This window comes from Phasianus colchicus, chromosome 2 (genome assembly GCF_987193195.1).
Source record: "Phasianus colchicus chromosome 2, bPhaCol1.hap1.1, whole genome shotgun sequence".
NCBI classification, from domain to species: domain Eukaryota; kingdom Metazoa; phylum Chordata; class Aves; order Galliformes; family Phasianidae; genus Phasianus; species Phasianus colchicus.
This window is the reverse complement of record NC_143437.1, coordinates 38,022,263-38,087,760: the sequence shown is the minus strand read 5'-3', so window position 1 is coordinate 38,087,760 and position 65,498 is coordinate 38,022,263. Positions and strand designations below refer to the sequence as shown.

At 46.3% G+C, this 65,498-nt stretch overlaps 2 long non-coding RNA genes across 3 annotated transcripts; both read right to left on the bottom strand.

Annotated features, from left to right (window-relative positions):
- Window positions 1-10,986: 10,986 nt before the first annotated feature.
- LOC116228244 (uncharacterized) lies at window positions 10,987-42,634 on the bottom strand. Of its 2 annotated transcripts, none has more exons than XR_016464203.1 (3): window positions 42,034-42,634; window positions 19,068-19,205; window positions 10,987-17,512 (listed from the first exon to the last, which is right to left on the bottom strand). It is a non-coding gene; the product is annotated as an uncharacterized LOC116228244 (long non-coding RNA). The 2 variants fall into 2 exon arrangements; XR_016464204.1 differs by having other exon boundaries at window positions 42,104-42,634.
- Window positions 42,635-45,331: 2,697 nt separating this feature from the next.
- Window positions 45,332-49,436, bottom strand: LOC149918965 (uncharacterized). The gene is made up of 3 exons (XR_016464688.1): window positions 48,893-49,436; window positions 46,316-46,498; window positions 45,332-46,017 (listed from the first exon to the last, which is right to left on the bottom strand). It is a non-coding gene; the product is annotated as an uncharacterized LOC149918965 (long non-coding RNA).
- Window positions 49,437-65,498: the final 16,062 nt, after the last annotated feature.

The window sequence follows — 65,498 nt, the reverse complement described above, 5'->3', positions numbered from 1 at the left end:
CCAGAACTGTGCAGGGGACATGAACCCCTGCCACCACTACTGCCGTGCCATGATGGCACCTTATCCAGCTGCAGTCAGAGGACACCACAGATCAACTCTGCAGGGCACTTAGGCCGTTTCTGCCAAGTGAAAGCCATTCATTTCTTCTTCACATAGCATTTAAAGGCAGTATTCATCTTGTCATATCTTGCAGCAATTTCTTGGTGGCAGGTTGCCGAGGATGATGCTGGGATGTTTATTTCACCCTTTTGTTAAAGCAGATGACAGGTTTTTGGATGAGCCTGCTGTGGTTTGTAGGAACAGAAAGGAAAAAAACAAGATGGTCCAAAGTAGAGGGAAAGATACACAGGCTGAGAACATTTCTGAGGCACCTGGACTCACACCAGGAAGGATTTGCTCCTTTGTGTGAGCATAGCTCCCGTCATCATTTGCTTTGACACCGTTGCCTCCCACTTTGACAGCACTGGCTTGCATACCAAATTGATCTGCAGCCCCTGTGCACGCAGCTGCCTGGAAATCTGTCTTCATATTATGATGCAAACTGCCAGAACTAGGCTTTTTTTCCATTTGTTTGTTTTCTTTTAATATGATAGCATTGCTCAATGGAAGTTGCGAGGGTTTGAGTTAACCTGGGTGTCTTCTGTTGAAAGAAGAAAGAGGTATCCAGTGGCACTGATGAAATCTGCGCTGGAGCAAACTCAAAGCATTGACAGAGTAGGGCTGATGTCTCCTGGCACTGTGTGGATCTGAGAACACAGAGCTTATTTACAGTGCGGTGCCCACCTCGTATGCTCTGGGGTGAGAGTTTATGCCATCTGCACGTCCTCGTTGCACGGGTCCCAAAATGGATGGACTCCCCTCTTCTTCCTCCTACTCTTCCACACAGCATGGAGGCCATGTCAGCCTACCACACTCAGTGCTTGTCATTCCCCTTCCTGCCATATCCTTGGTGTCAGAACAAGAGCTCACAAAGCTGTGGGCTGGGTTGCCTGCACTTGTGGGCCCTCTAAGACTGAGCCCTGCCGCACAAAGTCATGCATTTCCATCTGGACCAGTGAGCTGCTCCAACATGCAGAGGTGCTCATACAGTGCAAGGAGGCACATGAATTGGGGAGAAGGGAAGAGTACCCTCCAAAGCTGAATGGGGTTTTAGACGAGTTTGACTGGAGCCCCATGAAGGTAGAGGATGCTCTGCCCCCACTGCAGCAGTGCAGCACTGGATCTGGGCAGTGCTTAGTCTTGCAAAGACTTCTGAAGTGTGCTTAGTTTCCAGTCAAACCCATTCTGCCACAATTGCAAGAATTGTAAAAATACTGTTTTGATCCAGCTAAAGTGATTCTTGTGCAGCCAGATTTCCAAAGGCATCAGGTCCTGGAGGTATTAGGGAAAGCTGGAATGGAGGAAATGGAAGTGTGGAAAAGAAGTGAGACTTCAGTAGTAAAGAGGCAGAAGATGACTGAAGGTCAGATGGAAGTGGGAACTAGGAAAGGAGCTGAAGCTGCAATGTGGTGGAGGAAACCATAGGGAATATTGTGGAGGAACTAGGATTGTTTAAGTGTGGTTGTAGAGGATAGAAGACACAAATCTGTAGCAAACTGGGCTTTTAGAATTCTGTAATTTGTGGAACAAACTGCTCTTGAAATCTAGGCATGCCATATTCTAAACTGTGCCAACGCACTGGATGAGTCCAGCTTCTTCCCACCATTGTGAAAATGAGATTTATCATGTTAAACTCAGCTCTCCAGTTAAAACAACAGTCCCTGCCTCTGATCAAGAGGTCAAACCACAGATCCAAAATACCTGAAATCTGAGGAAATTGAAATCTGCAACCGGGGCTTCCCATAAACAATGCAAACATCTGCATTTCAGAGAGCCAGTTGCAGACACAGTACGAAGATGATTTCCCAAGACAGCAGCAGGTGGCCCGGCTGGCAGCAGGATGTGTATACAGTCCCTCTCTCATGTTCCATGTCCAACCCATGGTGCATGCCCCGGACTCTGTGCACCTGAGCAGCTCGTTTACTGCGCTTAGTTCCCCATCACAGTGTGAGCTGCCAGGCCGAGTGTCTGCCAACAGCAGAAGCAGGCTGTGCATGGAACGAGGCTGCAGGACAAGGTGGAGAGGACATCCCACTGCTGGAAAACCTGCCAAAGGGGCTGCTCAAGATCTGCCTCAACTCATTGGCATCACAGGGCTGTCATCCCTAGTGCTCTGTGTGTTGATCTCCTGCTGATCCCAGTGAAGTCAAGAAAAAAATAGAGCTTTTTTTAGCTCCCAAAGGAACAGAACAGCTCTGTGTGATTTTGCAATACTCCATCAGTGGGAAAACACATTGGCATGACTGCAAACAGCCACAAAGAGACTATTTCCTGGTTTCTGTGGTGCAAGGAGGGTGTGAGCAGGTGTGAATGGCTGCAGGGTTTGGAGTACATTGCATACCCTGCAGTGAAGAGCTGTGCAGCATACAGGGCTGGTGAGACCTGCACCTCAACCTCTTCATTCCAGTGCTGGCTTCTTCACTCCATGAAGTGGTGCTGGCCCTTAACCTCAAGACCACATGGAGACTATAGGGATAATTTCCCAGGCACAACGCAGGGAGGATGGAGTGTCTGGGCTGTCCCAAATGGTGTTCTATGGGCACTGGTGTGTGCTGTGCTTGAGTCCTCAGTGGGGTCTGTGGTCAGTGCGTAACCAATGTGACCTCAGGCTTTGGGCAGCTTTGTCTGGGGAAAATGTTTTGTGGGATGAGCCCATAGTGATTCCTAGAGATTCCTGTCCTGCCTGCAAAAGGCTGCTGGCTGCCATCAGTCTCATGCTCTGCCTTCACTGTAGTGCCGTTGGGCAGATCACAGCAAATTTACTGCACTTTTCAAACACTATTTCTTCAAGTGCAGTGAGCTGTCTGCAGAGAGAGACCGACAGCTTCTCTGCTTTTCCTTCTCTGCACCAATCAATTTGCAGAGTGAGAAAGATGAGATCTTAAATACGGACGATTAAAGCCCTTGCTAATTATGTACACTAAGCGCCTCAATTAGAGAAGTGCCTGGGGGGGCCTCTGTGAGCTTCACTTGAGTTCCATGGGATGCTGGTCCTGCCACAGACACTCAAGCATGCTCACCCCAGGGTCTGGTCCCATCCTGCAGTTCTGCGTACTGTTTTTCCTTTTCCCTTACATAAAATGGCAAAACTGAAATGCACATGCTTGACATGAGGGTGACAGACATAAAGAGGAGATTCTCTGAGTGTGAGCGGGGGGAAACTGCAAATCATCCCATTCTTTGTGAGCAGAGGTTAAGCTGAGGTGACATGATAGCCCGGATATCGCCAGCAGAAGATCTACAGTTAAAATGAATGGAATTACAGAAAATTTGGAAATATCAGTTGAGGGAAAAGAGCATACAAAGGAATAAGGCTTTAGTGCAAGAGGATATTGGAAAGATGTTTGAACACAAGGAGGAAACAAAATATTAATGAATCAGCACCAACCAGCAACAAAGAAATCCATTATTTATGGGGAAGATAAATAATTATACATGCAAGGTCAAAGAAGACACTTGCACTGAAGTTTCTTAAGAGACAGGAGAGTAGAGAGTAATTGACTGTCTAGACATGGTCCCGGCTCAAAGGCTGAAATGGTATGATTCAGCTGAGCGGGAACAGCTTGGTCATGTTGGCTAAAAGGCTGTTCATGGTGGGAGCTCAAAGTGCATGTGAAGGAGGTGGGTTTTGGTGGTAGCATGCACCAAACTGCAGACAGCCTGGAAACCTGAGGTCTGAAACACTTCTGAAGGCACCAGGCAGGCTCCCACACCAAAGACTGGGCTTAGTTTCAGAAAACTTTGGGCAAGCTACACTTGCTGTCTGCATTCACTTTGATTTTCTAATAAGTTCTGCTTTATCAGGTACATTCCTGTGCTTGACACAGCATGCTGCAGTCTGACCAGCAGCGAGGCTAGACGTGAGCGCCCCAGGTACGCACTGGCAGCCAGACTCACTGGGTCTTTCCAGGCAGAGATTTGCTCCTCACCAACCCAGAGCCCCAGCAGAGAAAAGACACATGGCTATAGGAGCTGGGAAAGTGAGACAGCCGCACAGTCAATGCACTGCTTGCATGGGGAGGATGGGATACTCTGACTCACCTGACAGAGCCTGGCAGAAGATGAAGCTGCCCTGAATTGGAGAGTCTGGGGCTTTGTTGACACAAGAAACACTCAGAAACACACAAAGAGGCTCAAGAGCAGAACACAGCCCCTTAGAGAGCAGAAGAGATGCCTTTCCTCTGACAAGCTGATTTGTTAATGTCACTTAAAACCAACTGATTGCCAATACCTTCAGCAGAACAGCTGCTGTTGCTGGAGATGCTGAAATAGACATCCCCCTCTCCACTGTGCCTCAGCCCACCTCCAAGGCCTCGAGTCAAGATCATGCTCTGCTCCAGCACTGGGACATCTCTTCCTTCCCCTTTGCACACTCTCCCACAGGCACATTGAGCAAACAACGAAAACCCCTTGCTCCGGCCATTCCTCTCTGTGCTAAGATTCTTTAAAAAGAAACACACACAAAGAAAGGGAACCCAAGTCCCCACATTACTTAAGGAAACTTTGACGGGTGTTTTCCTTTTCAGTTGGGCATACGTGATTTTGTGGAACTGGAGGGCATTACCCCACTGAGGAAAACATTTCCTTTCAAGCCAGAGGCCCCCTGGTCATTACAGTTCTCACAGTTATGAAACACTGCGGCTGAGGAGAGAAGAAGAGAGGAAAAAATGATTGCCAAGAATGAAAATCAAGCAGGCATTGGCAGTTTGGGTAAAAGTCTGTTATCAGTGATGGCGTGCCAGCATGTTAGACTCATAAGGACTGCATGGATTTTATTCACTCACAATGACCTGAGATATTGAAGGTGATTTGCCTGACATTTAGAAGTGGGTCAAATACTCATAGCTAACCTCTATGAGACACACCAGGAGAAGGGAGCTGCCTCTCAGATAGAGCCTTTGTGGCACTGCTTACTGGTGGGAGTTATTGGACAGTCATACAGCATTTCCTGACTCTACAGCCTCCAAACCCTCTGACATTGCTCAGTATCCTGCTGCACGCACAGAAAGCTTGTGACGGCATGTGCCTCTTTGTGCATGGCCCTGGAACTCAGGTTAGTTCTCAGGTAAGTCATAGGAAAAACAAAGGAAGGCACAGAAATCAGATGAGCCACACTATATACGGAGAGAAAATGAGTCTGGGGATGCCATGAACGCTCAGATATCATGGCAAGCAATTTGTAGCCTGGCTGATGGATGTGGTTAAAGGACTCGGCACAGAATTAATGCTGTGCTGGAAATGGATGGAGAAATCAGGACTGCGGATCTCCTGCTGTGAGCCCTGCTGCGAAGCAGCCTGCGAGATGCTGTTATGACAAGCGCAGTCTATTGGCCATCACTATCAACCTTTCACACAGCTCATTAGAGAAAGGTCATGGGTTATTTTTACTTTAATTCCCAAGGACGTACTTGGTTTGCTTCACACACTTCCACACAGCATCGCAATCTACACACCCAGATCCCCCTGCTCTTATAAACACATCCATACACAGCCTCTATTTGTTCCTGTTCTTTTCTTGTAAAGCAAAACACTAAGCCATAAAATGCCTTTTCAAATTCCAGCTGTGACACTTTATGGAAGCATTTGAAAACTATTACTTTCAGTGAACGCACTGGGGTCTCTGGCACATGGGCTTTGTTTTGAATATTGATTTAGGATAGGACTCTCAGCACTCTGCGCATCACAGTGGTGCTCTGTCCCAGGAGCAGCAGCAGTGCTTGCAGAGGAAAGCTGAGCAGCGAGGAGAAGCTCAGACTGTAGCTGGAAGCCCACCAGCCCAGGATGCCAAATCAGGGGACTTCATCCCCTAACAGCCCCTGAGATAGCTGCCCATGCCAACTCAATGGCAGTGTTCTTGGTAAGACTTTGGTCTTCCCCTGCCATCCTTGCTCTTTATACCTCCTGTTCACTGCAAGGGCCATCACTGAAATAGTCCCATCCAGGAGGAGGCCACCTGCTTGTAGTAACATGATATTTTCCCTGTGATAGTTGATACTAGATCCTGCTTTCAGCACACTATCTAACATCTGCTCCAGCAGTTTATCCCATTTACAAAGGAGATAAAAGGGCAGTGGCAGTCAGTGACTAATGAGGTCACCAGAGGACCTGGTGAGGACATTCTGTATCCTCTGCATGACCTGTTGGGACTTTGCACAGAAGTTTGCCGTTCTGAAGTCCACCCACCTCAGGACTGAAAATATTTATTTAAGAATTCTTACATTCTTAATTTAAGAAATGTGTATGTCTCATCCCCACAATATAATGAATCGCCCTTTCGTGATTAAAAAAGCCTTGTGAAAGCAGCACCCCCAGCAGCTGTGCTAGCATTACGGTAAGTGGCAGCACTTTGGACTATGCATGTTTGTCCAAAAGATAATGGCACTTTTAATCCGGTGACACTCAATCCCAGCACTGACTTCCTTCCCAGGCAGTTTTCTTTCCTGTTTAATATTTGTCTAAATCTTCATTCTGAGGGTGATTACTTATTAACACGATACTAATTTATTGATTTCGTTCCATTTTTCATTTTTTTATTTCCTTCTTCAAAACAAAGCAAATATACTGGCCAGGAAGTTTCTGTTTGTACATTTTCTTAATGTGCTCTGAGAAAGGACCTCAGAAGGCTATATGCAGGATTCCCTGTGCCACAAATGATATTCTTCTCACATTTCCCAATCTCTACAAATTAATGGGATAATAATAAACACTAAATACCACTTGTCACCTGTAAACTCAGAATTTTGCCCCATCCCTGGTGATGTGCAAGGTAGGGTTGGATAGAGACCTGGGCAGTCTGATCTAGTGCCTGATTTAGTGGTTGGTAACCCTGCTTGTGGCAGGAAGGTTGGAACGGATGATCTCTGAGGTCCCTTCCAACCCAAGGTATTCTGTGATTCTTTGATAAGTTATCCAGAAACAGAAATAGTTACCAGTGAAGAACACACTGTTCTTCCACGTATCTCAAAGACTTTTCCAAAGTGAAAGAGATGTCTAATTTCACAGATGGGAAGAAGAGCAGAAAGATTAAGCAGGGGTCATATATCACACATCATGGGAATTGCAGTGTAATGCACACCCTGGTGCTCCACAGACTGATGGGGCCTCTACACTGGGTTTACATCACAAGATTTCGGTAGCAGTCAAGAAGGTCTCAGGGAATTCACGGAGTATCAGGGACTTCAAACAAGGACAGGACAAATGAAAGACACCCACTAATATTTGTTTCCCTCCTCTATCTCCAAAAGATAGCCACAAGCATGTGTTCTGCTACACTCATCTCTAAGATGAAGCAGTGTAGATCACTCTAACATTCCAGGAGCAAAGAAATATGGACTGTGATGCTCTTTTGAAGTACAATCAGCTGCAGCACACAGCTTCCTGCTGCTCGTGGGTGTCCAAAATCCCTAAGATGACACTGATCCAGAAACTAGCTAGACAGAGAGGACTGGCCACATCCCCAGACAGCATGAATCAGTACAGCCACATGGACTTCCACAAGTTACACAGTGTTCCCTCAGCTGATACTCCATGTCAGGAAGGAGGGAAGGAGGCAGAGGGCATGCTGCACCATGGCGTGGGACCCTGATGATGGTGGTCCAAAAGCAGAGAAGCAGAGCAGTAAAACCAACAGTGAAGGAAAGTGGGCAGGGAGGGTGTTCTGGGAAGTGAACATCAAAACCTTCCTCCATCTGCAGGGGAAGCCCTCCAGCAGAGACACACACCAACTTAACTCTACAGAAATTAGCCAGGTGCCTCATCACTGCAACTCTATTAAAGAAGACCCTCATGCCCAAAGCATTTCTTTGCTCTTTCCTTTGCTACTTATTAGATTAAGCATATTGTGGTACTATTTATGATAAGAAAGCTGTGGAGAAGCGTATCTGGGACGGAAGGAAGCCCTCATTTATGCTATGCTGACTTCAGAACGCTGTAGAGCTGGGGAGGCACAGATCACATAGCCTTCAGATTCCTTTTCTCCACATCCTAATGCTGATATCCCTACCCCACTGACTGCATCTTCCCCTTCACCCTCTCCTGTGCCACTTTTAAATGCAAGAATGAAACTTCCCCATCACAGTGAACCTCCAAGCTTCAGACACCATGCAGTTACATGAACAGTGCCTGCTCCATTTTTGGTAGGAAGAAACTAAGAATTCTCCCCAGAGCAGCTTGCATCTGGGATTCTGTGAGACAAGTAAGGTTATTCTGTTTTCCAAAGCCAGTTGGTTGCCTAAGGTTTGCCATTGCTTCAGAACCATGATGCTTTGCAAGATTTGGGGCAGAAGGCCTGCCAGCTGACCCCACAGCCAAACAGGGGCTGCAGGAGGGATGGAGGTCAGGCATTTATAACTTGCCTGCTTCTGTAACTCGTGAATGGAAATCTGCCTGTGGAGGTATATGCCACAAGCAAGGCACAACAGCTGACAGTTTTCACCAACTGCTCAGACATTTAAGGCTTTTTTAATCTATCATCTCCATCCCTTGATGAGACGCGAGGATCTCTCTTTTCCTCCTGCTTTCTATTCTGCTCCTTCCCCAGGAGCTCCCTCGAGGCCCCATGTCTCATATTTACTTCATCTATTTTTTGAAGAAGAACAAGAGACAGGTGGTGCCTGCAGAAGCTGAAAGAGAAAATGGACATATCTAGCACATGCCACAAAAATAAACACGAAATCTCCAGAGCTGCCTGCTCCTCTGGAACCTCGAGCAACTTGCCACTTTCTTCTTCTTGATGCACTTATTTTTGCTAGCTCAAAGAATAAAGCATTGGATGTTACACAGCAGCTGCCCCAGGAAATAATTCACTCATTCCATTGCTGCAGACTTTAAGGAAAAAAAGCAATGAAGGGGGAAAAAAAGCCAATTCCACTGCAAAATATCCAGTTTCCCAGCAGCTTCAACAGCCTAAACGAAAATAATGTTCTGGTTTGGTGTCCCTCCAATTCTCGTGGTTTTGTTAAGGATTTTGGAGAATGCATTTACTCCTTTGCTAACTGCAAGAACAGATTTATCCTGCAGCCATGTGCTGAATGATTATACAGGCCTAGAGGGAGTCTGAAAGCATAAACATTTACTTCATAAAAGAGATTCTGCAGACAGGAGGCCAGAGACAGTTGACTCTGGGTAATCATTTGTGCTCTGTTTAAAAAAAAAAACAACAACCTTGTTTGTCAGAAGCCAGAAGGGAGAGATGCACACACTTCAGGAACAGGCCCTTGCCACAGTGGACTGTGAAGAAATCCAAAGGGGCCAAGAGAGAAGGCGGTCTGAGGGCTGAGCTCTAGATGCAGCTCTGACAGCACAGCCATCTTTAGCGCAGATGTGAAGCCCTGAGCTCCTTGTCTCACTGTGAGGGGCTTTGCCTTGGCTCAGGCTAGGGAAATAATAAACAAGTAACTCCACAGCCAGGGAAAACCCTGGAGCCTTGTGTCTCCCATCCAGATGCAGAGTGAGATACGGGCTCCTTCTTTGGCCTTTCCCACAGGAGGAATATCAGTGAGGACTTGTCCCCTCTTTATCTGGCTGTTTATTTTCACAAAACTTGTAAGAATGTAAAGTTGCTGAGATCTCCACCCTGCTAACAAATTTGATTGAAATCTGCCAACAGCTGAAAGAAGTTTGTCAGGGACTTTCTTCAATACACATGCAAAACAAGATCTTGTTCACTTTGGAAGCAAGGATAGCAGTGCAGTGGAAGAGGAGCACTGTACTGAGGGACACTGCAGCACTGGCAGTCTGGAAGTGATTCACTTGCCACCCTGCAGAACCTCTGCTGCATCCTCCTAGCCAGGAACTGGGGCTTGAGAGAGCCAGAGCTGTACATGGGCAGCACGCCCTTGGAATCCACGTACCACTCAGCTCCTCGACCAATGACACTGCAGCATCTCTGAGCAGAATATTGTGCTTGTGTGCAGCAAGAAAGCCCTGGGAGAACTTCTGTTGCTTTTTTTTTCTCATTTTTTATGGTGCAATGAAGTAGTGATGGGGTCGTGCTTGGTCTGAGCAATCATTAAATATCTATCTTTTCCCATCTGCTATTTTTGCTGTTCATCCATTCACATAGCAGCTTCTGGTGCTGAGGAAAAAGTCTTAGGAGCCTTCCTACCTAGAACCTGTTTCCTCTCCTACACCATCAACCCCCCCAGCCTGCTTTTCCTTTGACACACTGAAAGCACTTGGTGGACTATTTTGCATCTTGGCACGAACACATTCATATTTGAAGAGGAGAGCCACCAAGTGCAATGGCAGCAGTTTTGGTTTGCAATTTTGATGGGGAGGTTTTTTATAAGAAAGACTTTTCAGCTCTCAAGCAATGAAAAATCATGGCTGATCACAAATACTACCCTTTCTCAACAAATTCCAGAGTCTGTTAAAGGACAGTCATAACCCAAGCACAGTAGAAGCAGCTGAAGGTTCGTTGACTCATCAGCAGTATCAGTAGTATACAGATTCAAGCTGTTGAATTATTACTTTTAAAAGGCACCTTTCCCCCTATTGCCCTTCCAGATCCCCAGAGTTTTCTGTCCAGATAACTAAAAAAGAGTGCAAATTTCAGGCTTAATTGTAGACGTCTTAGTGGCTCGTGCACAGAGGAAGCAGATGGGAAGCTAATCTTCCTATGAGTCTTCTGTTATCAGTGAAGATAGACCAGTACTTCTTGAGGGCATTTCAAATAAGGAGCTTCACAGAGGTGCTCTGAACCATTCCCCACAGGAGCCTCTTACTCTCTGCCAGGTAGCCTGAGGCTCGCCTTTGTGGAAACCTCTTTAGATCAAGTTTCTTTGGGCTGACACTGAGGTTTGCTGTCAGGCCAAGAAAACCTTCCTTCATCTGCTTCTACTCAAGCAGCCCAAGCCTGCCCCAAAGGCAATAAATAGCATCCTCTGTTGTAAAGGCCTAAAATCTGGATCAGCACCAAACACTGAATGTTATAAAGAAAGATCGTCCTACTTGATGGAGCAGGCCTACAGCCCAGGGGAACTTTGAAATCTCCATCCTTGGAGATATTCAGAATGTGCCTGAGCAAGGCCCTGAATATTCTAGTCTCAATGTGAAGCTAGCCTTGCTCTGAGCAGGGCTTTCAACAAAGCAACCTCCAGAGCATGTCCCATGGTATAGATTTGAGCAGGAAACTCTACAGAAACACAGTATTATATTGTATACATTTCTTCTTGCAGAGAGAGCATTAGGAAAAAAAAGTACAGGACAAACAGAGGTGGCACACAGCTCACCTAAGGAAGGCATAAATTAGGTAGTGCAGAGATGTGTGCAACCCAAAACCTACCCAAAGCAGAGCCAGTAACCAAACATTCCACTGCCAGCAGCACTTCCTGCAGCCACCATGACTGCTGCTTAAATGAAGGCTGCTATCTCAGATAACCACCACCTCACAAGATGTTATATGGCCAGCAGTGAGTCTGAGGACTTAAAATAGGCAAGAATACTCAAGATCTGAAAAGCAAATGGTCCTCATGGGGCTGTCACTCTCCAACTGTTAACTCTTAAAGTTATTGATTTCAGAATTCCTAGGTTTACAAGCTTCAGGCTTCATGGTTATTTTCAGTCATTGCCAAAATGCATGCATTTTCCTCGGACTCCCCCCCTACTAGCCTCATCAACGTTTTCTGTCAGGAAACCCATAATTTATACTCTCCTGGCACGGACATGATATTTCATCAATGTTGCCAGCAATACCAATTTCCCTTCCTTACAGTTCTATTCTGAACTGTTTTCCTTTCTCTTGCCCCATATTTCTCAGTAAACCAATCAAGCACAAATTCTAAGTCTTCCAGTTTCCCTCTTTTCCCTCCCACAAGTCACTGATGTCTAACCACAGACATCTGTGCTTCTTTTCAATAACAGTGGATGTAGTTGCCCTATAAAGCATACACATGACAGCACGGGGAAATTCCACACACGTTTTCTCCATCTGAAGATATACTGGTTCATATGTTACATTTATATTGGGTCTGGATCGTGTCCTACCATCATTCTGCAAGGAGAAATCCCAAGGCAGTCAACAGCGGCTTTGCAAGCAGATAAATGACAGAACTTGGCCCTACAAGCGGAATATCGTATGATATATTTCCTTTTCTGTTTGCCAAATTGATGTTAAGAAGGGGTTATGCACTAAGACAGTCATCGTAAGTTTCAGAAATAATCAGCAGCCATTTTTACTGAAACCTCAAAAAGCACAGCAATTAATCAGAAATATCACTGCTTTTTCTGTGAAGTTACAGTGGCTTCCATTTTACTGGCATTGCATCACATAGCAACTTTTCCAGCATGGGAGCTTTGAGGTCACTAGTAATTTATGGACAAAACCCTTTTTACTCTTTTCTTTTCATATTCTTTTATCTGGGTTTTCTGAAAATACACAAACAAGCAATGCTCAGACATGACATAACTGAGCGGCAGATCCAAGCCCCTGCTAGGTTCCAGTGTCCTCTGTAGTCCCAACCAGATGTGCTGCATTACGGACTGAGTCATCCCCTTGGAGGGTGGCTGGGAAGGATGTAAGTGCATTGAACGATCTGTTCCACAGGGGCAGACATGCTGAACTGAAACGCAGATAAGATTGACGTTTTAATGTGAGCGCGCTCTGCGGAGGAACAAAGTCAAAGCAGCAGTCCAGGCTCTCCAATGGCAACTGCACTGAAGGGGAATATTAATGCAGTTACCACATCTGCATCTCATTTTCCTTCAGTGTTTCCTGGTCGTACTGAGATCACCCGCTGGAGAGTGACATAACAGCATGAGCTGATGGGAAAGCATCTTGAGATGCAGGACAAGGAAAATATATGCAGAATACTCAAATAAAGCAAGGAGAGAGGGAGGTGAGGTGACCAGCATCCACATTTTCCATTTACAGAGAATGATAGAAGACGTATGTAAGACACCTCCCCACTTCCCATAGAGGCTTTTGCACACATCTGGAACCGTGGTTGTGCCAGGCTTGGCTTTTAGCCATATTCTTCTATCATGGTCCTGCATTGCCTCTGAGAGCTTTCTGTGGCATACAGATTCACTCCTCCTGCCAGGGCGCTAAAGTGCTAAAGCACATCATTTGCCCGTGTGGAGGTTGTCAGAACGTACTCTGCAGTCATGTCTATGCAGACTCAAGTGAACGACCATGCATGGTACTGCAACAGCACAGCAGCTCTCAGCTCCCTCAGACAGTTCTAGCAAGACATCCCCTAGACTGGCTCTGTGCCTTCAGGGAGGATTAAAATGCAAAGGGTTGAAGCCATTTTCTTCTAAATGACTGTTTAGAGTTCAGTGCTCCTTAGATTCATGATGATATGCGTATTACCCTGACTTGCTTGAAGGCATGCTTGTTATCAGGCCATAAGTCTGCATGTGTCAAAAGTTCACAAGTGGTGACCTAATTACCTGTCTCCAACGGCAGGGGCTGTGGTATCTGGCAGGCAGCTCATGCAATACCTTAGCACTTAGGTCAAGGCACTAAGGCTTCTTGAATTGCATGTTTTAATTGTATCTGGTTTTGTAGAAAAGTCATGGACAAAAAATTAACTGCAGCAATGGAAGCAATCTGGGGAGTTTTAAAGATTTCTGTTGGATTTTGTCACATTCAGCAATGTGCTGGCTTGAGTTGCAATTGCTGGCTATGCTCCCGCTGGGTTTGACAGGGCAGTCCCTTATATTGCACCAAAATTGGCATGAGAATGGAAAAAAGTGATGAGCCATATTTTCCTCCCACTCCCAGGTATACGGTAAGAAGCCTCTCTGAATCTGAAGGAATTATGACTTGGGGGCACAGTGCAGGCAACAGGGATGCAGGGCGCTCTGCCAGCAGTGGACACAGGAGCAGCCTGGCTGGAGATAGCAGTGCATGTCAGGAACCCTGAGCTCTGCTCCACCTCACTGTTTCTCCTGAACGGTGAGAAACCTCACATTCAGATCTAATCAGTGCACAAACATGCTGGCAGGGGGCCATGCACAGATAGAGCATTTGGGAAGCAGCATCTTCAGGAAGCAGTGTCTTCCGTCTTCAGGAAAAGGCACGTAACACTGTCCTACACTACCCACATCCTTCACTCATCAGCTCTATCTTCCCCAAAAGGTGGACCACCAAAGACTTCTTCAGAAGCAGATACAGATGGTGGCTCTTTGCAGCCTGCCCATATTGTTGGCAAAAGACACCAATGCTGAGATGAGACCTCCTGAGAAAGCATGCAGTCAGCTGGGGGAAACTAGTGATATGATGAGAGGTAATGGCCTCAAGTTGCACCAGAGGAGCTCCAGGTTGCATATTAGGAAACATTCCTTCTCAGAAAGAGCAGTGAGGCACTGGCACAGGTTGCCCTGGGAGGTGGTGGCGTCACCTTCACTGGAGGTGTTCCACATACACGTGGATGTGGCACTGAGTGACATGGTTAGTGGCCATGGTGGGGCTGGGTTGATGGTTTGACTAGGTGATCTTAGAGAGTTTTTCCAATCTTAATGATTCTATGAGTCTATTCTCTGTTTCTCACTCTGCAAGCATTTCTCTTATCCATGCTCATATCACAACTGCAGATCTGCCTCTTCGAGAAACAGGGCACAGCCTATCACTCACTGGGGGTCAGGGTGCAGTTGTTGTGGGTGAGATAAGCCTCAGACTTTTTTTGGTTCTTATACATTTCTTAGTGGTTAAATAAGCTGGAATCTTTCCAGCATATTTTTACATGTTTTGATAGACCAGTATCAGGAGTGAAGAGGTGCAGCACAAATTATGAGCAATAGATCAATATATTGATTAAATACCTGGAGCTTGTTTTCACTTTCAGACCAGCTAAGCACAACTAGCAGGTAATAAATCAGCGGCAATTAAAGGTCTACAGGAATTTTACTGGGTGGAAGTTCAAACTCCCAGACTTAATTCCAGTCCCAAGAACTCAGTCTCACATTACAGCTGTAAGAATTTACTCTTCCTATTTCCATCAAAGATGACAGCAACCATACTGGAGGCAGTGATCCAATGGAGCTTCTGCTACATGGGCAGCATGAATCCCAGCAGTAGTTGCACTATCAGTTGAAATTTCTGTAAGTTTTGACCTCACCAAACCCCAGCTTTACCATATGTCAGAACACCAGTCTAAGCTCTGTTTGGAGTTTAGCAACTTCGCCTTTCAAATGACAAAATCCCTCATAGTTCTGTCTCTCAGCATTTGTTCAAAGTTGCTAGTGCATCTTTTTGCAAATTCTAAATTCCGATACAAGGAAATTAGCCATTGTTCTCCTCCAGCATCCCAGATTTGGCGCTATGAGCATTCAAAAATAACATGAAGTTATGGCCAGCTGTGAAAATAGCTAAAGAAGTTGCAGATGTTCCTAGGGGAGCTACTGAAATATTTTGGCACCTTTGCTCTGTCATTAGAAACAGAACACGATTCTCAGTTAGAACAGCAGAGTGAGTTCAAGGGGAAGAGGAAAACAGGAAAGCATTTAACAGTGCTAACAGAGATTGTGGGTTCAGCCATATAAAAAGTTTTCAAAAGCACCAAAGTGAATCCAGCTCCTGAACCCCATACCCTACTGTGGCTGTGCTATGTCTTGAGCCTCAGTAGGCGGCTGCAGAGAAGGCAGGGTTGCAGTGAAAGCCTTTACTTGAAACAAGAGTTGGCGCAAGAAAGATAATGCAGCAGGCAAGGTACAGTGCTTTGACACATACACTGCCGTGGAGTAAACTACTTCAAGTAGCTGTTTCAGTCTAGCTCAGGTGTCTGCAAAAGACACTATTGTACTTCGAGCTAACTCCACTATTGGCAGTGGGGATATAGCCTGAGACTCAAAGGAGGCTAAGTAGCTTATAAAAACATAAATAGAGGGCCCTGCAGGCACCTTTGAAATGTTTACTCATAAGAGCAAGGGCTGGGCAATTCTGCATGTTGCCGAAAAGTGTAAATTACTTTGCCTTAGGCCATCCAGGAGGAGGATCATTCCAAAAGCGAGTACTTCCCACCCCCAAATTCTTTCATCTTTCTCTGCCTGCTTCTTTTTGGCCCATCTCTGGTTTTCCTCTTCTTTCCAAGTGCTCCAGGAAACTCTGAAGGATTCAAGGGTTCTGCCCTAAGTCACCCTCCGGGAAAGAAACACGATACCTAGCCAAGTTGGCAAGGAAGATACACTCAAAGTCATATGGCTCAGAGATAAGGAGGTGAGTGGATCAGTCATTGTGTGACAAGGTAGCACTGGAAAAACATGGGGCTTACCCATTCACAAAAGTCTGCCTTCAAAAAGGAGGCAGGGCCTTGGAAAAGCAGCAGTGCATGCTAATGCATTACCTGGGAATGGGGAACTCTAGTCCCTGCAACCAAACACAGCTGCACAGAAAGCTGCTGACACACACTGTGATATACACATGAATCGTCACTGCAGAAATAGCTGAACGATACATCTTGTGCTACAACTCAGCAATACTCCCCAAGTTAACAGCTGGGCTGACATTAATTATAAATCCTTTTCCCTTTTACTCATCTCTAATAGGTCATCTAATCTATGCCAAACAAATTGCAGAGCTTTTCAGCAAAACAGATTGTCAAAAGCTCTTTCATCTACTAGAGAGGTTTAAATAATTGGACATTTCTACTGGAAAACTAATCTCTGATCTAATAGCTGTCACATAGCTGAAAATTTCATTTCGTTCAATGTTCATTTCTGCCCAGACAGCTGAGCACCATGCTGTATTCTCCACAAACAAAATGTCCATCCAAGAAAAAAAGAGGCTGTTGCATTCAGTACAGTATTCAAAATCTTGATGTGCCACCAACTATGCATGACAAATGCTGGAGAGGAACAAAGTCTACAGGAAGAGAAGAGCGTGCGTGCTTTGGAGAGGCGGGGGGGCCCAGCCTGCAATGTTCAAGCCGAGCTCCAATTTTTCTCAGCATTCCTGCATTTTTGGATGGAAGTTATTGGTCTGTGTGCATTTCTGCGGAGAAGGCAGGGAGGAAGGGAGGGAGTCTTTTCTTTTTCCCAAACAACATCTCAGCCCGTCTTGGACTCATCCACCAACATCTAACAACCAAAGACAAACAACATCACAGCTCCACGATACTTAAGCTTGATTGAATGACGACAATTCCATGTTAAAAAAAAAAATGAACATCAGAGCCTTCCACAGCTGCATCAACATTATCTATAAAAAAGCATGACACTACATGAAGGTTTGGCTGTGCAAGCCAAGAACCTAAAACAGCCAGGGCTTGGAGCAAGGCCATCACTGAATTCTCGTGTAAAGTGATTCTGCCATATTGCTGACTTTCCACTGAGGTTTTCCACAAATTAACAGCTGTAGCAGACTCCCAGAAAACAAAAACTCTTTCCAAGTCTTTCTTCTCTGAAAATGTTGTTTCTTCACTTTATTCTTCCCCATATGGAAGGAGAGAGGAGGAAAAAAATCTGAACAGCCCTATGAGACAAAAAAAAAAAAAAAAAAAAAGAGAGACTGTGAGAAAAATTAATCACAAAGATTGCCTGGAAAGAGAGTGGTTATCAGTAAAATTACACCAGTGGTGGGCTCATTTTTTCTTTTCATTATACCAGCATGGTGGGATGGAGAATCAAGCCCAGGGAAAATATTTCTGGAGCAGCCCTTATGATTTATGATCATCTCAGCCATTCTGACAAGATCAGAAGAGCGCTGGATTCTTTCCAGTTGAGCACCACCAAAGGCCAAATCATTCCTATTTAGGGAAAAACAAAACTTCCCTCTGCTTCAGTAAGAATAGTGTTTGGCATGAAGCACAGAGAAAACTGCTTCATTTCAGCTAGCCTGCTGAAGTGAGTTGAGACAGAAAGGTGATACCAGGCTGCCATGGATGGCTTCAGATCGCACTCTTTTCTCTCGATTTAATCTTGGACATCACTAGATACCACATAGGGTGATACAGAGGGATTCATTATAAATGACAAAAAGCCCTCTTAACCCAAAAGTTATTTGATTTTCTGTGTGCACAGATGGCTGTTGACTCACTAGAGGCAGGGACGATGGAACTAGCAGACTGGCAGGAGCACAGGGACTTGTGGCATTAGAAAACAGATTCACAGGGTGGATTGCCTTCTGAAGAACTATGAGCTACAGTGTAGTAATAAGCAACACTGCACAGAGATGGGGCTTTCCAGCTAGTGGACTGATGGGTATTACCAGCTTGTGAATACCAATATGATGCAAAGATGTGGCTTGTTCTGGGTACTTGGGTGTGACACCCGACAACAACACAGAGTGCTTTAAAGAGAAAGCAACAGAAGGCATGCAACATCACCCCATCATGTCCCATGTGGCACTTGGCAGTGCCTCACAAGTTGTCAGCTGCCTATGAGCCTTGATGCACTGCTCTCACAAGCAATGTCTCAAACCAAAATGATCTTAACTCTCTGTACAGAGAGAGAAGAAAAGTGTTGCTGACCTCCTGCTTCCAGAGTGAAGGGGGCTCAAGAGATGTATCTTCATGCTTTACCTGCATTGGAGGAGAAACCCGTTCCATATTCTGGAGCCTCCTTGTTATAGCAGGGACAGCAGTGGTATCAGGAATCTGTTACCTTAACCTCTAGTTCACAAGTCCCCACAGTCTGGATTAGTACTGACCAAAGTTCCTCCCATACTGATGGCCATCTTGCACTTTACAACCCCGTGATATGCATCAAACTCTTATGGGACTTACGCCCACTTCACACAAAAGCTAAAGAAACAAACCATACCCTTTTAAATACAGCCACTGGCTCTGAGTGGTAAAAACAAAAAAAAAAAAACAAACAAGCAAACAAACGAAAAAAACCAACCTACAAACAACACCAGAGAACAAATAATCTGATCATTTTTTCCTGAGTGAAAAAAAAAAACAGCAGTTTCAAATACCGGTTTAATGGTGAGGGTCTCATCATGCCCTCTAATTGTTTCCAAGGTTTGATGTGAGTATTTTTGGCAGTGGGTTTGTCATGAATTGGCACTTATTTTGTTAACCTACCTGTGGCAAAACTGCACCCTCCCTCTTTGTAGACCTGGCAGAAGCATGAAGATTACTCATTGCAGGTTTCCAAGAAGCTCCTGAAGCCAGTGCTCAGAGTTTGCATAACAAGCATTGTCGACAATCCACCTACAACAGCTTAAAAATACAGTTTTGAATGGGTGAGAGAGGCCGGGAGTTCTCAGAAGGACTAGTCAAATTCAGGATTTTATTAATAGAACCGGAGGCGTGCTCATGAAGAAAAAAAAAATACCACCCTCTTGTTATCTTAGCTGTCATCAGCAGTCACCTTTTCAAAAACAGACAGGCTAGAGGCAGAGTATTCCTGTAGACGAGCAAACAAAGATGCTGCATAAAAACATGAGAGCAAAATGGTGAGCAGCAGCGCCAGGGATCACTGCTCAGGTCTCCATATTGAGAAATGTTCTGTGCACAGCTGCCTGCTTTGCGCATGCTGCTCTTGCTTAAATGACCTCTTTTTTATTTTTTTTTTTTAATACAGTGCCATGCATTTCACCCATAGAGAGCTAATTGCCAAACAAAGGGAGCCCACCAGCACATCGCACATGATGGGCCCCAGTGCTCTCTCCAGCCAAATAATGTAATTATAGGAATCGTGGTACACAATAGGCACTCCCTAAAACAGCAGATTAAGTAATAGGGGTGGGTGATGGATGTCAGCAAAGGCAGGGAGCACCGCAGCACAGTGCACCAAGGCTGATGGGAGCTTCTCCACAGGCCAGAGGGATCAGCAACATGGCCGCCCCTCACCAGGCCTGCTCCTGACAGGGATCCCCCGCAGGAGGTGCTAAGATGGATCTGCACAGCAGAAGGCTGACCCTTTAGCCCAGAAGGATGGAGCACCACCTTCTCCAGGGCCTCTGGAGGATGGAGAGACATGGGGTCTCTTGGGGGTGATCACAAGAGCAAGGGGGATGTCACCAAGACATGTTAAAACCTATGCTCTGTGTAAGTACCGACGCTTGCAGTCTTGTCTCAGCCAAATCCCCAGCCTGCGAGGTCCGCCGTTAACAACAATCCCTGCAACTTTTTCAGCCTCTCTGTTTACACAAGCTAGAGCTTTCATACATAAAACTCTTAAATGAAAACATTAAAGAGCAGCTGGCGCCTCTTGGAAAACTCATAAAAAATCTGTTTCCAAACAGCGTAGCTTCTATATGATAAATTTCTATATTTCTCACTCCTCTCATTCTTTATTTCTGGAGACATTTGCATGAAAACAGGAACTTTGTTTATTAAAGAATTCATCTGCTGCTAATTTACCACCTGAATCCAGAGTCTCCCGGGTGTGTGACATCATGACTGCAGGCTCTGGAAACGATCATGAAGTCACCAACAGCAGGCTTGGACAGGAGAGTAAACAGCTAGAAGACAGATCCTCCTTTGCTGCCAAATCCAGAGATCCTTATCCAGTTTTTCCTGGAGTGATATCCCATTGACTTCAGTGGGATATTGACCAAAATAAGGCCATCAGCATTTGATGTTTTGGCTGTTCCTCCCATCCTGCTCCCTCCTCCATCAGGATCTCACCCCCTGCAACAAGTCTGGGACACTTGCCCTGGCACAATGCCATTGTTTCTCAGCCCTGTGTCCTCGACCGGCTCTCTACAAGTGGAAGAAAGAAAACCTGGGGGAAAAATGTCTCATCTCAAGTGCCGCCTTCCCCACCATGCATCCTAAGACAGCACTGAGCCCTGCATGTGGCCAGCTGGGGGGAGCAGGGCTGCCCCATGCACAGCCATAGGCAAGAGCAGCAGTACCAGAAGCTGGGGGTGGGAGTGGGCACCTGGAGATGAGTTGCAAACACCTTTGCAGACAGTCTACTGGACGGAAAGATGTGTTTCACGTACAAAGTTAGAGAAAAGGAACACAGGAGCTGAAATGTCTCCTCCTGTCAGGACAAGAACACATTGCAAAGATGTCATTTTCAGAACAAATCCAGCAATGTTAATCAGATCTATGTTTTTCACCTCCTGCTCCGTGAAAAGCATGAGAAGATGAATGTAAGCTTAAAGAGCTTCATTAGAACTGTTTTCACGTAAAAAATGTCTGCCACTGTGGAAGCCCTCCCCTGTCGCCACCAGGTGTGCACAGTCAATATAAAGTGTACAGGCCAAATATCATCCTCTTTTCAACTGACATCTCTCTGTGTGACTGCTGCAGAGCTTCAGCATTGCAGCAGGGGATGTAACAGCCCTCCATGAGCAGCACTCTCCCTCTATCAACCTGTACCAGCCAGCTGTTTGCCTTCCTGCCGTCCTGCCTTGGGCCAGGTCAGCCTCTGCCAGGCTGTGAAATGCAAATGTTATTGGGCAGATATCCAGAGATGTCTGAAGGTCTATATGCCTTTGAGAATGGGATGGCTAAGTGGGAGAGCCTGATGCTGCTTGGGAAAGGTAGAGGCAGAACACAGGACCTTACAGAACTTCCTCAGACCACCTTTTTACACCGAGCTTGAAAGTCTTTACATATATAGTGCTATATCTTCATTCAGTGCTGGTATTGAGATCATGAACTGAGTACGTGTCTCATGCTAGTAGATAATAGTTGGCATAGCAGACAGCAAAGAGAAAAACAACAGATGTATTTATATTCACAACATCAAAATTCCCCTCTTTGCAATGACTTGGACTTGACTGAAAAACCACCACGAATCTGCCCCTTGGTCACAGTGCTCCACTTGCATGCCCCGAGTTGGACTTGGTGGCTGGGACATGCTGTCTGGAAGGGGGCAAGGCAGTGAGCCCAGCACAAGCAGCATGTGCCTGCCCTCCCCCAGGCCACCATCACATCCTGTGGCCTGCCACACACCGCCAGCAGGTCCTGTGCCCCACCAGCGTAGCCTATAGAAACTTCACCATCCAGTTTTCTTCAGTTTAGTTTATTGTTACTGGCCAAACCATTCCAAATGTTTTCCTTGGAACTCGTCTGCAGTCCCATCATGCCATACTTCCTCTGCACAGAGTAGATGTTATTTACCAGTTCTGATTATTTTGGAGAGATGTTCAGGTTTTTTTGAGGAAAGGATAATATATCGAAACTGATTGTATTGGCTGCTTTACCTATTTTTTCTGGATGACTCTCACTCTCTTTGTATAAAATGTGAGATATGAGCCCAGGCAACTTTTCAAGAAGGGCACAATGCCACTCTCACATGCAACTTGTATAATGGAGCTGTCACCTCTGCCTTGCTAGGCATACAGCTCAAGGAAATATAGGCTCACTGAGGAGAGGCATCCCAGCTCCCTGGTCAGTCACCCAGAGCACACCCAACCAAGTCAACAGGAGCAAACAATTAACAGCAGGAAGAGCTGATAAAGCTCCTTTGGCTACTATCTACCCCCCTAACCTACCACCTGATAGTACGACTGAAACCTGACAAAGAAGGATTACCTTCATTTCTTGAGGAGAGCTTTGAGAATACAGGCAAAGTGTAAATATTTTGGTGCAAGTGTCTCTGACTCACCGTGTCATCATTGTATTTCTCAGAGCCACTGGCTTCATCCTCTATCCTCAGCCCATCCCTTAGGACAGTTCACTCCAGGAGCTCTGCATTTTCTCATAATATCCCTAATATTCTCCATAAGAATTGGCATTGTTCACTACGGAGAGAGAGGGAGAAGAGCCCTCCCCCCTTCTGCCTTCCAACTCTTGTTTTTCCATTTCCTTACTTTCAAATTGTAGTATAGCAAATGTTCAAGGTCTTCCTCCCACCTGCTTCTCCAAGGCGGTTTTAAATTAGCCATGATTTCCTTCTCTTCTCAGCTTCTCATTTTTTCCAGAGCCTGTACTATCAAAACCTAGCACCCTCCTTCCCTTTTTGTTATTCGAGACAGCCAAGCATCATACTGTTCATTCATTAGGACAATTCCGCCCACTCCACAGATCCAGAATTCTCCACCTCTGCTCTGCATAAATGCTTTCATCCACATTAGTCTAGCTCTTACTTCCAGCAGCTGCTTTTTACTTTTTTTTGTCTTTTCAGTGAACAGCCCTTCCCAGTCTGCAGGGCTGCAGAGTCCTTCTGAAGCGAGTGCTTTCCTGCAAAGAGGATAGACCATGGCAACAAAAGCAAAGGCTGCTTGCTGGAAAGCCCATTTGTTCATTCTAGTATTAAAAAAAAAAAAAAGAAGAAAACAGAAAAAATTGCCTCTAATTCCAAGGAGGTCCGCCCTGGCCCTGTGTTCTGAGTACCTTTACAGCAATGAAAATTACAATATCACTGATATTAATAGCAAGAAACAGCATCAGCTCAACACACTACAACTCCTTTTCTCCCACAGTGCTCTCCAAATGACAAGAGAAACTTCAAATTAAGCACAGAAGACCCCTTCCCCAGAGGGAAGCTGGGCTGTCTGGCATGGGCTGGGATGTAATGAACCCCAGCTGCTGAAGGCCATGGGGTCATGTGTCCCAGATTGGCAGCTTCCCCTGGTATCAGAGAAGACCTTGGGAGAGAAGGTCCCCTGCCTAGCCTCAGAGCAAATTGACTATATCACTTTACCGGAGCCTTTTTGCTTCTCATCATTGCCCTGAACTGCCTCCCACCACCTCGGAGACTCACAGACACCTCCCACCTCCTACTTCTTCTCTCCCATCTCTGGATTTTCACTCTTCAGACTCTTCTCAGCTCCTCACTTCATTACTGCCGTTCCCACACAAGGATCCAGGAGCCATAAACAGATTAACCTGTGGAAGATCTGAAACTGTCCCAGCTTTAAAAAGCCACAAATGTACTACAGTCTGTGAGTGATGCGCAATGCTACTGCAGCAGCAGCATGTTTAGCCTTGAGTATTATAGGGGCTAAACTTGCGTGACTTTTAAAATCCCATAGTGCATGTGTGGCACAGAACTGTTGCACTGCAATTTACTCCAAATTACTGCTCCCATTTATCTATCCAAAGCCTTGGCATCTTGCTGCCCCTACGCTCCTAAATCACTCTTTTAACTCTCATTATACTCTCCTCATTTAATTTTCCAGCTCTTCAAGCAAATCCTCACAGTAATGATGTCTGCATATCTCTGTATTCTTATTTTCCAAAATGCTGCCCCCATCTCACAATCATGTTAGGGCACAGAGCTGAAATGCCATGCCAGAAAAAGCAACCAACATTGTTCTGGTACACGCAACAGTCAGCGTGCCCTGCTGGGGAGCCCACAAATGTGTTATTCATATCCCAAGTTTCCTAGCCAGAACAGTCCTGTTCCTTCCCTTGTCCAAACCACAAAGACAAGAACTTCCAGCCTATCCAAAATCTCGCAAATCTTGGGATCAACATGGAGATACAGAAGGGAAAAGCAGAAAACTACCCTCACTTACATGCAATGAATAGCTGCAACACCACAGTTCCCTTCTTTTTTCTGTTTGCCTGCTTCACTGCTTTGAAAAATCCTTCTCACCGTAGGCTTTTGTCCTCCAGGTTAGAGGAGCAAAGGCACACAGCACTCTTCTCTGATGCTGAGTGGTGACCATACACTTCAAACCCATGGTGTGAGAGCTCTTGCAGCCACCCAGCCACAGGCACCAGACACAGCGCAGAGATACATCTGCCCAGGGCTGGCATCTTTGATTTAATCATTTATTTTGAATACACTGTTCTCCTTGCACAAACACCTCTCCCCACAAGGACCCGTGACCTTTGCACTTTTCTGATGACTTCATCCACTGCACTCCGCTCCCACAAGCTGTAGGTCAGGTATCAGGTGACAGGCTTGACCCAAACTGTCTGACAAAGGCTTCTCATCTGCTTGGCATGGCATTCTGAGAAATCGATTCACAGGAGTGTCAGTGCTGCATTACATTCAGTAGTGCTTCCCAGGCAGCCCATGAAAGACATTCTCACCTCACCTGAGGTGGGCTTATTGACCCATTCAGCAGAAACTCTGACACTGAGCATCCTCAGTTCTACACGCTCTGGAGGCAAACCTTCCACCTGGCTACAAGCCTGATCCCTAATACAAAAGCAAATGGTTTCAGTTTTGCAGAGTTGCCTTCCCAACATTTTCCATAGGCATTTAATTCACACCAAGCTTCCTCCCAAGGAACAGCAATGCCACCTCATCCCAGTCTCAAAGGACACTGCAGCTGCTGAGTTCTTCAGCACTAGTAGGCCCATGGAGGCAGGTACAGACACACCTACAAAAGTGCCACTGCCAGCCAGTGACACCTATTTTCCCAGTTTCTTAAACCTGCACAATCTTCCAGTCTTTTCCCCACCCACCAGCCCTGGTATGATTGAAGATCTGTTTGTGGTAAAGGCCAGTAGATCAGCAAATGTTAAAATGGAAACCTACAGATGCTTTTGGTGCTAATATCTGAATAAAACAAAGGCTTAAACAAGGCTAGACATAGATTGGCTGAGGATCAGACCAAAGATAGAAGAACTTTTTGAGTACTTTGAATATTTCAAGGTACATCCGTCACTAACTGAAGACAGGCTTGGTTCATTGTTCGAGATATATTGGAAGTGCAAAAGTGAGTATGAGAGCTGAAAGCACCATAGAAATGTGCTCTGAATGATTGCACTATCCTGACTGTGGACAGAACTCAGTACAGGGAGACATAAATATATACATAAAGTCAGTTCAGAGCTGGCTGGCTGCTTCCAGCTCGACTGCAGTGCCCCAGAAAGCGCCATTCTGGGACATCCAGAGATGATGGAGGCTCTCTGATATGAAAATCACTTTGTAGTGTTGCATTTGTGGTCCACAGAGTCCCTCTCGGTAGAATTTCTCCTATGCATGATTTTTTCAAAGCTGAGATTTATATTCAGCATATATTCCGACTGTTGCTTCACGACACAGATGTTTCGTGCACGCCTTTTTTGGGTGCATGGAAGTACCCCTAGGCACAGGTCTCCTCCGTCTCCTCAAGCATCTGAAGCATCCACGTGCTGTTTCACCCCACTGGAGCCCTGGCACAGCATCCCTCCCAGCGCTGAACGCCAGCCCATCCGCCATGCAGGCTGCTTGCAGAGATAAATGCCTCGGCATTTTGAGACAGAGCCTTGTCAGTTAGCCCAATAAAAAAAGCCCTACATTCATTTATTTCACTTGCAGGCTCACTGCTTAGTCAGCTGTTAAAACAACGTGTAAAACCTTTGCTAAAAGAGCTGTGGTAGAAAATAGCTGATCAGTAAGTCTGAAGTGTCAGAGCTGTCTGGGTAGGTGGAGGCACTAACAGGAAAGCAGGAAACCCAGTCTGTAAGCTTAGAGCTTGTGGAAAGGAAACAGTTTCCATTCAGCACAGAGATTGCAGAGCAACACTGTCATGAGGGCTGGAGGCAGCCAAAAGTCATTTTCTCTCTCCCAGTTTAATGATTTCTGGTTGCTGCAGCTCGGCACTCCTGGGAGGAAGCGTGGGCAGCCTGCACTTAATGCTGCTCATTGTTCTGACTATTACAGTACAGGGAAGGGAGGCAGAGGATCTATAAACGTATTTCACACAAGTGCATGTGAAATAACCCGAATAAATCACCCCGTGAGCCTTTTTTTTCTTAACAGCCAGCCTGCTACCTTTGACACCGGCCACAATTAGCACACTAACTTATTTACGTGCCATAAATCCACCGTGCACAAAGACCTGCTGTCCTGACTTTTCACCGCAAACCTGTGAGCTTTGGTTACATCAGGCTTCCCCCTTCCTTACAAAGAGTTTCAGTAGCTTGTGGCAGCGCAGAGGCGGATCGCACAAGGGCTGCATTCTCCTCCCCGGCCACCCCTGGGCTGGTGTGAGGCGGTCTGCCCTGATGAGATCTGGGAATGGATCCCACACATGGATCCGGCTGGAAAAATGAGCTGTGCTGAGGGCTGGGGGTTAGGTCCCCCCGGAGGGATCGCCTCAACACCCCCCACCCTGGCAGCTGCAAGGGAGCTTTCAATTTTAATCACAAATTATTTTCATGGCAGCCCACAGTAAAATGAAAACAAGCATCACAAGGCAGAGAGGCCTTGCTGGGGTTTAGAAGTTTCGTGCTACATCCTTCAGGGGTTCAGTTCCAGGAAAAGCAAACAAGCAGCTCAGATGAAGCAGACACAGCTCTGAGCACTGTGAGCACAGGGTGCCACCAGCCCCTCGTGCACTGCGGGACGTGCGAGTGCTCAGCTGCACACATAGCACTGCGGGCTGTGTCCATGTGTGGCTCATTAAACGTCACCACAGCAGCACAGCACACCCCTCCCTCTCACTGTCCCAGCAGGCAGATCTCCTGCAGACAGCGTGTGCTGGGTAGGCTAGGGGTACACCGTGCATGGGAAACCAAAACTAAGGTATGTTGGAGCCTGTGGCATGCAAACAGCTTGTTCAGGACAGCATAGACGTGGGTGTGCAGGCACCTGGCAGTGTGCCTGTGCTCCCATCCGTATAGACCGCAGCTCACCCTATGCTCTGGGTGCTACTTCCATCAGGTACCCCCTCCTCTGGGGATGATGGGATACTTTTCAGCTCCTCAAACTACCACCCAAGGATCAACCCATGCCTCCACGCCTCCCATAGCCCTGTGAAAACAAACTGCTATGTTTTTTGGGTAGAGTAAAAGGGACAGATTTTTGCCCACACACCACGGCTGCGTGAATGACTGAACATCCCCACTCACACACAGCCACAATCATCATGCATTGCTTTCAGGTCCCATTTTTTCCACTTCAGTCCAAAGGAAATAACCTGCAGTTCAAATCATGCCGCCTGCTAGCCAAGAAAGGCATTAAGAACGGGTCATACTGAGCAGAGGAAGCAAAGGAGGCTGCTCTGGGCACTGCAGCAAACTCCCAGCCTCTTCCCAAGCAGAAAAGGGCAGAGGTGCCAAGTAGACCACCACTCCATTTGCATTTTCCCCACTGACTGAAGTTTCCACCCACATACAAAACCATACTCTAGGTGAATATATTTCATTTAAAAATCCCATCACTTATTCCAACCAGATGAAAATGGAACATTTTGTACCAGATAATTTGGTCTGTATATTTTTATAAACAAAACTGTTTTGCAACAAGCGTGGTCCTATCAAGACCATTTGTATTAATAAAATGGTATTTTTGTAATAAAAATATTCTTTGGCAAAGCGTTCGCCTGATTTTATTAGCACCATTAAGAATCCTCTAGCATTTCCTTTTTTCTCAGCAACTTGCGAGGAGGTATGTTCAGAATTTCATTACTTGAAAATGAGGCAATAAATAAAACAAAAAATAAAGAGTAATATGTACTCCAATAATGGCTTCCTCTTCAAAGCTTCAGAGCAGTTTGGAAGAAAAAAAAAACACAACAAAAACAAAACAAAACCCCAAAACCATGATTTAACCGTCCCTCTCGTAATGCAGCTATGCCCTCTTTTTATAGCTGGAAGGAACATCTCCTGAGAGAGCCTCTGCTCATTTCAGATGTCTGCGTTCTGAGTGCCAAGATCCTGATTGACCACAGTTTATTATGCTTAGACTCAGCGGATACAACAGGTACTCAGTGCTTGGACCAAGCGAGACACCGGCATCTCAGCTCAGCTCTCCTAGACTACTGGAAGCTGACGATGATCTGGGCTGAATTTGGGCAAACCAGAGGCTGGGCCTGTGCTCGCTCCCAGCCCCAGGCTTATCCGGGAATTCTAGCGCTCAGCAGGCAGGAGGCAGCACCCACTGCCTCACACCAGTCTTTCCCAAACACACTCGGGCTATTTTGTATGTTTTGTTAAGCAGGAAGAACCACATTAACCGCTTGATCGACTCCACTCTTTTGTCCATTTACACTGCATTCCCGTTGGTCTACATTTAAAGATAAAGAAGAATTCTTGGTATTTAAAAACTTTTTAATGCCTTCTCATGCCAAAATTGGCAGACATCTCTGCGGCTACAGAAGAGGCAGGAAAGCAGGACTGGCTCTGTGGAAGAATTGTTTCTTTCATTTTCTTCCCACTTTAACATGGCTGATATTGATTTTAAACCTTGTTGGCACTCCACAGTAAGAAGAGTGACAAATCTTCTTTCATCCAGAAAAGTATCAAATGTGTGTAGCTCCAATTTTAAAGCAGCCCCATCAAGTAATTTAGTTCCAAAAGGGATGATGGCTTTCCTGGCAGCACAGGATTGGCCATATCAGATGCAGCGGAGCACAGGATCACAGGTCTCGCTGCTTCATTCCATCAACGACCCTTGTTTCATCCTGTGCTTCAGGGGAAGATGAAAGGCCTCTGTAATGCATCCTAAGCTATAACCATATGGAAAAATCTTGTAGAATGTAAAAAGGATAAGCAAACATGGCCCTACAGAAATACTGGGACACTACAGCATTCATTTCTAAAATCCCAAAGGGATTAAAAGAGCAATTATAGTGCCCTTAATTTCCGACAGTAGGGAAGCATTTTGCTGTTACATGCTATATGTAGTGATAAAGGCTTTTCAGCACAAAAAAAAAAAAAAAAAAACCAACATAGAGAACGCCTAGATGCCTTGGTGCCCAAACCTGCAAAAACCCCAATTCTTAACTGCTACTGTTTGCTATGCAGGCAGGCAGAATCTGCCTGTACCTTCAGTATTGTACAATAACAGTAACCATAAAGATTCAGAATGAGCACAAGGACCAATGAGACCATTAATAATAGCAATAAATGCTGTTCTGCATGAGAAAAACACTTACCCAAGGAATAAAAAAAGTCATTTTAGAATACGTTATGTCCTCTGTGAAATTCCCACCGCATTTGTACAATACGGTGGCAATTATGAAGCAGCTTCCCATCTCAGCAAACACCCCCTGCAATCAGACGTTACTCAGGGCATCAGCTCCAAGCAGGGCTGCTCCTGTGCTGCAAACCCCCCACTGCCCTCAGTCGCACAGTTCTGCAGCTCATTCCTTCTCCCCCCAGAGGTAAACGCAGCTCTGACCCTGCCTGCTGCTGGGGTTACTCCTTTGATGGAGAGCCCCCGGGCTGCCGTGCTGTGCTAAGTTGCTGCAGGATGTTACACAGCTCAGCACCCACCGTGTTATGCAATGAGAGCCTACCCCCGGCAGGCAACTTAGGACTGTGTCAGACCGGCATGAAAACAAGCCTGGAAGCTAAAGGAGAGAAGATTAAAGCAAAGCAGCAGCATGTTTTTTAATTGTTCCTTAGAATTTCTAATCTAGTTAATGGCCCTTCCAGCCCATCTTGTGTAAAGAAACGAGCATGTGGCATGTACTGAAGGAGGATCAACACTGACACACCAACAGATGCGCTTATTGGCACAAGAGACTGGATTAGTTTTTGGACCACGTTTTTCACTCGCTTGCTAGCCAGCAGCAACTTGCTTTTTTGGAGGCAACAGGAGGGATCAAACAATCACTGCAGAGGGATATTAGTTCCCTGGCACTTAATCTTCTTCCATTACAGATTCTTTGCTCCAACAAGAGACAAGGCTGCCGTTCCTTCCCTCTGACTCACTGGCAATCCTTCATCCATCTCTGTTTTGCTGCTTTGGAGATTTTTTTGGCTGGAGTATGATCAGCTCAGGCTGCTCTATTATTCTCTGTCGCCATATTTCCAACACTTGTTTCTCCTTCATCACTGCTCCTCACAGTGGAAGCTTGAAAGTTATCACAGTACTCCAAAGTAAAATACATCCAGCACCCAACCTAATGCCATGCTGTTCGGTGTACCTGCTTGAAGTGAGTGCCTCGTGTTGCACAGCCCCGGGCATGTGTGGTGCCCGGCTGACTGACGGGGGAGGCAGCTGGTGGTTGACAGCATATATAGAGCACCAACTCCATTCTTTCCCCTCGGAAGACCCAAGCACTGGTGACAGACAGAGCACTGCTGGTGGGAGGAAGACCAGAGAAACATAGTTTGACTGAATGCTGGGTGGCTGGAGGGGATGAGTTGCAGAACTCCTAGAAGTTTTGCTGGCCACTGGAGCTAATGTCTCAACAAACAGCATTTGAGGTGTTCCTGGCTGACAGAGTCCCAGACCCAACTGCCATCCCATGGTTTTGGCTGGCTCCCCAGGAGTGAGGACCCTCTATTGAAAAATGCAGGCATGAATGGCAGCAAAAGGCTCTGTTATCCTTTCTGCACCCAGAGCAGAGAGGCACCAGTCCTCCACCAGCCCTGCAGACCCAAACTCCAGTTCAGCAGGGCAACAGGGGTGGTGGAGAGCACACATCCAATTCATGACTGCCAATAATAATGATTCCCTATGAAGTTCAGTGATGTTTTCTTGTGCCAGCCGTAGCTAGCTATCTGCCCAGTAACCTGAAGGATTTGCAGCATGGCACAGGGAGCAGTAGGCTTCAGACTCCTCCTGGTGACTCACTGTGCTCACCTGGAGCTCCTCCTGCATTTGTACAAGGGGCAGCTATGCATCTTGAGGTTGCACAGTGATGTGGACTGGAAAGCCCCCCAAAAGCCAATTCCTTCCTCACCAGGGATGCCGCTCTCTAGAAATATAATAATATACCCTCCCAGAGCTCCCCGCCAAACACAAGTCCATCGGGAGGAGAAGATACACTGGACAGTAAAATACTGTAACTGTCTGTTAATGCCATTTGGGATGCTGTTGAAAGAATTTTGGAACAAGCATGAGACTTTTTGGATGCTCAAACACTGAATGAGTCAAAAAATCATCTGTGTCCTACAGAGAAACATTTTAGAAAACAAAGCAATTGGCTTTGAGCAACATGATGTAACCTTGGTTTTTCCTCCCCTTATTGTAAGTGCATCTCTGGGTGTTTGCTTTTAAAGCTGTATCCATTAATAATGTGCCTTTATATTTATTTAGAGATATGTAAAACAAGGAGCGCTTATCCGTAGCCCCAGGCAACCCAACAATTTTAATATATAAACAGCTGTATAAATGAACCTCATAATTGTCCAACAAAAGCTTCAGCAACAAAGAACCCCATCTGCACGCCATCTCTTCTCAGGATGCTCAAAATTCAGCATCCACTTCAGCAGCCAAGGGGAATAGGAATAAGCAAGCTTTCCAACGGAACCAGCTCAGGTTATTGCAGATCAAGTGAAGGAACAAGGTGTTTGCCTTTTCTTAACTTAAAAAAGAAAAAAAAACCACACCCGCAAATGGAAAAACACGGGCCAGATTTTCAAGCAAGCTCGGCACATTGCCTGCTTAAATTACACTCACATGCAAGTGCATGCAAATGCGCCGTTCCCCTGGTCATCTGCCTGAACTGCATCCACATTTTCCTCAAATGCCTCCTTTGAGCACAACACGACACGCACAAGCAGCCTCCCCAGCCGCTCAGAAATCAGAGCATGGGTGCACTGTGGGAGCAGAGGAAACACCTGCATTCCTCTGCAGCAAAAACGCAGCTGAAATAATGATGAGTCTGACAAAAGCCTGACTGAGCACAAAGGGCAGGGTGCTGGGACTAGAGAGCTGAGGGGCTCTGCTAGCTCCTTTTTAGGGGGGGGATCATCACCCCCTTATGCCTTTGCCTGCATTATAGGTGGGGAAAAAAAGCCAGGTAAAAATAAGCAACCATTTTCAGCTTGTGCTGCAGTCCTCAGATGGGCACTAAGCACCACTGCTGGAGCCCACGCAGGGCTGCTGCACTTAGCTTCACTGTGTGTTGCAGAATGTTGGGAGATGCAACAAGGAGTGGCGTGACATCTTTCTTTCATGGACAGCAAACGTGCCCCTGTGCGGGGCCAGCCACTGCTTCAGGCTGAGCTCTGCTCTCCCTTCTGCTCTCCTCTGGCAGGACAGGTCTGGGGGAGCCCTCTTTTCCCAGGGAGATGCTGCTAGTGTCCTGGCCAAGCATCATGGCCCTGCATCCAGGAGAGTAGAGATCAGCAAGGAGGCCTTTCCTCCATCTGAGAGCTGTTTTCCTGTCTGGAGTTATAATAAAGCACCTCAAGAGAGAAGAGGTGGAGAATGCTTGTGAGCTTAGTCCAGACATCATGTTTTAATCTTCCTCCCTTCACCTACTCGATGCCAAAAGGAAAATATAATAAACTCAGAAGGGTCCTTCCTGGTGGAAAACCCCACTCCTCCCTTCTGTCCACCCTTCTGAGAGGAAAAGCCCCACGAAGATCTCCTTGCGTGAGGGGAGGAGGGCTGCTTTGCCCCTCCAGCTCTCCTGGCATTCAGAGAGGAGCAGAGGCCCATGCTCTCCACTCAGACAAGTCCCCACTCAGAACAGCATCGCAGCGCCTTGAGCTCATCCCTGAGCACAACTCTTCGAGTCTGAACAGCTCTGCTGGCTCCTGCCTTGGGCAAGGTTTCAGTTTCCCTGTGGCTTGATGACGTGATTTGGGCAGGATTTATGAGACTTACAAAAAAGCACAATTAATTCTAATGGGCAATGGAGCAGATTTTTTTTTCCTTGCTCTCTTTTCATTGCTGGCTTCTAGGACCAAAGCAATGAGTTGGCAAAAGCCTGCCATGCTGGCTGAAGCCTGAATTTTTAGCCAAAAAGCTTTGCTCCAAGTCTAGTTAAATTAATTTCCTAACGTTTCTAAAATATTTTCTTTTCTGTAAGATAACTGAGGAACCATTAACATTGCAGTTGAATAGCATTCAAAATGCAGCATTCCGTGTCCTGTTGGCCAACCCCATCTCTGCCAGATCTCCACAGCAGCTGCATCCCCAAGGAAGAAGCAAAGGCTATGCCCCAGGTGGTAAGGAGAGGTGATGGTGGGATAGAAATGTGCCCTCTAGCACAGTGGGAATGGGACACATGCAGGTACCTGCTCTGTGCTCAGGGAGTGGATGAACACAAACCCAAGGCAAAGGAGTACAACCTTTGCTTGAAACCATGTACCTGCAGAAGGCAAAACCTGGATCTCAGCTCTGCACATCTCCACGTCTGTTACCTCCACAATCACCAATAACTCACTGTTCTGGATCTGTTTTAGCTGTGCCATTTCAGGTAAGACAGGCTGCTGTTTGCTAGGTAAATCCAGCTGTCAGCAGGGATCACACTGCGCTCTGCCACACACGTGCACATTCCCCTCACGTGTGCCCACATGTATCCCATGGAAACTTTAACTCATTTTCTTACTCCTAAACAAAGACTGGACAGAAAGCACGTGGCTTGGTTTTACCTGCAGGGAAATGCTACAGCATCAGCAAAGTGTGTGTGACAGGGCTGATTTCCTCACAAAGGCATGCTTTGCCCATGCTCAGCAGGCAGTGTGAGGAGGGTGGCAGCCCACATGGGTTATTTGTTTCTTGCTACATTTCTGAAAAAGAGAGGGAGAAGAAAAACAAAACCAAACCAAACACACACATACACACACACAAAATACACACAAAAAAAGCTCTTCAGACTAGCACAAGAGGAAATGAAAAGGGAAACTTTGAGATTTCTCATCCCTGCAAAAAGCCCCGCAGCCAGTTGCAGCACTTTGTCATCACAACTGCTCAGCTTGCGGTCGGCAGCACCGCCATCCCGTCAGGCCTTGCACCGGCCCAATCATTATATCAATAAGGAAGTACAATCACTTAACCACAAAGCCAGCTTCTTTTCTAAGCCCTCGTGTTGCCTCAGAAGGCTTTCAAACAAGATGCTTTCCTGTTTTTGAAACCGGGCATCCGTATGGTTTGCAGGTTACTCAAACGACCTTATCACTTGAAGCAACCCTTGCATGTATTTCAAAACTGCTTACTACGGAGCTCCCTTCCCCTCTCCACACATATCTATTTACTCACAGGGATCCTTATTTACAGTATCTTCTTGCCAAGTGCTGACAGAGAAGAAAAAGCCCTTGGTTACACATTAAGCTTTATCACTAGGGTGTTTGTGCCAGACCGCGTCCAAGCACAGCTCGCTGACCGGCCTCACCTTTGGGCACACCATGGGAAGGTGCCCACTGCACCACATTTGCAGGGGCAGGGCTCCTCACCCTCACCTGGGCCCAACGGGCTGCTCAGAGAAAATGCAGATTTATTTTTAGACAGCATGGTGAGCTCCTTGCAACACCATTAAAGGACGAATCACCAGGAGAGAGCTGCTGCTGATTGCAGGGCACAGAGAGTGCTGCCTATAGGAAAAATCCTGACTAAAACTTACACAGCATGCAAGTGAAAACCAATTCATCTGCTAGAAAGGGGGAAATGAAAAGGACCATGATACAAGAACAAGCTGTGCAGAAGATCTGGAAAACCCAAAAATTAGCTTCAAGATGCCTGTTTTGCACAGCAGCTTCGGAAAGATCTGCCAAACGTAACTGTTTCATTTGACAGTCATCTTCTGGCTTAACTTCTGAGCTGGCTGGTGGCCATTACATATTGCACAATAAATGCCTGCAAAATTAATCATGAACTCCCTGCCTGGAACTCCCAGTGCTGTTCTCCTGAAGGGTACCTGCAGGTTTGTGGCTGCACTGCCAGCAGCTTCAGCCATGTTCAATAATGGCTCAGCCAGCAAGGACAAACCTTCATGAAAACAGCCCGTGAACTTTACTCTTCCCCTCCTGCTCCTGCAATCTGCTGGCTGGGATGCTCACCTTTGCCTACACATCATGACATCCATATGATTGCAGTGCGCACCAGTGCTTATCAGAACCTCACACTCTACAGCCTTTCTTGTCACAGTTAGCACTGAGGTAAGGAAAGTCAGATGTTCAAGGCCAAGGAAGGACCTAGAGTGCCCTCATGGTTAGATATGCTGACTTTTGCTCTAGCATGTGTACAAACATGAGTGGCACAATGTCCCCATGTTGCAGTACTGCGTGAGTGCGGCGCTTTCCCCACACTGCTGGCAAGAGGGCCCCGGCTGCAGCAGCCTCAGACCTGCAGGAGCCTCCACATAGGAGCCTCCAGATCCAGGGTGCCAGCTCTCGCTGTGCTTCTAATTGAATTGCTCATTTGGAAAAAAAATGGTGAACTGCATTCCTGCTATTTTAATTAGTTCCTCTTATTTTGCACTCCTTGCCAAAGGACTAAATTGAATTGATCACACAAATACCCCAGTAAAATAACAAAGACACCAAGCAGGATTTTAAACATCTCCACAAGAGAAAAAAAATGCCTTTCCCTAACATCCCCCAAACCTATTTAATAGCAAAATGCAAAGGAATAAAACAAGGGTGATTAAAACCAGAGATAGCAAGCAGCACACATTTTATTGCTATGTTTTCTTACTTCTTTTTAACAAGGATAAAAATTAACTTTTGCAACCTCGGCCAGGAAGTGAGCGGATCTTTGAACTCTGCCATCTGGCTGGTGGGATGTGTGTATACACCGCCCCAGGTTACAGGTTAATCCTGCCAGTTCTGGTTATTTGTGGAGGCAGCCAGCCTCTCACAAACTTTTTTAGTCGTTGTCACAGAGAAGATTGCAGCTGAGCAAAAGACGACAACGGTTCTGGCTAATCCAAAATTGTCCTCTTCGTTACAAGAGAAGATGTTGCAACACGCACTGGCGACCCAACCACATGCTGCGAGCAGTGCAGCCCAGCCTGCAGAGCTGCTGCTGCTGCTGGGAGCCAGGCTGGAGCATGCCCAGCAGCTGGGAGCCCCACATGATGACATCTAACTCCATCTGGTGCTGCGCTCTGGCCCCCCTGGGCACTTTTCCATCCAGCCTTGCAAGCAGCTGGATCAATTTACTCTAGCCTACGGTGTGCTGCGCAGGCACAGACTGAAATTATTACTCATGGAAATCCCCTCTGCTTCAGCGCTTTGAACGAGGCATCAGGTAGCTTTCAAGCTCCTGACAATTAGTAGCCTTTGGTGGAGGGAGAGCAGCGTAAACATGCTGGAAGCTATGGGTTTCAAAACAGCTTGCTTAGCTTCTAGTAAATTAAAGGGAGTGGGCGGTTGAGGCACACAGTAATATTATCCAGCAGAATGTGGTCTTTATTGACGTCACCGGACATTTTTTTTCTCTCCTTGTCTCTGTCTGCCTGCAAGAGGCATGGGGAGGTTAGCTTGGTGACGGCAGTGTGGCTCACACCGCCTGGAGCTGCCGGCTTTTCATCAAGGCCGGGCGCAGATGCTGCCATACTGCAAATAGCAAGGAGAAAATATATGCAAGTCATTTCAGAGGAGGAAAAACTGCTGGAAACAGAAATCTTGCTGTACGTACTTCTCTTCATGTTGCATGATTAACTGCTGTGACTAAGACAACGCTCTTCCTGTGGCCAAGCACACATCCTCCCCTCAGATTTTGCTTGAAATAGCATATTTGACCATGACCCCTCCCCTGCAGCTACTGTGCTCATCCCAGCGTAGTGCTGTGGTGTCTGTGACTGTGTTTTCTCAGTGTCACAGATCTCGTTATTTTCTCTGAGCCCCCACACTTTAGGCTGCATTCATTGTACGAAGGCTGCCAGCTCTGCACTGAAAGTATGCCAAGAAGTTCAGCAGAAAAAAGTTGTTATGCGTACAGCAAACTTTTGGAACCATGAATTGTACATGAGCATGTGCAGGGGTGTGCCTGCAATGTTTTCATGCACCACTATTTGTACACTGCATAAAAGCTGCCTGGACAGCAAGAAAGGGATGCACAACACTGGAAAAAAGTGCAAGTAAGAAACCAACCCACCCTAGGCCCAGAGATACCACACTGCCTACGACCACACTGCCACGCAACAGTGCAGAGCCTACATTTTCTGTGCAAAAAACTTTGAAACATAGAGCCTACTCAGGCCAGAAATTTTTCAGGTTCACAAAAGACAAAAGGGACTTTTTCACAACAAAAATGTGTACTAAAGCAGCTCTGCCAGATTCTGACTCAACACAGACGCATGCATACTTCTCAAAGTGGAAGATTTTTCCAGTAATCTAACGGACTGAATGAGCTCATCACGACCCACTGAGCAAGTTTTCTTAGTATTCCTTTCAAGCAAGGGAATAGCTTTGGTGTTTGCACTCATTTGACTTTTCCTCTCTTCCCAAAACTTTGTTCCTCTCATAAACCACCCTTTCCATCAGGCTTCTTGTGCTAAAAGAGCCATTTTTTCCCCTGTGGGTCCACAGGACCTAAGTAAACATCACAGGGCCATTAAGAACCAGCTGTGTTAGTGAAACAACAGTGCAGGCACTGCTGCATTTCAGGACCTCCAGGACAAGTAAGGGAAAAGAGGACGTCTGAGGAAACAGAGATGTGTGGTCGTTCCCCACAACCCCACAGAGACGGACAGTAGGACATCATGCAGAAGGAAATGTGTGCAAGTGGAAGAACAAGTCCTGTAATAAATAAATTTGCTCTCTAACTTTGACACTTCTCCTTGTCCTTCCATTTCCTGGTCTACTGATTTCCTTGTGACCATCCATGCAGCTGGGTAGCACTCTACTTGCTCTTTTGAGGGGCTTTTTGTGCTGCTTTCTAAAACTATGAAACTGAAAATTGATGGTACACAAGTTGCTGCAAAGGTTGAGGCAAAGGTCTTGAACTAAGTCACGTCTGGGAGGGAAACTGCAGTTCCCATGGGGCCACTGCCATAGACCTGGCCTTGCTGCAAACAGGGCACTCCTTGTACTCGGAATTGCAGATTTCTGCAGATAAGCATTGCACAACACTACTCTGCTCTGCAGAGAGGCTGCTGATGTCCCTTTGAGTGCCTTGTCTTTCAGGATTAGTTCTCACTCTTTATCAGTGCATTTTAGGAAAAAACAACACAAGAGATTAAGAGCTGCCCATAATTAGAACTCTGCAAGTGCCTGCAAGTTAATGGATGCTTTATCTCCAAGCTGCTGCTTCTGAGCTGTAGCCACCAACCTATGCTCCCTTCTTTCTGCAAATGGAAAGTCCCTGTTGCTTTACAGTAGGAAAAAAAAAAGTTATCCTATGGACTTGTGGCATTGAGTGGCACAGTTTAGTGGGCGTGGTGGTGATGGGCTGGTGATTGGACTAGATGCTCTTAAGTGGTCTTTTCCAACCTTAAGATTCTATGATTCTATGACTTTGAAAGAGGAGCATTTGTGAATAGGTAACTGCTAAGCTTAAAAGAAAGCATTCTCCCATGGTCAGACCTGACAGTACAACCCAGGCTGCAGCCTATTTTTCCTCCGCTGTCTCACTGAGGCCAATGGGAGAAAACCCAGTGCCCTGTCTCATGGCATCAGTGCCCTGGCTGTGTGCCTTCAGAGCTCAGCTGCAGCCATAACAGTCCCAAGCATCATTTGCCCAATCCAGGAAGATGAGGTTGAAAGGAAATCCACAGGGGTTCTCCACTTCCCCTTTTCAGCCGTGTTTTGAAATATGGTCAAGTCCTGGTCATGCAGATCTGCAGAGCTATCTTCAGCCACCATGCCTTGTGAAAGCAGAGCTCAAGCTCAGGTTTTGTGTTCCAAGTAAGAATGAGAAAAACGTCCTGGCTTCTTCTGTTGAGCCGAGGATGCCAGTGCACAGTGGTTTCATGACACAGGACCTGATGGCAGCTGCCAACTCATTCTGTGCTGGCCACCAAACAGCCACTGATTACCATAAGTCTGAGCTCCCACCTTGCAGAGTTGGGAATAAGACCATCATGCGTAGCAGTGCTTGTCACGCCCAGATAAACATAAGTGGAAATGTTAAATGTTCCACAAGCCCGGCCCCTGGAAAGCATCCTTTGGGACTGCTTCTGACAAACGCCAGTGAGGAGCACACAGCTATGGAGGCCTGCATATCTCAGTCTGTAACCAGACTCTTCTTTACAGAAATGCCTTGGATTCTTACGGTCCTTGCTCTTCTTCTTTGCAGAGCTTTCCAAGATGGTATTTCTGTGCCCAAATAAAGGTCAGGGTTCCTGCTCTGATAAATCAGGACTGGCTAGGGGCAGATTCAGCTGACAGTGTCATCTGATCCGTGCAGCTGTGCATAAACCCTGAACCAGTTCCCTTCTTATGTCCCTTTTGGGCCAGGCATGAAGCTTAGGGACATCTGTTAGTTCCTGAATTACAGCGCGCGTGCAGTAACAGTTATGCCCATGCTTGGAGAGCTCATGTTTGTTATTTTCCAGACTTTGCATCATCTGATCATCTGAAAGCTGGACTGCAGCTTCCGGTCACTGCATCTACCATACGCAGCTGCCGAAGTGAATGGAGGCACTGTGAGCATATGGCTGCCTGACCCAAAAAATAAAAATAAAAGAAAGACATTTGCATTTCCTCTTTTCTTGTCTTGCTAAATCCTTCCCTTCAAGAAATTATGCAAAGCTCTGCTAAAGCAGTGTTATAACCTGCCACGAGTGCAGCAGACACAGCTGCTGGGGAGGTCTCAGAGCCATCCCACATACTTGGGCACCTTCACACCATCCACGCTGCCTTGAAAACTCCACAGTGGTCCACAGGACAGAATGAAGCTTTGCTCCGTCAGCCCAACACACAGCTTGCTTACCCAGAGGAATGCAGGGACAGCAGTGCTTTGGTGCTTCCTATGCTCCGCAGAAGCCTTCTAGGCCCTGCCACAGCCTCAGGAGTCCTACCAGTTCTGCAGGACAGCAGTCTCAGCCCATTGCCCACTGCATCCTCCCACCCCATGCCCCTCGCACATCCCTGTGGGAACCCACTCATCGGCACTGAATCATCACTAGCCATGGCTGCCAACCCCAGCAGGAAACTGCAGGGCCCAGGCCTTGTGCTGCTGTGTTCAGCCACCCTGTTGTCACTGCCAGCTGAGTCAAGCCCCACTACAGTCCTCCCAAACCCCCCCACAATCGCTGGCAAGCTGCACTGCTTTGGCCAGAGAAATCTGCCCCAATGTTTCAGCTCTCTCCACTGCAGCACATTCCTCATAAGCTACGTGGATCTACTTAAAAGAACCGGTGAAAAGTCCCAGAAACTCAGAAATTATAAAGACACAGTTAAAAACAAAACAAAATCCTTAGAGCATGTCAGTACCTCTCTCAGCCATACATAAATTGCATCCATATTTCACAAGTTTTGAAGAGCAGGATTATAAGCCTTGTAAATCAGCAGATCTGGCCCTGAATGCATCTAAAACTCATGATCAAATGCTTCTGAGTATATAAGATCCAGGCAACATCATTCTCCAAAGGGCTCCTTCATTTAAGTCAGTGAAAAGTTTCTACTGAAACTTCTACTGCAGAACAACAGAGGCCTTGGAAAACTGTGCGAGGAAAGACAACAAAAAATGGAGACACAAACAGTCTCCTCAGGACAAGCAAGAATGAGAACAGCCTCCATTTTCTATAGTTGGTGCTTAAGATAACCCTCATCTGATCCACAGATGAAAACTCCACAGCCCATGATGTACCCAGCCCAGAAGAAACACCTGTGCCTTGGGATCATGCCCTGTGCCTGTCTGCCAGCACTCAGCCCTGAGGCACTTGCAGCACTGTGGTCGGAGACCACAGGCCCAGTGTTGGCATGAGACTGACACTCAGCTCTGGGGCTGAGGGCCTGATATGCATACAGCACATAGTTAGGGGTTTTCTTTGGGCTAATTGCAGTATGGCTCTGCAGGCAGCCAGTGTGATCCTGTAGAGCACCTTCCATTTTGGTCTCTTGCACACTGCATCCAGCCCATGCACTCTGAGACCACCCCATGAGGTGACCCAGAGCAGAGTATGTGGGAACAACAAGAAGGTTTGCTCTGGAGAGCATCCTCCAGCTGAAGCAAGCTGGTAACAGAAGCACATCCAGCTTATCCATCTGTCCTGGGCACGCAAATGGAAGAGAAGAAGGGGCAAGTACAGGACAGAGCCACAGCACAACTGTTCACCATAACTAGTGTAAGGAGCCCAAACAGCTCCAGGCATTCTGATGTCCTGCAGAATAAGTGCCCACTGCTCTCCTCAGTGCACTTCCCTCCACCATACAGGGCAGAAGGCACAAGAGCACAGAGGTCAGGGTCCAACCTCGTCTCTCAGTCAGCCCATCCTCCGTGAGGAGACAGCAACTGTGTGGACTGACATGCAGCCCAGGCAGCTCCAGCCAAGAGCTGCTGCTAAAAGGATAGGAAACCTTGTCATCGTAAAAGCAAGAGGCGATAGTTCATGCTACAGCAAGGGGCTCGTGACATTATAACAGAATGGAAAGCATAGCAATAGCAGCATAGTAATGAAGTCCTAACCTGCAGCAAGTGAGGATATGCTCAAATGTAGCAGCTGTAGACACAGTAACAGAGGAAAGAATCTTCTTACCCTTTGAAGGCTTCAGGAACGCAGGGACCCCCAGCAAAATACTCTTTCCTCCCTTGCCAACCTTTAACTGAGGTCTGGGAAGAAGTGGATCCTGGCTCCTCCTGGTTACTCAGATGTATTGCACGCACCTGAGCTCCCCTGGGTTGGCCCTGCCTTCCCACCAGGTGCTCGATTACTGATTCAGGCTGTGACTTAGCATTTCTGTTACAGGGCTCCAGAGTGGTTTCACCACCAGCATGTGAAGTACGGCCATATCTCTAATAGCAGGTATGACATAGCTTGGGCATCCCTCTCCAGGAACAGCACCCAACCCACTGCTGTGAGATAACATCTGTGGGGTTGAGATGCCTGTGGGTAAGAGAGCACAAGGGTTAGTTTTAAGGAGCCAGCAGTACCTGGTCTGAAGCCTTACTGCAGGCACAGGAGCAGATACCCTGTGGTTAGACAACTGTCATAAGAATCATTGTCAAGTAAGGCTCAGATGAAAACAGAAGTGTCAATTTACAAAATCCAAACCAAGCAGCAGTTGCAGAAATTTATGGGACTTGTCCATAAAGAAACAGCAAAGATCCCAGCACCTCCACCAATCTGGCACATTCAGCCTGTAGCTGACCCGTGCACCAAAATCTGATGCTCCAACTTATGCAGTTCTCCAGCTGTGGGCCCATTCATGTTTCCTAAGCTGGGAGGGAGGAAGGATTTGGGATGACATGCTCACACTTTCTCTTCTAACCTAACACAGTCTTTGGGGCTTCTCTGTATTCCTGGCTCCTTTCCTCTTTCCATCTGGTGCTGTCCTGGGACAGCCCACACCGCCAGATACAGAAGGTTTCTCTTTTCCATTGTGCTGCTGTCTGCCTGCTTAAGCCTGTGTGTGGTCAGTGCCCTCAGCAATGCTTCAACAGGGCAGCTGCAGTGAGAAATGTGTTGAGCTGAAGCAGGAGAGGAAACAGTGGTCAGGCAAGGGGAATAAATATTTAAGAAAATGCAGCAAAGCTATGGAATGAGGATAAAAGGGATTAATGCTTGTTTTCAGAGATGTGCAAAACTTAACTAGCCATGTCTTTGGCTTTATGGGGAAGAACAAAGACAGGAAGATAAAGGCCAACATTTGTAGCAGGGAAGGTGGTGCAAAACCAGGAAAGTGCCAAGCAGGAATGTTTAGAGTGCCACGAAAACAGCAGGGCCATGCCGAGCAGCCAGATGCCCAAGGAGTGTTATTTTTGGACAGCACAACTGACTTGGAGGGAAGTGTGACATTTACTGAGTCACCTCCACCACTTCCTGCAACACCTGGAGCTGACTCTAAAAGCTCTCATTTAGATACTGAGAACTCACTCACTGCTCAGGCTCAAAATAACACAGTTTACTTTCATTTTTTTTTTCTGCAAAGCTCTGCTGAAACCATGACGAGTGATGCAACAGCCTCCGGTGCAGATCCCACCGCTGTGTGCCGTTCACAATGAAAAAGTGATTTAACAGTCATCAGTCATCTGTGGCTTCTCCAGGAGGTAATCAGTGACATCTTACTGTGTCCTCCCTGGATCCAGCAACCAACTGTAAGAATTTTTTATTTCAAAGCAGCCTGAACTGTACTGCATCCTGAGCCTGGATTGAGCTTTTCTCTATTTCCTCTAACTGCAGTGAGCTGCAGCCTCCTCCACTCCAAGCACATGCAGCACTGCTGCAGCATGAGCTGAAGCCATTTTGAACGACAGCTCTGAACCTCTCCACCTCCATGAAAAGTTGCTCGGTTCTCCAGAGTCCTGCCTGCCCCTGCCAGAGCCTTCCAAATGTGAGCAACATTTTCAAAGAGATTAAAAGAAAAGGCGATTTGAGTTATATATATATGGTTTCAGATTTAATATATTCTTACAGATTTTCTTACCCATATTCTTATACATCCGAAATTATACATCCATCTTATATATCCATAATAAATAGGGCCCTGGGCAACCTGATCTAATGCTTGCACCAGCGGTTGGCAACCCTGCCCGTGACAAAGGATAGAGATTGGATGATCTTTGGAGTCCCTTCCAACCCAAGCCATTCCATGATTCTATGATTTCTTCTGCTTTTGAATATTTCCCTTGCTAGAGCTGTAAAACTCCAATGAATTCAGAGTGTATGAAACCTCTGAGGCTTTAATCCTCCCACTCCTGTTTTGCTGTTTAGTCCATTAATGCGAAAAGGACAGATTGTGTCCTTTTCACATTAATACCACCTTGGTATCATAGAAATTGCACAACATTTCACATCCAATCCAGAAACATTTTCAGTGCTTCTGTCAAAAGCCAAAGCTGAATAACAACCATTTTGGCCTTACAAAGGTGTAATCTTTCATTAAGAGCAGTTCTGGTCACAGAGGATTTGCCACTTAAGCCCAAGTGCCTTCATTGTCAGGGCAGCTATTGAAACAACTGCTTGGACAGGATATGACATGAATGTTTAGTCTGTGTGGAAAAAGAAGAAAAAAAAACCAACATTGAATCCAAGCTTCCGGAAAACAGCCAAGAGCTTTTTTTACTGTGTAGAAATGTCAAAGGTGAGGAAAGACCAGGCTTCCTCTAAGCAGAATGTCTCCTCATGCACCACCCACCTGTGGAAGCAATGTGTGCAGGACTCTGGCTGCAGAGCCAGGTGAGCATCCTGCTAGTTTTCCTGCACTACCAGTGATGGATCTCACATGCCTTTTACAAGTTCCCCTCTCCCTGACCTTGTCTGCCCTGGGTCCAGGATCCTGCCCATGGGGAGCTGCTTGGATGCTGAATGAAGGGTATTTTTTCATTCTCTGTTTTTGCACTAGAGGGCCTGAGATCCACCTCCATTAAGCCAAGGTGTGAGAAGTTGGCCAGCCAACTGAGACAAGTGTTCCAGTGGAAACTGGACAACAGGAATCCTTCCTCAGAAATGAGTGTTTAGGTTCTAGGGATGTAAAATTTTACAGATGTTAAGTGAGGCTTGGCCATGGAAATGTGGAGAAAGGACAAAAACTACTGCTTTTGTATGAAATATGCAATTATCTCATGGGCAATTCCACTTGAGAGTCAAGCAGGAATAAAGGCCCGGGACTGACGAGAGCTGCAGAACCATGCTGCTCAGCCCATGCATTCAGATCACAACCCCCAGGGAGGAGTGCTGAGGAGTGGCTCTGCAGCACTCATTGCAGTGCAATGAGAGATGAGTACACACAGAGCAAACCCACTGGTGTGGAGACTTCATAAATGCTCCAGCTGCTGTGGAGCTCTCTGCAGAATCTAAATTTGACGGGAGACTTCAGTTGTTTTAAATCTCCTGTTTGTTTCTTTCATCTGGGATATTGACTAAAAGGTGCAGAGAAATGTAGCACGGACAGTAATGGTCTATTTTAAAAAGAATCAGTGCTGTGTGGAATCTCCAGGTATTTGGAGGTTTCAGACAGGTACACCACTGGACGTCCAGTGCTGAAAAATGAGGTGGGCAGAAGACAACAAAATTATCTTCTTTCCAACTGGACTTAGTTTACAGTCTGTCAGTCTGCCACCCTAAATGAGAGAGAAAAAAAAAAACATTTGTGATGTAGACCTGAGTTGAGATTTTCTGATCAACACTTTTTTTTACTCTTGCTGCTGGTAAGCCTGGGAATTTTGTTCAGTCAGCCCTTGAAATCCCAGTTCGAGTTGTGAGGCTCAACAAGGTGAGAACGGTGATGTATACTTGTGCTTCCTTTATTGTGGGCTTTGCTGGAAGAAGAGGCAAGCTGAACTTACACTGAGAGGTGAGGTTGATCACTGGGGAGATGCAGAGGCAAGAAAGAAGAGAGTCTCTCAAGGAGCCTGCAGTGGGGCTACCGAGGCAAGGCTGGGTGCTCCATATGAAAGTCTCCCATGCTGGTAGGGAGCAGGATCCTGTGCACCACGGTATTCTTCACAGAACTGCAAGAAATGATAATTTATAGTGAATCCTTCCTGATTAAAGAGCATAAAGCTCTGCAGTTAATCAAGCTGATTAAACGAATCAAACTTGTTAAGAATGGTTTTATCAAAACATTTACATTTCTGTAGAGCAGAGATTCATGTGTCTTTGCATTGCAAAGTACACAGGTTGCCATGAGAGGACTACGAAGAGGACAGGAAACATTAACCATGTGAAACACCAAGCCTCCTCAGCATTCATTTAAACAAAGGAACTCCCTAGGCCATTAATTTTGTTACCCTGCAGGGTATCCTTTACCTTCTGGAAACAGAGACCTCACTGTCCACAGAGAGAGGCCTTCCTGACATGTGGGTACTTCATCTCCAGGCCAAAGTGTTGGAGAGGGTCCTGGGAGAGGAGAACCCTTTCCTGGCCCATGATGTCCCTCCATGGCATGCATCCAGGTGGAGCAGTGGCCTCTCCCCTTAAGTCTGAGACTGTCTATAGAAAAAATAACAAGACAAACATTTTCATAGCTTCAGTCCCAGCAGAGATAGGTCCAGTTAAGTTCTTGGTTGCCTAACTTCTAAATTTAGCCACTCAAACCTCAACTGTAACTCTAGAGACATATACTGCTGTGGAGCACCAAAACTACAGTTCCTCTGACACGTTACATCCTTCAGAGCAGGAGTGGTGAGCTCCCATGTACCCACACTGCTCCAGGGTGCACCACCAATGCGTCTCCCATAAGCTACCTCTGATGGGGCTGAGCTGGCCATGCTGTGCACAGACAGACCAAGCCGTGAGGGCTGGCCACAGGCTGAGCAAGCATCCAGAGGTTTCTGATGGAGAGAGAAAGGCACCTCTCACACCTATTTTACAAACAGGTGAATAAACCTGTGGAGGTAGGTGGCTGCCTCCTGACTGGAGAGTAAGTCATAGCAAAGGGACTTGGGCTGAACACCTCACTTCTAGGCAGCAACAATACAGTGGTGCCCCCATATTCCCAGTGACACAGACACTGGTGGGCAACAAGCTGAATCCAGGAGCTACAGCCACAGCAATGTCCTGCACACTGAGGACTTGAACAGAGAGACCGCAGGAGCCAGACTAAAGCAGCAGTGGGAAAGTGCTTCCTTTTTCTCCCTAAGAGCATGTTCCAAGGGAATATCTGCAGATTCAGCATCTTACAGCCAGTTCTGCTTAGGCAAAGACAAACTTGGCATGGGCACTCTATCTTCCTTGCCATATGCTCTATTCGTTCGAGAGTTGTTTTTCCTGCAGGGGAGGGTGGATTGGCAGGTATAGAAAGATATTCATTAAAATAACTTTGGCTGTTTCCTTGTGCTGGCCACCATCTCCAGTTTGATTTTTAATTCTCATGCTCAGAACAACCCTGGAACAAAGACTGGGAGCAGGACAGATACTTGCAGAAGGAGCGTCTGAAAGGCCATACTCCCCATGCAGCAGCTCGTGGTGGCATATTTCTAAAGAGAGTGGTAGAAACCAAGAGCCTGATAATAAAATTCACACACATTATGAAACCAAACATATTGACATGCAGCGCAACAAGCTGGGCTTCCATAAAGTACCTTATCTTCTTCTGTGCAAACCACTTGCCTGGTTTTGCAACAACAGGTTTCTTGGAGAATGCTTGAACTAAATTACCTATTGCATTTTGCACTGCTTGTCAGATAAATGAGATCCTTTTCAATGGAAAGACAGACATTTGACTATTTTAGGTTCAAGGATTCTGGCCAATTTCTTCCTAAAAGTGGCTGGAGTTGAATAGCCAAAGAAAATGTATGCACTTAATGGGGCTTAAATGCTGCAGGGAACTGCACAGAGATGGACAGAAGCCTGAGGGGCAGCAACAATCTCCAGGACCAGGACTTAATGCTCAGAGAAAGTGCCAGAGCTGCTGATAGCAGCCATTGTGAATGTATGTGCACATTCTGCTCTTTAAATGTACAAGTTATTTTCAGTTAAAAAGAAGCTTGCATTCATTGTCAGATTTCTGATTGTTCTGCACCAAATGGCTTCCAGGTCTCTCTGTAGGCACTAGCTCATTTTCATTCACCTCTGCAAACAAAGCTTTAAAGGATTCAGATCTCAAAAAGAGAAAACTCAGCATGGCAGCCACAGGAAAACTGTGTGGATCAGATATTTCCTGCAGTTTCGGAGCAGCTCCCAGTCCCCTGCTTAGGGGCAACACAACAGGAGCTGCCTGGAGACTCCGTGCCTCTGCCTTTCCCTGCCTGGGAGCCCAGGTCCTCCTGTCAGCCTGCTGTGTGCACCTCACCGCTGTGTTCAGTGCAGCTGTATATGGGAAGGAATTGTTTCCCAGGCTGATGGAATATGAACCTATAAAGCATTTCTTTTTACAAAAGGATTGTTTTGGATTTAGTAATGAGGATGGGAAGAATGACTGAGCTGTATATTCTTGTTATGATTTTAGTCTCATAAGCGATCCTTCTGAGATGGGGGATCGAGAAGGAGAGCAGCATCAAAAAGCTCCACCTGGAACATGGGCAATGCAAGGAAACGTATTTGGAGAAATCTCTGAACAGAGAAAACAACTGCAGGCACTTGCATGCCAAAGAAGACATTGGCAAACTGGGCAGCATTCAGCAAAGAATAACAACAGAATGAATCACTAAATAATTAAATAACTAAATATTAATATTACAATATTTATTATGATTTATAATATTTATTATAAATCATAAAATAAATAACTAAATAACTAAATATTACAGTTTGAGTGAATAAGTCCCATAGAGGGTGATAAAATCATTTGATGTTGTCACCTTGAAGGGGAGCATCCCTGTCAAGTAGTGAGTATCTGGGTGTCCTTGGGAGCAGAGGTGGGCTCTGTCCATGAGAGGGGCTTACCAGGGATCAGCGGTGGGTGCAAGAGGTCCTCCTTCAAGAAGGGCTGTTCAGGGACTGGTCTTCTGGAAGAAGCTCCCAGCAATAGCTTAGGACACACATTCTTCCCTTTACTTTTCCCACAGATGCAAGGGAAAGAGAAATCCCACATTTCTCTTCATGCTTTACAGTGGCTCGCCAGTACCAATCAGCTACCCGAAGGCACAGAGGCAGGATGCTATGAGCACGCATACTTCTTCCTTCTGGATCCATCCATAAAGCCTAAGTTTGCCATTCTGCCTCATGAGCACTGCCTGCAGTGAGAGTTGCATAACGCCTCCATTAATGACTGCTTTCCCTTACTTAGAGCTCTGCCAAAGCTCAGCTGCTCCTGCTGAGAAACTCTGTGCTGGAAGTGTGCCTCAGGCAGGCTCTTTTGGTAATTTTAAGCTAAAATAATTCAACTGTCTCCCAGAATAAGATTAGCAAGATATATGTTAGCTTGTTCTGTTCAAATAGAGAGATTAAGTGCCTCAGTCTTCAGAGACCGGCACTGACACTTAGCCAGGCAACCGGAATCTGCCTTTGTGACTGTCGGAAGCTTTCCCACCTGTGGCCAAGTTCAACCCATACTGCCATAGCACCAACATCCTCTTCTGACACTGTGTGCCAGCAAAACGAAATAGGAGGCATTATTTTCAGCATTCAATCCTGCAGCTAAAAGCAACTCTATCACAATGGCTATGCAAACGGGAGCTGCGTTCACATGGCAAGGGCAATTTTAAATCAAGTATTTCCTAACTGCTGAGTGCCTGATCCCACAGACTTCCCATACTTTCAACCTGCCTTGAGTTTGTGTTATTTCCTCGATTCATAGGCAGCGAACTGAAATAAAGCTGCAGGAATGCCATGATGCATCCCGGCAGCCATGGGACTCACCAGCAGCACTGGCTCTTGTTTTCCCATGTTAATTCCACAGCGCTTGAAAAGCAGATGAACTGAATGCTGACAGACCATCAGCCTCTGCTGAGGGAGCAGGCAGGAGCGAGTCACAGCCCTTGTCAGAGGGCTCCCCAAATATTTGCTGACAACAGAGAGCTCCCACGTGGCAGAAACCCCAAGGGCTGTTGCATCTCTTCTCTGCTGGAAGCATGGTATTCTGAGAGCATCTCCACCCTCTGCTCCAGCACTGCAGCATCCCTGTCAGTGTGGAAAAACAAATTCAAAGAGCTGCTGCTCCACACCTGCAGCACGAGGCTGTAGCACTTCTCCCAGCTTCTTGTCAGTGATTCAGCTGCCAGACCTGAACAAGTCTCCACTGAGCAGGTGCCTTCAGAGAATCCAGCCTCTGCCTCTCAGAAGTTTCTGTTGAGTGTCTGAGATCTGAGGCTGTTGGTTTTTTTCTAAGGTTTCTTAGCTCAACCTTTTTTTCCCTGTGAAGAACAACCAAAGGCAAATTCCAGATATTTGCCAAATCTCAGGTCTCTGCTCCAAAGGCAAAAAGTGCTGGAGTTTCTCAACTGATCATTTTTAGAACGTTTGAATATGAAGAAAAAAAAAATTGTTTCTCTCATCTCTTTCTTACAAGCAAGGAAAAACATTTTTGCTGAAGCTTCCCAAACACATTCAGCTGAAGACAGATACTCAGAGCAGAACATGTCAACTCAGCAGTAAGCTGTTGGGGTTCCCAGGGACTGTAGGCAAACAAACACTTGGTCTTACAACAAGAAACAATGGGCCTTGAAAATAGATAGAGATGCCACAGTCATCAGTCACATGCAATTTAAACAGAACTTCTGTTGAGCCAGGAGCAGAGAGAGCAGCACAAGTTGCAGTAGATATGTTTTATGCAAGGAGGCCATGTACATGGTTTCATGCAAAAACAAACAAACAAACAAACAAAAAATCAAGCCTCCTCACTCTTCTCTACTCTCTGACCCCTCTCTGCCTTGCTTCTACCATTCTCTCTTTCCATTCTCTCCCTTCCCATCTCACACCCATTTCCCCTCCTTTGGAGCAGGAACACCACAGCCCCACATGCTGATGATGGGTGTGCAAGGCAAGGGCTGCAGCAGTGCCTCGCCGAGCCCAGCCAGCAGCCTTGTGCCCCTTCCTCCCCTAGAGAGGTTCACACGGTTTGGTAGGCAAGCTTCCTGCCGCCTGCCCCGTCAGCTCTCTATTCAAAGGCAAACTGCACTCCTCTGTTTGGCTCCCAGAGAAGAATAAGTATAAAAAGCTCTGAAAGTCTTGCTGCTGAGCCAGCAGGAAACTCAAACTGCTCTGAGCATGGGAACCAATAGAACTGCAATGGCTAGCACAACAGGTATTGTTTGGGAGGAAATCCCTGCAGCAGGCACAGCTGCCTACACACACACATGCATATATACATAATACATAGCACATATTATTTATCTGTGTATATGCACAGTCAGGGTATGGAAAAGGGGAAGGCTGGGGAAGGGCCAGTGGGTTGAAGTGGGTTGATGAGCAGTATTCAAGAAAGACGAAGAGAACTGCTCAGCCAAGCCAAACAGCTGCTTTATTACCCAAATAACTAATCTGCTCACATCTGCACCATATGGGATCTCATCGAATCATAGGATCATTAAGGTTGGAAAAGACCACTAAGACCATCAAGTCCAACCTCTAACTCACCCCCACCATGCCCACTAACCATGTCCCTCAGTGCCATATCTCCATGTTTTTTGAACATCTCCAGGGATGGTGACAGCACCACCTCCCTGGGCAGCCTGTGCCAGTGCCTCACTGCTGTTTCTGAGAATAAATGTTTCCTAATATCCAACCTGAACCTCTCCTGGCATAACTTGAGGCTATTCACTCTGGTCCTATTGCTCTTACCTGGGAGAAGAGGCCAACCTTTGTCTTGCTACAATTTCCCATCATGTAATTGTAGAGAGTGATGAGGTCCCCTGAGCCTCCTCTTCTTCAGACTGAAAAATACCCTCAGCCACTCCCCCTAAGACTTGTGCTCCAGACCCATCACAGGTTTGTTGCCCTTCTCTGGCCACACTCCAGGGCCTCAATGCCTTTTTTGTAATGAAAGGCCTAGAAGGTACTTCAAAGTAAGGTAATGGTAAGGTAGTGGTAAGGTAATGCTGGTCTTGGCCTCCTGACCTTGGTTCTTAACAGGTCTTGCTATGGGCCTGTTCTCATTTTTATCAGGAGTGAGTTCATGAAGCATATCTTCCAGTTGTGACACTCAACATGTTTTGATTTACATCAAGGAGCACAGTTTTTATCTGGATTCCTCTCAAATGAAATGAAAATGAAAGGTAGACTTCAGGAGAGCATCTCCTGCACTCCAAACACTAACAAGCACCCTGTCTTCAGGAACAGATACAGGTATCTGAAGTAAATCCCTGGATCAGGTCCTCAGCACCAGACATCCAGCTCTATGGATCTGCTTCCACTGCACCACACCAACTTCTAACACAGATAGTGTCTACCTCCGAGGAGAGGAGAGGAGAGGAGAGGAGAGGAGAGGAGAGGAGAGGAGAGGAGAGGAGAGGAGAGGAGAGGAGAGGAGAGGAGAGGAGAGGAGAGGAGAGGAGAGGAGAGGAGAGGAGAGGAGAGGAGAGGAGAGGCAGCAGCTTGAATTAAATGCTTTTTTATTTTTTTCTTTTTCTTTTCGTTTTATTCTTTTATTCTTTTTTTTTTTTTTTTTTTTTTTAAACCAGAAAGGGAATAAAAGCTATGGTAAAATAGCTCAGAAACCCCACATTCAAAAGGAGTTATGATATTTGAGTTTAACAAGACTATGAAGATATATAGAGCTCTCTCTTTATAGATACTAAGAAAATAAATGTGAGAGCAGCAAGTCATGCCATCCAGCTATCTCATCCCTTGCAGTTATCTCAAGGAGCAGCAGCTGTGAAATCCTCAGGTAAGACAGTGTGTGACCCCAAATCTCATGACCATGAAAAGGTGGCCAGAAGAGCAACACATGTCTCAGAAAGTGAGAAAGCAAGCAGAGTGAAAGGACCAAGCTTCACGTCAATATTAAAACATGCAAGTGTCAGATTTCCAGGATGGGGTTGATTTTTGTTTCCCAAATATTCCACACTGAATTGCATTATAAGCACTGCCATCCAGAGTCCCAGCATTTATGCATGGCCACAATTCTGAATTGACTTAAAGTTTTCTGCAACAGGATTTTATCACTTCACAGAAAGGGGTCAGCTGTAAAAGTCAGATCTAGACTGAGATCCAGTGTCCTCAAATGGCTCCTTTTGGGAGAGTGAAGGATCGCCAGTCTGGGGTTGTGTCCTAGTCCCACCCCACTGTAGAACTAGGTGGAGGAGCACCCGTGCATCTCAGGTCATTCCTTGACTTCAGCTAGGCCATCTGGGGGTAGGAAAGCTCAAGGCAGTCTTATTTTGGATGAACACCAAAAAGCAGTCTGGGAACCTGGCCGAAATGAGCTGACTCTCCAAAGCGAGTAACACCAGTGGAAAATGCGGGTAAGAGCTTACCTCTGCTCTTTTTAGCTTTCCTGTAATAGGTTTTTCCTCTATTGCATGGGAGCTCTGAGAGTAAGCCCATTTCCACTCCAAGGTGAGGGAATTAAAGTGCAGCACAATGCTCCTGCACAGCATTCAGGTCACATTGTGGTCTACACTTGGCAGTGCTGCTGGCACAGCGCATCAGTCACAGCCTCCCACGTCTCTGCAGGATGAGCACGGAGCAGGCGGTGCCATCAGCAGCACCAGGGAGAAAGCCCTGCATGCTGGCTGCTGTTTGTTACCAGAGCCCCTGTATGGGAACAGAACTGCAGAGCAAGAGAAGACTTCTCATCTGAAGGAGAATATTTCTTCCTCCATTAATTATTTCCCATGCTATTCCTGGCAGTGACCTTCACTGAAAAGGAAAAAAAAAAAATCCCATTTCTTTTATATCTTTTATCCAACTTCCTATTCTAAGGCCTCTGGCTAGAATGAGTCACATTTATATCTGCTATCACATTACATTATGCAGTATCAGTGCTGCTACCTGTCCTCTCTTCCTCACCACTAGGGTTTGTTTTCATTAGAACAGGCAACTTGCAGCTACGCTTAAAGACTGCCTGCCTAGTGGCAGTGCCCCTAATACCCTTGTCTCATCTGTGGAAGCAATAATGTGAGAGACAGCTGGCCTCACACCTCAGCTTGAAGGGAAATCACCCTGGTTAGGTGCAGGGAAGTGTTTACCTGTGGCAGAGCAGATGCTGCCTCCTGTCTGGCTGCTCACAGTGATATCCCTGGTGTACACTACTAGCCCTTCAGCAGCCACTCACTCATTCTAAGATAGCCCACATAGTTTTCCTTTAGCATCAACCAAACCTCCTCCCAGCAGTGTATGGGTCTGATAAGAAGCTCCAGCAGAAAACTCTCCAAGAACCACCCTCATATTCACAGCCCTCTGAGAGGACTTCCCATAGAAGAAAGTGAGCCATAAGTGTAGAGTGAGTTTAGGGACATGGTTTAGTAGGCAATATTGGCAGTAGGAGGATGGTTGGACTAGTTGACCTTAGAGGTCTTTTCCAACTTTAATAATTCTATGATTCTATGGTCCTAGGTCTCTCATGGCATTCATGCTTTCTTACTTCCTCTGCCATATAAATGATGGCTGAGACACACTGCTCACAAAGTATTATAGAATAACAGAACCACCACGATTGGAAAAGATCACCAAGATCATCTAGTTCAACCAGTATTTTCCAACTAAACCATATTCCTTAGTACCACATCAACACATTCTTGAACACCTGCTGGGATGGTGACTCCATCACCTCCCTGGGCAGCCCATTCCAGCTCCTCACCTTTCTTTTTGAAAAGAAATTTTTCCTAATATCCAACCTGAACCTCCAGTGATGCAGCTTGAGGCTGTTCCCTCTAGTCCTATCATCTTCCATATGAAAGGGGCACTCGTAAGCAAACTGGATGCCAGACATATTTCATCTTTTTTCAAATGTGCATTTGGACAGTGACAATGGTCAAAGCCTCCTGTCAGAATGGGATGTTTCTTCCATCGCTGAAAGACCTGTGACATGCAGCAAACTGATGGGACAAAAGCTATTTGCTGTCAGGGGAGAAAATCCATTCACTTCCAGTGCTTGTGGCATCCTAGGTGGGCCTGTGCAAACAAACTGCTTTTTTTAAATAGACAGCATCATGTACCATGGTGTGAAAGCAAGTAATTTAAAGCAAATTGCAAGAAGTGTGACAAAACAGCAGGAGGGAAGGCAAGATCTGAGGGTACTTCATAAAAGTATGCTTATTCTGCTGACATCCACAGAAGACATCGTGGTCTGGAAAGAGCAAAATATTTTCAGCAGTCGTTGTTACTGCTAGTGCAGGTCTGCTTGCCCTTCTGTGACAGTGAGAACTAATCACTGTGCTTGAAGTTGTATTTTAGCTTAAAAAACAAAACCAAAAGAAAACAGGAGAGCCACTTTGAATACATATATATTCACGTTTCTAATGAAATAAACAAACTAATATGGCACATGAAAAAAAAATAAAGACTTTTTCTTTAAATTTAGTGCTGCTTTCATCCCACCATTGGGGGTGGGATATGGTATGGAATTTTTTCAGTAGCTTTTTTCTTATCTTGAATAATGGATGTGCACTACCTTCCCTTGCAAAACCACCTCTTAACATTTGTAAGCTTTGTTGATAGAGGAAAGGAGGCACACAGGACCTTCTGAGCAAGATCTTACTCACAGGTACAAAGCTTTATTCACTGATGAAAGAATCCTCTCAGAAATGCTAATATCAGCACTTCAACATAGTGACCAAAATAAACATAATGGTTGGTACATTATTTTTTTGTGGGTCCTTTGCCAATTTATAATTCTTCAGAGTTAGTGTTGAAATAGTGTTTTGCTGGAAAAGAATGAACACACATTTCTGAATTAAAATCTACTGATGGTAATAGATGATGCACCAGTCCCAAGAGAGGGCTTCCCTGTCAACTCAACCAAGGTGAGAGGAGGAGGGGCAGTGAAGAGATAGAACATTTTGGTAACTTGGATCATATCTGACTACTTGCATTCCCTTGGGAGATTTACTACTACTTCTGAAAGCAGCAGCCAAAAGTATGCTTTGATGTATCTTTTATCTAAGGCTATCTAAATACCATCTTGATAAATTACATTTGTGCAGTTGAAGCACTGAACCAGAGACAGAGCTTTTGTTCTTCTTTCTATCATAGGCTCTTGGTGTGTCCTTGGAGAAGCAACAGAGATTCGCATGCCACATGAATCCCAGCTGACTGGAAGCTGGCAAATGTTGTCCCAGTTTTCAAGAAGGGTATGAAAGAAGATGCTGGTAATTACGAGCCTGTCAGTCTCTCTTCAGTGCCTGGTAAAATTATGCAGAAGATTATTCTGGAAGTTACTGAAAACACTTGAAAGGCAGTGCAGTTGTTGATCATAGCCAACTCGGGTTCCCGAGGAGAAAGTCCTGTTTAACAAAATTAATTTCCTTTTATGCCAAGATGACCCACCTTGTTGATCAAGGGAAGCCAGCTGATGTGATCTTTTCAGATTTCAGCAATGATTTCAATACTCTTTTTCACCATATCCCTCTTGCAAAATGTCCAGTATCCAGCTAGTCATAATGCAATGGATGTACATTTGGCTCATGGGTTGGGCTCAAAGTGTTACAGCAAATGGGGTTGCATCAGGCTGGTGGCCAGTCATTAACAGGGTTCCACTGGGCTCCATTTTAGTCAGTTCTCTTCAGTACTTTTATAAATGGTCTGGACACAGAACTTGAATGCATATTAAGTAGGCTTGCAAATGATACTAAATTAGAATAGAATAATGGAATCATACAATATCCTGAGTCGGAACAACCCCACAAGGATCATGGAGTCCAACTCTTGGCTCTTCATAGGACTACCCAAAATTCAAACCATATTTCTGAAAGCATCGTCCATATGCATCTTGAAGTCTGGAATGCACTGCTGTAGACTCCCCTGATTGCAGAGAGGTCTTGCAGAGAGATCTCAGCAAATTAAAGGGCTGGATAATCATCAACCATGTGAAGTTTAAGAAGAATATTAATAAAAGTTTCTTCACCAGTGTGTGGTCACTGGAACAGGCTCTTCATGGCAGTGGTCACGGCCCCAACCCTTTGGAGTTCATGAACTATTTCAACAATGCTCTCAGACACAGAGTTTGATTTTGGGTGGTCCTGTGTGGAGCCAGGGCTTGGACTGAAAGTCCTTTCCAGCTTGGAATATTCCAGAATTCACCTGGGCCCCTATCAGCCAAGCTGAGGAGAGATCACTTGCCTGCAGAGCAGCAGAGAAGGAAACTCTGTGCATCATGAGATGGACAGGGCTTGCAACGCTGAGTCCTCCTGAAACCAGTGAAAACAAATTGATGCTAGTCAGATGTAAGCTGCCCTAAAATTAATAATATGTTTCACTAGGAAACAAATTCCTTAGTTCTAAAAGTTGCCAGCAACAATCATCTCTTCTGACCCTACTGCTTCCACAAATAAAGGACCATTTGGAAGGTCACTGGTTATAAGGCAAGTGACTTTGCTTTGAATGCTGGGGAATATGACTTAAATTAGACCAGCTGAGTTTATGCTGAAGAGGATTACAGTTTCTCATGTGCTCCTTAGCATAGCCCAACCATGCAAGGTGACTTCTCTGGCTAAAACTCCAGGAGGACATTCAACCTTGCCCATGGGTATTTCCCCAGTGATGAGAAAATAGATGGAAACAGAGTTGCCAGAAGAAACTGTCCAGAGCAACAACAGGATTCCTGCAAATAAAAGAACTTCCTCAGATCAAAGAGGACAAATATTTTTTGCTCCTCACCCTCCTCCACCCCCAGGTAATGGAGAGCTGCTGGATTCAGCTGGAGGAGAAGAGGGGATGAAGGAGTAAGAAACAATATTTTTGGTAAGGGGATGTGTACAGTAAATAACAGCTGCAAACACTCCCCAGGGTATTGAAGACATTATAAATTGGGGGTTTTCTTCCCCAAATCAGACCTTAATGGGAAGCAACTTTTACCCTTTATAAAGGAGCGCTCTACAATAAGCTTGTTAAGCTTGGAAAGTGTTCTGTGAGCCCCTGGGTTGAAAGGCGCTCTAGGAATGAAAGCTGATATTTATGATTATTGTTTGAGAGGAACAGAGAGAAACACTAATGTAAAATATGAATGGCTGCTGGTGCCAAAAGATGCGTTGTTGACCTGGTGCCAAGGTAGATATTCCCAGCTCTCAAACCTGGATGGCAAGGATTTAGAAGGTTCAAGAACTGGAAGTGACTCCTGTAAATAACAGCAAACAGCAAATGTAGGGCAAATAGGTGTCTTGTGAGTTTTTCTTTTCTTCGCCATAAAGCGCAGGCCATATGATCTCTCTGCCAGCCAAAACAAGCACCCATTAACTACAGTACTGCTGGTCTGCACTCCTTTTAAAGGAACAACTTTAGGAGAGGAGGGGAGAGGCATATCCTTCCTAAGTGATCAAATGTAATGGATTGGCCTGAGTAGATTCATATCTAATCTCACACAACCTTCTAAAAAGCAGAATCAACCCCAGGCTACTGTAAATTAAACTTCCCTATTTCAGAAAGCTATGAGGAAAGAGAAGCAGGCTAACAGACTATGCTCCTGCAGACACTACCTGCATGCTCTCAGCTTGCATAAATCTCTTTTGTTGATTTTACACCGGGCATCTGGACCCCTGATGTGGCACTCTGCAGCTCCCAGAGAGGATGTTTTTCCATCCAGAACTGGTACTGAGAAATCTTCACCTTAGACTGTCAATCTTCCACTTTTTCCCCGAGAAAAGCTAAAAGAAAATCCTTAGAGAGAAAAAATTTTTCTTCAGTTCTTCAAAAACAAGCTCAAAAGTGACTCTAGTGCTGAAGAAACCTTTACAGCAAAAACCCACAGGATCTCAAGAAGTGGTGTTTTTCTTTTTTTTAATATAGCAAGAGAAGAACACAGCGTGTGCCAGAGGCTGAAAGCTAATGCCATACACATTTAAATTAGATATGAGGTGCAATTATTTTTTTTTTAACAAGTGAGTGTGATTAACCATGGCAATGAATTATCATAAAGAGCTCCGGTTCTCCAGCTCTCAGGCTCCAAATGAAGACGGGAAGCCTTCCAGAGGCATTCTTTGAGCAGATAGAGATAGCTGATCTAGAAGAGGGGGATGGCACTAGGAACAGGGATCCCATGGGTTAGCACTCTACCCAGGCTAGCAACTCACTGCATCCCTCTGGGCCTTCCAACCTCTCTGTGCACCAGCTCCACACTTCCTAATGTGACCTGCTAGCCAGGAGAGCACTGTGAGTGCTCATTCTGTGTCACTGAAGCCTTGCCTCCCACTCCAGAGAAGTGTGGTTTCCCCAAACTACTGGGTCTGGTGGTACCAGCAGCCCTTTGCTGGTGTGCGCCAATGCGCTGGCATGATAAAAGGGAGCAAAGGAGCAAACCCCTAAGAAAGGAACTGTGTGCTGTTGCTCACAGCTGGTTGTAGCCCACCAGGGACTGGTGCAGGACACACCTGCCAGCTCCTCTCCCTTTTTAGGAACAGTCTAATACCAACGGGTCTGTATTAGTAACAGAAAGTCCTTGGCCTTTTTGGTTGTTTTTTTTTTTTTCCTTTTCCCTTCAGCTATTTAGGCCAACTCTGGATAATCATGCTTTCTAACTTAGACTCAGTCAGTGCCATGGCAACCATTTCAACACGCAGCTCATAGCCGGCCTCTGAGAAGCACAGCCCCTCTGAGAAGCACGCACACCTTGATGCTTCGTGAGAGGCATGAAGAGAGGAGTGCTGCCATCTGCTACACTGACACATTTTTATACCGCCTTACCTCTGGCAGCATGAATATCTGCTTTCAGCTCTGAATAGCTCATCAACTTCTGTCCCCATTCCCTCCCAGAAAAAGAGGTTCTATAAAAATCGGCACAGATTTATGAAGATGAAAGAGAAAGGTGTAGGAAGGGAAATGCACTTGGAAATTCCACTCTCTGGCCTTTGAATTCACCCTTGCAAGAATGCAGCTAAGCCTGTCCCGATACTGCTTTGAAGGAAATCCTGTTTTGTTCTGTTGTGTCACCATGGAAAAGAAGAAAACTTCTAGGGCTTGCTTTCGGTTTTTGTTGAATTGCAGGAGAGAGACAGCAGCCATGGAGGAGTGCGGGCACTGCTCTTTCTCCTCTGCTCAATGCCTCCTGTTGGCAACACAATGGCTCTTCCCCGTGCAAAACCAGATCCATACCTCTCCATGTGAGCAAGCCTCAGACAGCACTGGGAAAGAATCTATCTGGAGCATTCAGGTGTATTTTCCCAACCATTGTCCCTGAGTTTTGCTCAAAATCTAGTAGCTGGGTTTGCCTTTGACCACTTGCGACGGCTGCTCTCGACAGTTGGCTGGCACAGTGCAGTGCTGCACCCGTGTCTGTCGTGCTGGCTGCCAACACACATCTCTTCTCACTGAACACGCTCTTCTCCCCAGCACAGTCAGGGAGGAGGCTCTGGCTGCCAGTGCCACAGTATAAAGAAAATCTTATTAATTTCTTTATGTAATTGTGGCTGCCCCATGGAAGAACCTGATGCCACATCTTGAATGTTTTCTTTTATGTGTTTCTGTGTGTAGGTTTCAAACACATGTACAGAGCACTTGTAGCGTCATGTTGACCATAACCTGGGGTAACTATACCTTCCATTCCTTTCTTTCCATCTTTTTCTGCATTTGTACCATTGTGCACTGCCAGCCAGCAGCAGCCACCAGCAAGATCTGCCCCCAGTCCTGCCACCTCCTTGTCACTAGTAAGAAAAAAGCTTCTGCTTCTGACCAAAGGGGAGGAAAAATCCAGGTGCACCCACAAACAGATATATGTCAGTGCACCCAAAATAGCCAAAATGGGTGAAACATTTGATTTCAGTTTGAACACACCACTTGCCGATGCGTGCCATAGGAGAGCACAAACACGATACTTCACACTGATATTTTTTCTAGGAACGAATTCAAGAGACCAGAGCCAGCAGTCCCTTAAGGCAGGTAGATCAGTCTGAGCCAGAAGGTAAATACAACATTGCAATTGCCTTTGCCCTGTTATTTTAATGCATGCGCGTGCAGGCACACACAGTGTTTCGTAAGTCCTGCATATGTACTTCTCAATCAAGTATCACTTATATACACCATCTTTCACTGAAATCAAACCTCTGAGATCGCTGAGGTTAGGAAACAAGCTCAAAGAGACACATCATGGACAGCCCAGCAAATCTCTGGGACTTCTGACTATGTACATACTGCCCTGGGGAACCTGCAGCCACAGCTGTCCTTTCTAATCTGCAACCTAAAGTCAAGATCCAGGTTGGCAGGAGGAAAATATAGGACACAAGCTTTTAGCCAACACGTTAAAAGTTAATGCGTTTCTGTAGCTATAATAAGTACAGACAAAATTATGAAGCTCTGTAAGACTGGGAATACCACCTCTATGGCATGCATATAGCATTGGCCTGACACTGCACCGAGCCAAATTTCTGCAAATAGCCAATATGCCTTTTACCACCTTCCACTTTCCCAGAGCCTCCTCTTCTAGTGGTCCCTCACTGTTCCATGCATAAGGAGGCTCTCTTACCACCCTCCCGTCAGAGAGGGAACAGAGGGCTAGAAATGAAGCTGGAAGAGAGACTCTTCTCGTTTATCATATCCCACTTTAGGTAACTTGTCCAACACAGACAGACTGGCAGCATCTAGAGCAGAAAATCAAAGTAGTGAACCAGGACACAGGAGGAGGAGCAGCCCTCTCCACCTCCAACCCTCGGCTCAGCCCAGGATGCAGCCTTGCACAGGGCTGCCAGTGCTCTCCCACCCTGTTGGAAAAGCGCGCCTCAGGAGAGACTCAGGGACTGCTCCCAACAGGTTTGCATGTGACCACATGGATGTGGAGGGCAAAGGGGGTTTATCTGTGCCACCACAGCCGCTCTCCTTAGGCAGAGGGCAGCTCCAGTTCCTGCTCACTTTATTAGCACTAACACAGCTATTATACCCACAGGCCACCTCGGACTTCAGCCAGCAAGTGAACTGCTCTGCCTTTGTTTTGATGAAATCGGGACGCATCCCTGAGCCAGCTGCACAAACCCTGTACTCCACTTTGTTCCAGTGCATAGTCCCACAGGCCAACCCCAGCCACCAGCTGCTCTGACCAGCACACCTTGTGCTGCAGAGGTGGAAGGGAGAAGTGCTGACCCAGGCACTGCCACCTCCCAGCTGGGCGCTGTGCCTGCCTGAGGGCAGCTCGCTGTGCTGTGCTCCGTCAGCACAGAGCCCACCTGCCTGAGGGTCAGTTCAACCCTCTAGAGGCTCCCGGCATAATCTGAGCTGTAGACTGGGGCAAACGGTGTGGTGCTTCTTGAGGCCCAGGTCCACCCTTCCTCTTACCTTTCAGCAGCAGGAGAGCAGCAACGCTCACTTACTTTGTTTTCATTTGAACAGAATGGAAAGACAAGAGCGCCTGCAGAGCTACCTGCTGTATTCTGTCTGCGTTAACAGTGCACCCTGCTGCGACCCCGTGGGACCTTGGATGCAGCACCCCCATTTCACCCCAGCAGTCTGGGCAGAGCGGCACCTTCTCTTGATGGTACTGAGCTGAGGAAAGCTGTGCAGAAACCTGCACTCTTTTCACTTGCTTTGGAATCCAATATTAGGAGTGCACCCACTTTCCATCAGGATATGCAAGAGGTTAACTTAGAGGAAGTTCCTTACATCTACTTGGGGATATGTCCTCTTATGTTCCAAGGGAGGGTGCTGGCATGGGAATGAGATCAGGGCTGTTCCCAAACAGGTCAAGGGAGATTGCAGACAAAAGCAAACACTGCAAAAATCTGTTCAAGTTCAAGCAGAGAAATTGCTTGAATGGGTTTTTAACCCTTTTTTTTTTTTTTCCTAATAATGAACACTTTCTTTTTTGCAAGCATGCTCCTGGAATGAGAAGTCTCATGGTTTAGGGATATGTTCACATGGGGAACATTCACGTGACCTTTCAGATCGCATTCCTCCTATTTATAAGAGCATTAGTCATCCACTTAGAGAGCAGAACTAACACCGTGTTTGTTAAATGACTACATGGGCGCTATGAATAACCAGCAGAGGGTATTTAAAACTGCAGTTACATCCAAGAGCACTCAGAGCGTCCATAGCCAGCACACATTTAGACAAAGCACAAATAATACTGCACATAACATACATTTGAAAGGCAGTTTGAAGGCAGTTTCCTCAAAGGAAACATGGGCTGAAAATCCATTGGATAGATTATTTTCCAGAGATAGTTCACCTAGTTCATTAGGCATGTAGGATAGCTGGCAACAGAGCGTGACAGCTGAAGACTTGAAGCTGAACAAAGTCCAGGCAGAACTGCACAAAGCAGCAGATGGAACACAATTCCCCAGCGCTGCAGCCTGGTCGTGACACTGTGCAGAAAATGTCAAGAGTGTACTGCTACAGGTTTGCAACTTTGTCATTGGCAAACCAGATGTTTAAGAACTCCCAGTAATGCCCAGCTTGCTGACTAACACATAGCCCAACTTAGCTTGAGGGAAAGAACAATACCAACCACATGTGCTGTTAGCTCCAACACGTTTCCAAGCCCCAGCCAATATAATTAAACTTTCCAAGTTCCAAATCTTATCAGTGCCTGCAGCATACTTCCAACTCCTGGGTCAGAGGGTAAGGCACTGTTTCCAGGCAAGCAGGACTTCCCCACCCATCTCAGTGCAGGTATCTGGCAGGAGAAAATCTGGAGGGGGAGAAAGAGTGAAGGACAAAGAGGTGGGATTTTGAAGAATGTTGTGCCAGAACATGCAGAGTGGAAGGAGTTTGACTTCCCACCAGCCCCTCACTCTAGTGCTATTGTCCTATGACACACTTCCACATAGCATGGAATGGCCTTGCAGGGACACCAGATGCCTGGATACACTACACTTTGGGCCAGACCTTTTTAGGGTGAGGATGGTCATTGTAAGCAAGAGGCACGAGGTGCGGCCACATGGCAGCGCCAGGCAGCTGCCCATGCCAGCAGACCTTTATGGCGTCAGCCTGGCCAGAAAGGTAAACATCACAGCAGAGGCAGCAGCAGAAAGGTTCAGTGAGAACGTGGCAGCTCTAGGTGCAAATATCACTTCCTTATTGCAGCCTCTGTGAGCAGCCCTGCCTTGCAATACTGAGAATGTTTTGAATGGCAGAGCCCAGGCAGTGAATCATCTTATAATCATGGCTGGTGTGTCCCAGCCTCCATGTATCATCAACTCCTCCTCTGGGTCAAGCAATCATTTGAGGGTGAATCATCGCTGCACAGGTTTCTCCCAGTGCAGGCAGGCGTGCAGTGAGCAGAACTGCTTGCCGTCTGCATCAGCCAGACCAACAAGGCTGCAGGAGAGACTGAAAAAGCTGAGGGAAAGAGCAGCAAATCCAGAGCAGGAAGACAGACAGCACATTTGCTTCCTCTGCAGACAAGTTGGAGGCTGAAATGATGGTGTGTGGACTTTTCTGTTTTCTCCCAGTTCACTACCCATGCCCTAGAGCTCATGCTGCATGAAGGAGCCATGTTCCAACATCAGCCCAAGCCAGGCCTGGCCCCACACTGCCTGCCCAGGCCTCAGGAGGCTAGCGGCAACTCTCATTCTTGTCTGGGCCAGGGAGGGGAAGGACTCGCCAGGCCTTACCTCCACCCTCTTTTTAATATCAAGTAATAACACTATTTAGCACTTCCATAATTACCTTGCGTTCTGGTATCACAGACACAGCTGAATTGGAAGTCATTAAGAGCATTATAATGAGCTTCAGTGGATCCTTTCAATTGGAGGCGTTCTTTAGCCAGCTCTCATTTTCGTGGTTATATCTGAATAAGCAGTATGCATTGAGGTGAGGTTCACAGATGAGACACTCTGGCATAAAAGCAGACTCCTACTTGCAAAAGCAAAGTGTCATTATGCATCATGTTTCACCAACTTCAAAATGCCAAGGAAGGCAAATCAGGTTATAACCAGCTCCACCTACGACTTGTAGGAGCTGCAAGGTTATTCCCATGGACTGGCACTTGGGAAAGGTCAGCCACGACCTCACACAGGGCAGCCCTTTCTCAGCAACTACTGTTTTGGAGCCTTTCACCAGTCCGTGCAGGTAGCCCTCAGAAGCGGATGTCAACACATCTCAATTCCTCTCTTGGTAAAGAGAAAGGGGCAGGAGGCCAGCAGCCCTGGGAGCACCTTGCCCAGGAAACAGGAGAACTGTGCTGACCTAGTGAAGGTGCTGGCAGAGCCCTGGGCTGCTGGCCTCCGCTCCAATGGAGGGGCATACGGACATGAGGCTGTGCTGGCCTGGGCGCTGCGTTCAGAGCCCTGTGGAGAGGAGGGACTGGCTGGTCGTGGGTGTGTTCTTAGCCACGCTTCTTCGTAGGGCCTTTAAATAAGAAGGAATTTAGTGTCCCTTTAGTTGTGGGTACGTCAGTTCCCTGCTCATAAATGCAAATAAAGGCACTTTTCCCGTTTGTGTCTGTCGTTTGTGTTTGGGCTGTAAATTCCTAGGGAAAAAGAAAGAAACAAACAAAAAAAAACAACAGGGGTTTCCAGGTGTAGCTGTCTTA